Genomic DNA, 72,089 nt, shown 5'->3' on the forward strand with positions numbered 1-72,089 from the left:
TATTTTCCAAATATGTTCAGAAATAATGTAGACATAAAAATTTAACACCAATTTTAGTGTTATTTCATTATTTTTTACAATTTTATTATTTTTGTTAAATGCAAACACGAAAAATGGATCATTTTAATCTCTCACCAAAGCTATTATAAATTATTATTATAGTAAAAGAAAATTTGATAAAACATCAAAAAGTATTTTTTAACTTTTAAACAACCACAAAAAAAAGTTTAGATATTTAAACATATATAATAGGGATAAAAAATAGAAATAAATAAAAAACAAAAAAAATCAAAAACGTTTTTAAATTTACACTCTTGTGAAGCAAATACCTGAAAAATTCAAAACCAAATTTATACTAAATATTTCAGCAAATTTAATATTTTACTTAAAAACTATTTAAATATGCTAGTAATAAAAATATGCTAATACAATTTATATCTTACCATTGATGGAGTGATAAAAACTTTTCTTTGCAAATCCTTTTTTTAATAAAAAGACTATATTGTAAAGGTTATATAATAATTTTATCCAATTTTTATAATAATATTAAGTACAGTAAACTGCCGATAACTCAAACCTCCAAGGGACCAAGAAATTAGTTAGATTTAGCAAATGTTTGAGTTATCGGGACATTTTTTGAGCCAAACTTTTACCGATAAGTAAAGATAAATTGGATTATAAAAATAAAAATAAAAATTCGATCTGAAGAGTTGCTAAAATGTCTAATAAATTAAATTGTCCAAAGGTCATTTTGTCTTAGTTTTGAAGTAACGCTTTTTTCCATTGATGTTGGGAAAATTAATTAAATTTAATTAAATGAACGGAAATTAATCATTTTCATTAAGATTTTTTATTTATTTTTGCTCTAAAGTTTGAATTTTAAAGCAAAATTTCCAGCTATAGGGACATATATAATTAAACTTGGCAAATGTTTGATTTATTGGGGGTTCGAGTTATCAAGTGATTTTTCTAGAAATGTGTTAGTGAGAGTTAGTGTTACTAACAGGAATGTGATAATACTTCAAGCTACTAGAAGTTTGAGTTCAGATATCAGGAGTTTACAGTAATATCGAAAATTGTAATAAACCTGATAATTTTAAATATACAACTTATTATGTAAACCATTTAATTTAATGAAACGAACCTTTCCGTGTAAATATGCTTTACCATCATCAATTGTGAAAGGTTGCAAATACTTTTTTTTAAATAAAAACATTTAAGATTAATATATTTTACTGTTGTGACCAGAACCATTAAACTTATTTTATGCGGAAGTGAGGAAACTAATTGCGATTTTAATTCAAAACAAATAAAGTTATTCTATTAAAAAAAGTACTACAATTTTTTTTGTTTTTGTTCTTTTATTCATGGAATTTTTTTATTTTTTCAAATTAAATTTTTATATTTAGAAAACAATAAACATCTATTTAATATTTACAAACCCATTGTTTTAAATTTTTCAATGTTTATGTGGTAAACCTGGTAATTTTTAAAACTTTTAAGTCTTTTTTGTTATTTTTTTACCTTATGCCTAATGAAATTTGTTGAATATGTATTTGCAATATAAATACTAAATAAATTTAAATATAAAAAATAAATAATTTACACTTTTTCTCGAACATTGACTAAAACCATCTCCATAATTATAACGAAGCTCGGTATCTTTTGGGATATACTTTTTGGCAAATAACATGAGACTTTTTTTTTCATCTATGATGTATGTCCTTGGCAAGCAATTTGAAAATTTTTCAGGAGCATCATTAATGTAACGTCCCAAACATTGTATATATATATATATATATATATATATATATATATATATATATATATATATATATATATATATATATATATATATATATATATATATATATATATTTATATATATATGATTCTTTAACTTTTTAATAAAATTGAATAGTTTTTTAGTTTTTAAAGATTTTGTACCCACCTGATTCACACCATTCTATGATTTTTTATCACTATAAAGAATCGGTAAAGAATAATCAGAGAAAATAATTTGAGATTCAAAGTTGGAAAATAGGTTGTTTACTTTTTGGAATTGGATCATCTCAACATTTAATATATCAATTTATTCGCCTAACCTTATTATTATTTTTGTATTCAACTTCTTCTAAAAGATTATACCATAAAAAAAAGTTTTAGTTTTAAATTTAACTTGATGCGTCAAAACTACTTCAAAATGCTAACACCATTGTGTCCTGGTCAAAGTTGTTCTTGGTCTTGCTTAGGGTCAAAAATAAAGTCCTTGGCCTTGGCTTTGAAACTCTTGGTCCTGGCCTTGAAACTCTTGGCCTTGGCCTTGTTATAATTGGCCTTGTTAACAACTGTGGTCATTGCTATATTTTATGATTTTGAAATCAAAGTTGTTCCTAAATCCTAAATGTTTCAACATTTTTTAAAGTAGTGAATTTATTAATATTATTCATTCTTTTTTTTTTAAACAGTTAACAATTTCATATTACAAAAAAAAAATATTGAAACAAAATTTAAGTTATATATAATATCAATGAGTGTTAACCTTTTAACAGTTCCTTCCAAAATATTATGCATAGTGAAAGTGGTTTCCAAACTCCCTTTTTTAATGTTAGGCAGAAAAGACATTTAAATAAAATAATTAAAATTTTTTAAAAAGGATTCAGTCTTGCTAGTTTGAAAAAATTTGAAACCAGAGTTATTAGAGTTAGGATCTGAGTTGAATATTACACTCAATACAAATTGTAGCATCTGATTGTTAACAAAAGTTGTAATGTTTATTATAGATTACTTGACCAAGATAACAAACTATGCCCTTACAACAGGTGTTCTTATGAACTTTCATCTATGTTGTTTTTAACTGTATTATACATTAGAATACTACTAATCACATCCTTGATCCAAAATTAGGGTAAGCACCTTATAAAATAACTTCAAGGTTGTGACAAAGGATTTTAAGATTTACCTAAAATTCATAATAAATATACTTTATGATTGATTCCCACTCATTTTACATCATAGGTTATGCATAATAAAAAGGGTTAATTACCAGTGAGGATGTGTGGTTATTCAAATAAGCAATATATAAATTAGTTATATTTTGTTGTCAAGGTTTTTTTAGCTTGAAGGGTAATCTACAAAGACCTTATCACAAAGCGCTGCTGAAGTGCATTAAATCAGGAAGTTCATTTTTTCTAACCAGTGTTGCTTATGTATTAAAATTAAAACTTAGTAAAATTTAATCGTTACTTTGATATATTTATCACTTGATATTGTTTAATTTTCTTTTAACAAGTTCATTTATCTTTAGTTAGGATTGATACTACAGACTTACAATGTTTGGGACGTTACATTAATGATGCTCCTGAAAAATTTTCAAATTGCTTGCCAAGGACATACATCATAGATGAAAAAAAAAGTCTCATGTTATTTGCCAAAAAGTATATCCCAAAAGATACCGAGCTTCGTTATAATTATGGAGATGGTTTTAGTCAATGTTCGAGAAAAAGTGTAAATTATTTATTTTTTATATTTAAATTTATTTAGTATTTATATTGCAAATACATATTCAACAAATTTCATTAGGCATAAGGTAAAAAAATAACAAAAAACACTTAAAAGTTTTAAAAATTAAAATCTATATATATATATATATATATATATATATATATATATATATATATATATATATATATATATATATATACATATATATATATATATATATATATATATATATATATATATATATAAAATATATATATATATATATATATATACATATATATATATATATATATATATATATATATATATATATATATATATATATATATATATATATATATATATATATATATATATATATATATATACTGATAGGTTAGGGGTGGGGCACGAACTGTATTTGCTTTATTAACTTAACCTTTATAATCTAAATAAGTAACTTACCAATTATATTATCAATGAAAATCTTTTAAAAATCCTCCTTTTTATAACTAAAATCATAGACTTTTTCTTGAACTGATGGTGAACTTTTACGTCTTCTCTTAAATACAACAAATAGTTTTACCACAGTTAAACTTAAATACTTTACTATACTAATAACATGTTAATAACACATAAAATATTGGTTTGTGTATTTAAGAGATCTAGAATAAAAGTAATATATATGTATATATATATATTATATATATATTACTTTTACTCTAGATGATTGCGGTTTGCTGTGCTTAAAAAGAAGATTTTGTAATTAAAATTTGTGCCCATAAGAAATCGTCCTATTTTACAAGAAATTGTTCCTGTTTCTAGAAAATGGCTCCTGAAGAAATTGTTCCTGCGGCTTTTTTCCGAGAAATCGTACCGATTTTTAAAGTAGATAGTTGAGTGTAATAGGAACGATTTTATTTTGCTACCAATATATCTTTTGGTACCAAATATTGCCAAATAGCTAAGCCTACTTAGCTATTTGTTTACATTTTACGTAAATAAATAACAAGGCTGGGTAAAAGCTCAAAAATGTGATATTTGATTTTAAAACACTATTAGTGTAGTTTTAATGTACCATTTTAAATTGATTGTCTATTAATAATTTTGTTTTATGTTGATCGATGTTTATTTGAAATAGTTAAGTTTAATAAAATTAATGACTTATTCGAAGTGAAAATATGGGTTTATTTGATAGAGAATTTCCAACATGCAAAACTGTCAACAATTGTTGTTGATTCTTAAAAATAATATTGTTATGATCATAAAAGTTTCATATGCATCTAAATAAAAAACACTAATTAGCACATCAATAAAATAAAGAGGTAGACTGGAGCTTTGATGAGGGCAGGGAAAAATTCGAACAAGAATGGCATAAATCAGAAGAAAAGGTTCGTCGGAAGGGGCAATCGTTGTCAATTATTGTGCCGGACAGGGCAAGGGCCGGGAATTTCTTGTTTGTCTTGAGTGTCCAGCCCGCTTATGATATAATAAAAATTTTAGTTTTTTTTTATGATAAAATAAAATTTAAAAGAACATTTAGAAATTAAAATCCATAGCTTGATATCCTAAACTTGATATATTTGGAAAACATAAAAAAAAAAATGATGCGAATAGTTTTACTTTATAGTTAAACTCCTAATGTTGTTATGAGCTTATAAAAAATGATGTTATTAAAAGCAAATTAAATTTTTTTGAAGGAATCAATTCAAATAAAGGAAATATTGTTATCTGCATACTATTTTTGTTAATACAACTTTTTTAATAATATAATTTATAGTTTAATAATATTACTGACGTACAATAGATTGCATATGTTTATTCCTTATATTACCAATGTATTTTATGTACAATACAAGCATTATTTTTAGGTTAAGACAGTTACACTGTAAGCTAACGGATACAAAATCAAAGTTTTCTAAATGACATTTTGGTGTAGAAATAGAGTGGTTACAAAATAAAATGTTGGAGGATGGTTTTAGAAAAATTTAAAAACAGCGCATAACTACTACTTCAACTTTCAACTATAAACAAGTGTAGTTATTGTTACAACTTTAAACCAATGTCACCTCCATTAAGTAACAGTCAAGTAAATAATAAACTGCTAATATTTTCAACTATTTAGTTCATCAGTTACTCATCAGAACATAGGCGCCATATGATGTAACATGATAAGAATTCAGTAAGATAAAAATGGTTTTATTCAGTTTATGAAAGTCGATACCTTGAATAAAAAGATTTTAATCTAAAAGCACGCTGTGTATTGTCATTTCATTACTTTTACTTTGTAGTCTTTTTATGTCAAACAAAAAGGAGTTTTACTTTGCTATCTTTTGGCCCATATTTTTGCCAAACCGATCGTGTTTCGATTTCTACACCAACGAATAGTTAGTGTTTTAAGGATTATCTATAAAAAATCTAAACCCGATCAGCTCGGCGTCGTAGTTTTCTGGTATCTAATATATATATATATATATATATATATATATATATATATATATATATATATATATATTATATATATATATATATATATATATATATATATATATATATATATATATATATATATATATATATATATATTGAGTTTAAAATTATTTTTAACTTAAAGTGCAGTTTTATGTTGTTTTCTAAGACCCTTGAGAGTAAATATGTGTTAAAAAAAAATACTCCTTTACTTTTTGGGATTTGGGAAGGTTGACAATAAACAACTACGAATTTTTCAAATAACTTTTTACATTAAAAGATCGTTTGTTTATTGTCACCATTGGTTATGTTAAAACCTGTATGTTGTATACTTTTCATAATAAAGTATATAGAGAATAGAGTTTGATGACACGGTTTTTAAAGCATATTTCGCAGAATTAGTGACGATTTAAAAAAAATCTTCTTTATTGCTAACTGAATAATAATGCTCTGGAGAAAAATGTTAGGACACGAGCCTATTCAGTAACCTCCTTCAAAATTTTTAATATATTGTTATTATTCATACTAGAAACTTTTTTCCAAAAACTTTTCAAAAAGTTCTAATTGGTTTTTCGGATACTGAATTTTAAAGTTTAACTAAATATTTATAAATATTCATCAAATAGTGTCGAGTGCATTTTAAAATTTTAAAAAAAAAGTAAACACTATAAAATGAATATTTCACCTGATCATTGGCTAGTTCAGACGAAAAATAAAAAAGTTAGTAAATGAATTTTTTTTTTTTTGTTGTATAAACGCCATGCGTCAAAAAAGCGAAAAATGATTTTTATGTTTTTTTTTATCTACGTTTTCAATCAGTCATGATTATCAATTTATTTTTTTTTAGTTATAGATCTGTATTTAGTTAAGTACCTAAGAATGCAAATATATTCATAAGAAATTAAGTGGTAAATCCTTTTATTTTTCCATATTTCGCCGTAAGTTTATTATTTACAAGTTTTGTGAACCTAAGTATATAAGGCTTGTCTAAATAACATACCTCAAAAGTACTCAAAAACTGATTTTTTATTTCTTTTAATATTCATTTTCATCCAAAGACTTTGATTGTCTATAATTTTTTTTTTAATTATAAATCTTAATTTTGGTATAATATTTTAAAATATTAAATTAATTACATTAAATACGCAAAATCGTTACACCTCCCCCCTCACTTCTGCAGCGCAACCTTATTAATGAATAGCTGTTTCTTCTCTATGGGTATTTTATATTTTGAGGTAATTGAACTTTAAAATTGAAAAATAATAATTAAAAAAATAATTGTTATGGACTCCAAAGTCTTATCTTTTTTTTTTTTGATGAAAATAAATATTTCTACCATATATATTTTATCTTTTGTTTATATAAAATAATAAAAATAAATAACTATGCAAAAATGGCTCCGCTGTTCTAATTTCAGGTTTGAAAATGTGTCACTACTGGGCAATTATTCCTAAGTCACTATTTCAATCTTTGAAGTTCAATATTTAGAGAATGTATAAATATTTTTAATAGTTATTTGTGAATTGACTGAATAGTATAAATAGCAAAAGCATAATAAAAAAATAACAGTTTTGAAGAGTTACTATTGAGTTCTGGGTAATTCTTACAGAAGGCAGCTTTTTATAAAAATTAAAGTTATCTATGTTAAACATATCGCGACAAAAGAATTATCTTGTTCTACCTCCACTTTTTGAAAAAATTGAGTTATTGATGGCGTTGTGTACTTCAGAATAATGTTTTTCTACTATATTGAAACTTATGTTAAAAGTAAAAAAGTTGCGGAGAAAAGATAGTTTTAAAAAAAATTTTATATGCCATCTTCTAAAATCTTTCTTTTTTAAATCGCTTTATTTCAAAACTCAAAAATAAGAAGATAGAACGAGAAAATTCTAACGTAGTGATATGTTATTGTTTTATAATATTGAAACAATATAGATATTTTTTTAATATGGTAGATAAAAAGTCAATGCCGATTTTTGAAAATAAAATTTTACTGCAAACCCTGGGCTTAAGCCATATGTTTATGGGATTAAAAGTTAGTCATCAGCAAAAAAAGTTAAAACGTTTCATTTTCAAGAAATTTAAAAAAAGTAAAAATCTATCATATGGTCAAGCCTAAGGAAACCCCGAAAAATTATGGTGATATTGTTTTTCTGTTGCTTGATATTGAATGCACTGCTTTCTGCTTGATAAATTACATCCAAACTAAAGCAAGTTAATGTTTTTTACTATAAATAGAAGTTTTTTATCTTATTTAAATGTAAAAGTTTATGGTTTTAAAAGCCTTAAAAATCAATGAAAACTCCTAATATTAGGAGTTAATTACTATTATAAACTTATTTTCAACTATACTGTTTATGTTGTTCTTCATTATTTAAAAGTGTTATGCAGGCCACTTATGTTTAGATTCTCAGTATTGGAATGTTGGTTCTTACATTTTACATAGCATTCTTAAACAAACTATTTATTAACCACCTGACCAATTAGAAGATTTTACGGATAAAATACGTTTTAAAACCAGAAAAATGTCAGTTTCTTATATATTATAATTGTGGCCTTATACCCTCCACTCTAAAGATATATTTTTTTTTGACACTGTCATACAATAAAAGTAATTCTCGAGTTACGGATATGTAAAACGAAGATTTATATACTAAAAAGTGAATTAAACTAGGAAAGAATGTTTATATAAATCCTCAATATAGTGAATAAAGCATGATTAATTCTAAGTAACTTGAAATTTCCCCCTGAACCTCATTTTATTAAAAGAAGCAATGATTAGCTTTACTTCTAGCCTCGAAGGTAGCGATCTAACTATTGCACCACGGCTGCTTTTATAAGTGCAATGGAGGGGTTGAAAATGAGATGGTTTTTATCAAAAAAAAAACCTTTTTATTTTTCTAAGAGAAAATCCAATGGCGGAAAATGTGTGAGTTTTGACTGTTAAAATGTTATTTTTGAGACATAATATCTTAATAAAACAAAGCGAAAAAATGAAAATCTTTTTGCACATATGTGTATTAATGTATTATACTCTGGGTTTGACCGATAGGATTTGCATAAATCATTTAACTAAAATAAGATATTCAGTTTTTCCACTATCACTATTTTTTACAAAAAATTTTGATATAAATTTACACTTTAACTGGATTTCTGCAGATGTTTAGTACTTCATGTAAAATCTATCGGTCGTCTAGATTTTACATGAAGTACTAAACATCTGTTTAGTACTTCATGTAAAATCTAGACGTCTGTTTAATACTTCATGTATCTAAACATCTGTTTAGTACTTCATGTAAAATCTAGACGACCGATAGAAAAGAATCTATTTTTTTTACATTAAGCACCGGCGTTACCGCATTAGCAGTTAAAAGAAAAGCGACTTTTTTCGATTATGCGATATAAAATTGCACTCGACTTGTCTATAAAAGTTAACTCACAATAAACTTCCAAACAATTTGCTCCATAAAAATGACAACATTGCGATTACTTAACTAAGTATCGCAGTTGTAACTGAGCACCCCCGATTTCTTATCCAATTATCGCAAATTGCCGAAATTTACTGAATTGCGTTGACGCTTCTGCTTAAATTACGTCGATAAAAAGATTTTGTTGAACTTTTTAATAGAAAAAGATAACATTTTTTTAGGTGACTGTTTAATAAAGTCAGAGTAACCAGGCTCCTCCATGCCCACAATTGGAAAAGCACAGCAAAAAAAATGGCCCTTTGCCATAATTTAGTCGTAACTTTTCGAAATTTAAAATGTTTTTTAAAAAAATGCTCAATAACAAGTTTTTTTTTAATTTTAGGTTCTTAATGACAGATTTTGGGAATTTAAAAACGTATGTTTACAGAAAGTAAAATTTAGTTCGAAGTCACAAACTTAAAAGTGATGGTAGTGTAATAATTTTCAAGAGACTTGCCCCTCATTTTTAAACTGTTTGAGTCGTTCGTAAAATTAACGAGGAATTACATAACAGAGTAAGTCCGGTAAATTATTTTTACGAATTTTATATTATTATATAAATTATACATACGGATTAAATTATCTTAAGAAAGTATGCAGACCAGTTCGCTATAATATGAGAAAAAAAAGTTTTATTAGGCTTCTAACATTTTTTTTTTAGATTAAAAGGCTAATTTTTAAAAATATTTAAAAGTCAGGTTTATCTTTACATAAAAAAATTTTACTTGATAGAAATATTACCAGACTAAATTATAAATAATAAAATATTACGTGTTAATTAAGTTAATTCTTGGATTTGCAATTACTCGTTTGAAAACTAAGAAAGTTTGAAAATAAGGTAAAATAAAGAACAACAACTTGCTATTTTAAACGAAACTACTTAAGGATTAAAACTATCTGTTTCTTAAGTACCTTCAACCATAGAATGAAGATGACAAACTGATGCTGATTGCGACTGTCGAGGTGGTAGATGAACTGCAATAATTTGAATATCACATTATTCAATATATTTTGTAAGATTTCAATGTATTAGTTGAAATATCTAAAGACTTTAAATAACTGCTACATATCCTTTTTAATTGATGACTTAGACCAATAAGGACTTCGCAGCAGCAATTTGTACTTAGAAAACATTGCCACTAATATTACCTTATATGAGAAGTAACGAGTACGGTTTCAAGAAGGTTTCTGCCGCAATCAAAACTTTTTTCAAATTAACATTCGGTTAATTACTTAATAACAGTTATAAACGAGTCATGACATGAAATAACTTTAAAATCCATCGAATTGTTCTAAAGAAAAAAACGAACTAGCAAAAATAAATATAAGTTAGTTATGTAATACTGCATTTAAAACAGAAATTATTTTCTTTCAATAAAACACAAAAACAAAAAAGAAAGTTTTTTTAGTGTTTTTTTTTGGGCGCCCGTATCAGGCCAAGGGTACCAAAACAGGTTCATTAATATTTAAAAATATTTATTCTAGTTAATTATAATACAATCAAAACTATTAGTAATACAAATAAAGTTTTGTGTTGAAATAAGAGCACTATTAAAAACATCTTAAAATCCTTAGTAAACAGTCAAGAGACTCCAGTAATGAAATAAACTTATTTTTTGCACACAAATAAAAGTTTATTTCATTACAGTGAAAAAGTTTTGCAAGCCTGATGTGATTGCCAACCTTTAACCAAAAGTTGACAATTATATCATGCATGCAAAAACAATTAAAAAAATACGAAAATAGGGTCATCAACAACACAAAGAATCGCAGCAGTTGAATGAATACTTGGTTAAAATTGTAGCAAAAATTAACAAATTTTATAAAATGTGGAAAGAATCTGTGAATGCATAAGGCATGTTCTTGCATGGTGAGTCTAAGCGTAAGGCAAAACAAGATGTATACAAAGTTCACTCAAACAAGCAGAAGGTATGAGGTGAGATGCTAAATGGATAATATGAATGGAGAATCTAGATTTGTGAAGCAAATAATTACAAAAAGTATAGATTTTGTTAAAGGTTGTATTAAAGGGCTAATTAAAAAAATACTTACAAATGAAGTTTAAGTAAAAACAAGTTGGACGGCTAATTTTGAAAAATAGGATGGCTCATTTTGAAAATTTGCTAAATGAAGAGTTTGATAGGATCAAGAAAGGTAAATAAGGTTGATAAAAAGCAGAGCTGATAAAAACTAGTAAAGGGAAACAAACAAGGGAAAGGAAAGATATTCAAAAGGCTCAGTTAGGTAGGTCTGATAATCCTTTTAGTGTATTGAGGTAGTTTTTAAAAGCTTCAGGGATGTGGATGGTCATTAGGTGTTAGATCTTTGCACAAATTGCACAAATTGTACAAATATATAATCCCAAATGATTGTAAGCATAAAATCACGCCATGGCTCTTCTAATTATTATACTTTTTAGGTATGCTATCATATCATGCTTGCAAAACTTTTTACTGTTGTAAAGAACAACTGCAAAAAGGATGTTAAATGAAAAAAAAAATTGAACGGTAAAAATTTGTAAATGCAATATGACTCTCTAAAGGGTAGTTTATATTAAAGATTAAACCTGCTTGACTAAGTAATGAAAGTTTTAGAAAGAACTATTTCAAGAACATATCGCAACATAAGAAGCAGCGTACTTATCAGTAAAATAATGTTTGTTTTTAGGTAGTGGTGTAGTGGTGTAGTGGTAGAGCGCTAGTGCGGTAGTGGTGTAGTGGTAGAGCGCTCGCTTCATAAGCGAGAGGTTCCGAGTTTGATCCCCACCACGTCCCTGGTAGTACCGCGCTCAACTTGTTTCTCCGCACAGCGGTCTTATTCGTCAAGGTTCGTGATCATAGAGTTGAGAGAGGGTTATAACCACAATCAAGTAGCCTCCTCATCTGTAGTGGCCTTCTGGGCCTTGGGGAGGTGAAATAACAAAAAATGATATTGTTTATGATATTATAGCTATTTATAAAAATACGACAATATCAATCCAAACAAACTAATGAGAGCAAAATTTTTGGAATAAAGGTTGGTGTGCCTCAGGATTCAGGACTCAGTCCTTTTCTTTTTATCGTTAAGCTCTAAAGAGTTTAGAATAGGTTTACCATGAGACCTATTCTAGTTTATTTGTGCTTAATTGCAAAATCAGAAGAAAAACTTATACTAAGAGATCAGTGTTGGAAGGAAAAAGATGCCAAGTAAAGAATGAGCTAGGAAGAAAATACTAGGAAGCGGCCAAGTGGAGAGTGTAGAAAAGAGTTAGAGCTTAAGAGATGTAGTGTTTCAATGTTCTTATAAGATAGTTGGTTTTGAGTGTAGAAAAAAAGGCAAAAAAGATAGTAAAATAAATAATAGATAAAAAAAAGGTGTACTGATAAATTTTGTTATCTCAAAGATACAATTGGTACAGCTGCAGGAGCATAAAAAGCATCAAGGGCATGAGAAAGGTGTGTGTGGGTCATTTAAATGTGGCGGGTCTGACTTTAAAAAACAAAAAACAAGCAAGAATTTTTAGAGATTAGAAATAGGCAGTCTACCTAATACAGTGTATCAGGGAAGATTAAAGTGTTTAGAAATATAGAGCATAAAATGATTAGTTATCAGTAGGTAAAGAGTAGAAGAATAAAAACTTAAAAGGGGCATACCAGGTTGTACAATGCAACACTTAAAAAGTGACAGGTAAGGACAGAAGATGCTCAAGGTTATATAAATAGGAGGAACAGCATTATGAGAAACGTTCAATCTGTAGAAGAGACAAAACTAAGGCCCTGGAATAATGATGAGGATTATCATTTTAATTAATTTCTAAAAAACATATATAAATGCTAACTTTTTTCAAAAACTTTGTATATAATCTAATAAAAATATTTTGTATTAGTATTCCTAAGAATTCTAATACAATCTATGTGCTTGATCACCAATGCCAAAACTATGAAAAACACAGAAATTAATAACATAAAAAAATTAACAGTATATTTAGGTGGGTGATTTTTTTGAATCAAACACCCAGCATTTCTATTAAAAAGCTAAAAACGTGTAAATTCATTAAAAAAACTAAAATAAAGGAAAATCAAATTTTTTCCGAATCATTTTTATATGTTTTTATCTCCATTACTAGGAATTGCAACACCAGTTGGGGATCGTCAATAAATTACGCAACACAAACTTTTACAGTAAACAAAATAAAAAAGATTAAAGGTTTTTTCTCGCAGAGTCTTAATTTAAATAAAAAAGAAAGCTAGCCTATTAAGTTTAATGAAAATTGCAGCATAAAAAAGCTTAACATCTCCTACTTCTGTTTTTTAAAAATATTTTGCGTTGCGTAATTTATGGACAATCACTTAACTGGTTTACAGGTAAATCAAACTAAAAATGTATAACTTTATTATTGGTAATTTTATTGATGATTACCGGTAAATTTGGTTTAAAAAATTTTTATAAAAATCTGAGAAACTACATACATTTATTCAATAAAAAACTGCACTACTCATCTATTTAACACATAGAAAACTGGAGATATGTTTTTGTCCATTTTTATTTTTTAACATAGTTATTTTTGTCCTGTTCTAGTTTCTCGTATTTTGCTGATTTGATATTTACTGAATGTGCTCATAATTATTTTACTCATATCATAAACATAATCTTATCAAAAAAAGTCAAAGATATAATAAAGTAACAAATATTTTCAATTAATTGAAAACAAATTTGGGTTGTCGAAATTCAAAAATTCAATTACAATTATCATTGCATTTTACAGCAATTATCATTATTTAAACATTTCAATTGATTGAATACAAATTTGGGTTGTTGAAATTCAAAAATTTTAAAACTTGAACACACTTTAATGGTATCGAGCTAAGTACTTATGGTTAATCTGAAAAGAACTGTATGTAAATACTACTATAAATATTTATTCAGAAATACAACACTTACTGTTAAACATTTATTCAATAAGCAGTGTAAAATTTAGAGTCTAATCAACATTATATTTATTTTTCTAAAACAAAAAGCATATTAAAATAAAGTAAATATAAAAACTATTACACAACTAAAAATTTAGTTAACTAAAATAAAGATCAAATCAATGGAATCTATTATTGTTTAAAAATTTTTTAGCTGCTCTTCCGTCAAGTTTTGATTTCTCTCTTGATAATTCAACTTAAATTATTCAATTTTTTTAATCATAGTTATACCAGAACAATTAAAATATAGAAAATTGTTCAATATCGTAATAAAACATTCTATAACATAATAAAAACTGTTCTTTAACTTGTAGAACAGGTTTTGACAATAATAAAAAATCAAATCAAACCTTCTACCTTTTTAATCAACTATTTACTAATTCTTTTATCAGCAATTCAAAGTTTTAAATAATTGTGCGCTGCTTATTTTCAAATATTTTATAAAAATTCGTCAAATGTCTTTTAAAAGACAAATCAAACATTAAAACTTAGGTAATTACCTTTTAACTAATCTTATTTCCTAACTTACTTTTGTAACTTAATTACTTTTGTAACTTTGTCACTTGAATTTGAGGTAGATTTTTTCATAGTTAACAGAACTACGTTAAGGTGGTCCACCCCAATTCAAATGAATTTCTTTAATATTGACTATATATTTTTCAAATAAGTCTATTTATGTTGTTTTTTACTGAAAAAGAGTATTAAAAATCTTACAATTTGCCTCATTTATTCAACATTTGCCCTGTTTTGGTGTGTTTAAAAAAAAAGAGATTTCTCAGGAAGTAAATGACCCTTTTTAATGCCCTTTGGTATTTCAGCTGCTAACATGTTTACTCAGGTACCCTAACAGTTTAATCTATTTAACTGGAATAATTCATAAGTTATAATAAATATTCTGCTACCAGTCCTCTTCCAATATATTTTAAATAAACTGAGAAAATTTCAAAGAAAAAGAGTAAGCCTATCAGGAGATATCTTTTTTTAGTTTTATTTGATTCGCTAAAAAGCTAATGTGGAGAAAATCACAAAACAAAAATAAAATTTTGTTTAAAAAGCTCCAGTTTCATAAAATGGTACAGGTTCTTCTTCTGCTTCTTTATCTAAGAACCCTTTTTTAATTCCTTTTAATTTTTGTCTTCTAACTTTGAAAACCATCATTAAACAAAATTATAGCTGAATTTAAAGATAGTTCTAAAGACCTTTTACTAACATATATATCTTTTGGGCATCTTTTTCAAATAACACCATTCAAGCTTTCATTATTATTCTGTGTTTGACCAAGAAGACACTTTTTTAGTAAATCTTTATTAGATAGATCTTTAAATATAGGAATTAAAACTTTGTGAATAGCTAATGGAAAGCTCAATTTCTTTTGATATTTAAATAAGTTAGTTAGTTTATCAGACTGCTACAAGCACCAGCTTGTTTTTGTTCTTGGACAAAATTGATGGCGGATGTTTCCATCCTCAATGTCAGAGTTGTGAAAAAGCACAGCCTATATGGATTTCTGCATATTGTAGAGATTGTCAATATTTTGTCGTTTGCCCATGCCATAATAGTTTTGAAACAAATTTATTGCTTTGTCTGTGAGGTTACCTTTGCCACTTAGACTAATTTGACCAAGTTTAATACCAATAAGTTTTTGCCTTTTTGACTTTGGCGCAAGTTACATAGACAAGTTCCCATTCGTTTTTGAACGTGACCAACACATTCTTGTTTCTCAATATTTATATTGCCATAGGGTTTTGAGGAAATAACATCAGTAAATGAAGAGGTATCACCATCCCCAATATATGAAGTGTATCTTAAATTATTCTTCATCAACGATCGAGAAAATAATACCACCGCCCCACATGATTTTATTGCTCCATATGATTTTTCATGATTAGCATCACATACATGATTTAAACTCCAATGAAGATATCCAGGATAAAGGGTTTTCGTTTTCGAATACAAACAACCTCTGCATTTTTTTGAAAGAACAATGACATCTAAGCACTTTCCATTTATTTTGACATTATGGTTACAATGCCATTTAGCAATTGATGCCCACGCTTTTGCCAGGTACCATCAACAGATACCTGACAATTTATAGGTTTATTATGATCAACACAAAAATTCATTCTGGTCTGGAATGCAGCTTTAGTAGTACTTTTAATAACAGGTGTCTCATATGCTTTGTATAATTTGTTAGTCAAATAGTTAAAGTTTTTTGGCGCCATAGGAGGTGGCATATTCATGAATACTGCAAAACTACGCAAAGATTCATAACCTTTGTCAAGCTCTCTAAAAGCTACAATGGCATTAAATTTTACAGCTGCAAGCGGTTTTCCTAGAGAGATTAAGATTTGTTTATAACTTTGAAGAGATGTATTGCATTTTGAGATAAATTCACATGCATCACATGATAACTGTAACTCATATGAGAACCCATTTTTAATTTCTAAATTGTTTTTTAATAACAGCTTTCCATCATTTGAACAACACTCTTTACATATACAATTATTAAATATTGTTTTAAAACTTTAAAGTTTATTATAATATTGTAATTATCCTCATCAAGCTCATTTTCTACATTGTTAAAGCGAAAATTTTTTTGCAACTTTTTTTCACTTGCACTTCCTTTTTTGTTTTCAACACAGTTTTGGTTAAAACTATGTATGCTTTGATTCCTAACATGTTGGTTATCTTGAAATACTTTTTTTTTTAATATATTTAGTAGATCTTGGCATTTTTGTGAAGAACTTACAATTTTTACTTCTATTTAAAATATAACTTTAAATGTCTGTACTGCTGTTATCACTTTATATATCACTTTACAGTGAATGCACATCGCGATAGGCTTTTAAAATATATCCAAAGTTATCAAAAACCCATGTAAGACTACACAGTTTTATTTTTGTTATGTAATTATTAATTCTAGAGATGCTAATTTTAAGAAACTCTTTGAAAAACGGTTGCTATGGGCGTTGTTAGGTAAATAAAATATATCTATCCTATTAAAGAGATATATATTTATCCTATTAAAGAAATATATCTATCCTATTAAGATCAATTAGACCTACTAATATACTAATTAACTAAAAAAAGTGCTCTAATTATGTTCTACAATGACTGAAAATAAAAAAAATCACTTAAAAAAAAACTCAAAAAAATGTAAAAAGTACGTTTTGAATTGGGGTGGACCACGTTAATATTTCTCAGTGTTTTTACGTTGTCCGTTTGTTAGCTCAACGTTAGAATGTTATGTTATTATTTCTATGTTTTTTTAATGTTGTGTCAACGTTAGATCAACGAAAGAATATTACGTTAAAAAGATTACGTTAACCCAACGTTGGATAACAGTTAAGTAAAGTAAAACGCAATTTTAAAATAAATACAACGTTAGTACAACGTTGTATGCCTGCTGGGATGGCGTTCAAAGCAGCCTTGATTTTGATCCTAAATTGGTCTAAATTTGTTGATTGGCTTATGATTCTGTCAACCTACCTCCGCAAATTTTCTATAAGTTTTAGGTCTGGTGACTGTGCGGGTCACTCTAAAACATCAATCTTGTTAGCATTAAACCACATTTTAACACTCTTAGCGGTGTGCTTTGATTTACAAATCAAAGGAAAATTTTCCTTGGCTTAAGGCAACATTGCGTTTTCTAGTATATCCTTGTACATGTGTTGATCCATTGTCCCTTGAATTCTTTGTAACTGCCCGAAACAATCATCTTGCCACCACTATGTTTTACAGTCTTTAGAGTATACCGAGAGCTGACTTCTTGGTTTTGGGGACGACGAACATATTGTTTTCCATTCAATCCAAAGCAATTAAACCTAGACTCTTCAGTTTAAAGCACATTTTTCCCAAAAAGTAACTCCTTGTGTACATACTGTTTTGCAAACTTCAAACGACTGACAAGATTCTGAGTTTAGACTAACAGTTTTTATCGGGCAACTCTTCCATATAGCTTATTTTTGCGTAAGCGATTTTTGAAAGTGCTGACAGAAAAAGTGACTTGTAAATTTTAAGCAGTTCAATCTTCAATTTTCGGGGCGCCAGCAAAAAGGATTTAGCATAGCTATACAGACAATGGCAGCAACTTCTCTGGTGGTTATCTTTTGTTGCGTTTTTTGTTGATTAATGAACCAGTATTGTTTAATAAATTAATAGTCTTGATAATTTTTTCACAAGAACAACCCAATCTTTAAGCTATTTTAGAGTTGTTCGGTTCTTGATCTCGAAATGCTTGTCCTCGAAATCTGCTCCATGTTTACCTCGTCCCATACTTGAAAGGGTATGATTTTTGCAAAATGAATTACAAGTTGATCTTTAAGATACTGAGTATAATGATTTTCTTTTCATATAATACAAAAACTTTAGCTTTTATTCAGCAAAAGTAAATGTGTGATATTTAAAATGAACTCAAAAGTTTAAATGCTACTGCTAAAATGGTAAAAACAAGTAATTTTCAGAATTATAAATGTCAAATGAGTAGTTCCTTTCAAAAAATAATATATTGTTGCCGCCGTATAAATATATATATATATATATATATATATATATATATATATATATATATATATATATATATATATATATATATATATATATATATATATATATATATATATATACATTAGGGATATGACTTTTTAATTTTTTTTCAAATAAAATGTTTCCTGTATCATAAATCGATGAACTTTTACCTAAAATCATGAAAAAAGGCCCAAATAGCTTTCTGCAACAAAAAAAGGTCACCCCCAAAATAAAAATTTGATTTACCATTTTTATACATTCATTTTTGACCGATGTTTTAATCTTAAGCTTAATTCTCAGCTTAATTCTATTTATTTCATTATTTTGTTATGAATTTATAAATATAACGCCACACGTTACCATGGCAACGAAACGGCCGTGTGCCGGCAAATACTTGGAATTGTTATGTGATGACGTCATTGTGTTACCACGGTGATATAGACGACTGTAACAGACTGTAGAAGATTATAAAACTTAGTAGAACATTCTGGAAGCTCTAAATAATTATATAAGCGAGCTGCTGTCAGAGCTCAGTGTTGATAATGTGAATAGTTCTATGAAGTACTCTGCGTGTAACTGAGCTAATAAGGAACTACTGTAGCGAACTAAAGACGCTGTAAGTGTACGAAATATAAGTAGTTGTAGCATTATCGTTAGGATACGGACTGGATTATCGAACTGTTATCAACATTGACTGGATTATCGAACTATAATTGGATTACTATACAGTTAAAGTATTTTATTAATTAAACGACTTTATTAAACGGATATTTACGCTCAGCTATCCGTAAAGTCGTAACAATATTATATGATGTCTCACAAGAAAAGTCATACCACAGTAACAAAGAACAAGAAGACTTGGACTAAAAATTTGGTGAGATTTCAAGAGTCACACAGAAGAAGAGGAAGCGTGGCTGTAGAAGAACATTCACTCGATGAAAAATCCAGAATACCACTTCAATTGCAGATCGTAGGAAGATACCAGTTTCTCGGAGCATATGTTAAAGGAAGAAAAGAACGAATAGACCAAATTTCTAAGGAAATTACAAAATTGTGGGACAATAAACTGAATTTTCCACGTGTGTCTGATCAAGTGATAAGAGCAAAGCTTATGAAGGTGCTGAAGGTCTATGATGAATGTGTCAAGCGTGGAAAATATGATGTTCTCAATGCATTATTTGACATCACGAAAGTGAATGGCCAGTGGTTATCCTCGGAAGATAAACGTCTATACCACCTACAAAAAGAAAGTAAAGGACAGGTGGGGTACTCAACAGGACAAGTGGCAAGTAAAGAAACCATTCACCCTTCCAAGAGAAGGAAAGTCCAGTCTGGAACAGCAATACCTTCCACATCACAAGTCCTGTCTACCACAGACAGTGGTACTGAATCTGAAAACTGCAAAAGTAAGAGTGAAGATGATGAAGACGACGACGGTGATAAAGACGATGATGAGGACACTCAGAAAAAAACTAGAAAGCACTACAAAAGTAAATTTGCTGTAAGTATGGTTACATCAAGTGGAGTTTCCACAAAGAAAGCTGCTAAAATATGCAATGTATTATCACAACAAGGTATTGATATTCCAACTCCAAGTCAATCAGCAATTTACAAGTCCATATTCAAAGAGGCAGGTAAATTAAAAAAAGAAATGATACAACAACTTAAAATGGAACAGTGGTCCTTACACTTTGACGGCAAACGAATAGATGATAAGGAATATCAGGTAGTTGTACTTCAGAATGAAAGAACTGACGTGAAACTTGATGCACTGCGTTTAAAAGATGGCAAAGCTGAAACTGTTGCTGAAAAAATTGCCAAACTTATTGATGAATACAATTTGTGGAATTCAATTAAGATGATCATTACTGATACAACAAACGTCAATACTGGGAAGAGAAATGGAGTTGTTGTGAAGTTGCAACGTATGTTTAAATTAAAGGGTGTCACAATACCACAATTTATCGGTTGTCAGCATCACGTACTAGACAGGATTCTCCGTCTGGTGATGGACGAAGAACTTGGGGGTGATACCAAATCTCCAAACATTGAATACCCATTTGTGTCTGAACTGTTGAATAAGTATGATGAACTGAAAGATAAGTTTGTGAATGGAACTGTAGAAATTCTTGATAAATCAGGGTGGAGAGACGATATGAAGTTTTTGTACCATTTAACAAGAGTGTTTAGGTTCTATGAAGAACAAAGAAACTTCCCTCTGATTCACTTTCAGAACATTCCTAATATGAGCAATGCCAGATGGAACTCAAGAGCCATTCTCGCCATTCTGGCGTTCATTCTTATGCCTGAAGCGAGAAAGAATTTGGAGAAGGTTTGCAGGTTCATTTCATATGAGTGGGCAGAACATTGGTTTAGTAGTCAAAAGTACAATGACAATGACTTCAAGAATTTATCTGATGTATTGAAGCCTTACAAAAAGGCATTGCAGTCATTCAAAAATCACTGGAAGAAAGAGCCATCCGTCATCGACATACCACGAAGTAATCAGATAGCTGAACGTGCAATCAAGGTGATGCAAGACCTGTATGCTTCCTGCAGAAAGAAAGACAAACTGCAACTTCGATTCATTCTAAGTAATAAGCGCTAGACTCTTTATGAGACGTGAGCATCATGTGACCCATGTACTAAACACAGTAGGCCTATAGACACAGACAGTTATGTATATTGTTGTACTAGACGCTTTGATACTGTTAATTTTGTAATACTTGTATAATTATATATCACATAATGTTTTTTGTTATATCACAGTACATGTTGCATAAATAAATAAAATAACAACAGGAGTATGACTCTTACAACATCTTCAGCCTTTAATATTCATTTACTGTACAAAAGTGTACCTATTGAAAATTCGATTTTTTGGTTTTGGGGTGACCTTTTTTCAAAATATGTCAAAATGAAACATCTATTCGTTCTTTTTACATAAAAGTTCATTGAATTACGATACAGGCCTAGTAGGTTGCAAAAAAGTCATATCCCTAATATACATATAAGTTAGACGAATAAAATTTTATTGTGCATATCTTGTTAACTAGGTGGTTTTTTAAAACAAATTAAATATGCTGATTTCAAATATGCAAACCATTTTTCACCATCACGTCGAGTTGTAAAGATATTTGGGTTCAAATCTTTAGTATTTAAGGTAAAGTCCCTAATATTGTCTAAAAAAAATATATAAGCCGCCGTATAAATATATATATATATATATATATATATATATATATACAATATATATATATATATATATATATATATATATATATATATATATATATATTTATATATATATACATACATATATACATATACATATATATATATATATATATATATATATATATATGTATGTATATATATATATATATATATATATATATATATATATATATATATATATATATATATATATATATATATATATATATATTATATATATATATATATATATATACATAGAAGAACTTTAATTACACTGATAAACGAATAAAATTTTATTGTGCATATCTTGTTAACTAGGTGGTTTTTTAAAACAAATTAAATATGCTGATTTCAAATATGCAAACCATTTTTCACCATCACGTCGAGTTGTAAAGATATTTGGGTTCAAATCTTTAGTATTTAAGGTAAAGTCCCTAATATTGTCGAAAAAAAAGTTATAAGCCGCCGTATAAATATATATATATATATATATATATATATATATATATATATATATACATATATATATATATATATATATATATATATATATATATATATATATATATATTTATATATATATACATACATATATACATATATATATATATATATATATATATATATATATATATATATATATATATATATATATATATATATATATATATATATATATATATATATATATATGTATATATATATATGTATGTATATATATATATATATATATTTTTGCGCTCTAGCTTTTGCGGAAGAAAGACATATTATTTAATAGCGAAAAGTTTTTACATAAAAAAAAATGGATATTACAATGAAAAACATCGAAAAAATGATTTCTAGTAAGCTTGAAGAACATAAAAAAAGTATTCTCAAAGAAACGGAACGCTTATTAAAAGAACAGGAAAAATCATTTACCTCAATAATAAGTGCAAATCTCAAAATTATCACAGATAGATTAGACATGCTAGAGAATGACATTAATAACAACAAATGTAAAATATCAAATATAGAAAAAGACCTACGTGACATTAAAGACAGCCTAAATTTTCAAGAAAACAACATCTCGGAAAAAATATCACAAATAAAGAAATACTACGACAAAGAAATCAATTCATTATATAAAAAATCCATAGATCTAGAAAATCGATCGAGAAGAAACAACTTAAGAATAGATGGAATACAAGAAACACTAGGCGAAAGTTGGGAAGACTGCGAAAAAGCTGTTAAAGAAATTTTCAAAACAAAACTGAAAATACAAAGCGAAGTAGTGGTTGAACGAGCTCATCGTATTGGACAATTTAAAGACAACAAACCAAGAACATTAGTTATAAAACTTTTAAACTTCCAAGACAAAAACAAAATTCTCAATGCTGTAAAGTATCTTAAAGGAACTGGCCTATACATAAATGAAGACTTCGCTCAAGAAACAATATATCATCGAAGAAAGCTCTGGGAAGAAGTTAAAAAACTAAGAAGCGAAGGTAAATACGCCATTTTAAAATACGATAAAATATTTACACGAGATTTTAAAAAATAGCGCAACACACTTTTGTTTTACTGAGTAAACGCGTTCTAAATTTTACATTCTAAAATAATGGCAATAAAAAATAAAACAATAGATTTTGAAACGATGCGCTTTAATGTCTTTGAAACCGCGAATAATATTCTCAATGACGCTGATACGAAAATTTTTCAAACGTATAATTTTAACTCTCGATATTTTGAAACAGAAACTTTCAAAACTGAACTTGAAGCTTATAAAAATAATTTTACGATAATTCACATAAATATAAGAAGCATAAATAAAAATTTTGACAAACTTAAACATTTCCTAATTGATTGCAATTATTCATTCAGTATGATTTGCCTAACAGAAACTTGGTGTTCTGATGAATCAATCCAAAATAACTCTAACTTTCAAATTCCAAATTATAAATTATTATCTTCTGAAAGGAAAGCATACAAAATAGGAGGAGGGATTGCAACTTATGTTCGGAATGATCAAGTGATAAAAGTGAGAAAAGATCACTCCATTTCTAACCCCGATAGTGAGGTCTTTACAATAGAGATCATCAACTCCAAATTTAAAAATATTATAGTCTCTACCTGTTATAGGCCACCTGAAGGTAATATTAAAAAATGTTCTAATTATCTAGAAGAAATTTTTCTTAAAATCAATAAAGAGCAAAAAAAGTTGTTCTGTATCGGGGACTTAAACATAGATTGTTTAAAATACAAAGAGTGTCCGATCACTAAATTATTTTTTGATAACATGTTTCAACATTGTATTTTACCAATTATTAATAAACCCACACGGGTAACCTCGAATACTATTTCTGCTATAGATAACATACTAACAAACTCATTTCTAGATACCTCCTTAAAAGCAGGAATAATAAAAATTGATATAACAGATCATTTTCCTGTTTACTTTACAATAAAACATGATACAAAAATAAATAATAACTCGAAAAAAAAAATTTACAAAAGAAAAATAAATAAAAATTCTATTAAATGTTTTAAAGACGCACTATCGGCAGTAGATTGGGTTAAAGTGTATCAAGAATGTAACCTTGGGAACACAAACTCTGCATATAATACTTTCACAGATATTTTTCTAAAACACTATAATAATCATTTTCCAATCAAAGAAAAAGAAATAAAAGTAAAACATTTGAGCTGTCCATGGATCACCAGCGGAATCAAAAAATCTTCAAAAACTAAACAAAGACTATATGTTAAATATTTGAAAAACAGAAATGAAGAAAACCTATCTACTTATAAACAATATAAAAATCTTTTCGAAAAAATCAGAAAACATTCTAAAAAAGTTTATTATTCTAAATTACTTCAAAAAACTAATGGAGATACCAAAAAAACATGGAACATCATGAAAGAAATAATCGGAAAAAAGTATATAAAAACAAACAGCTTACCAGATAGAATTATTATAAATGAAATAGAACACAACGATCAGAACTCTATTGCCGAACAATTCAACAATTTCTTTGCAAATATTGGCCCTAACATGGCGTCTAAAATTCAAACCGCAAATAACTCCTTTGAAAATTATTTTACTGATCTAAATAGCGAACTAACTTTCAACGGATTAAGCTATGAAGAACTCGAAAATGCAAAAAACTCTTTAAAAATCAACAAAGCACCAGGAATTGATGAAATTTGTAGCAATATTGTAATGAGTATCTTTCCGATAATAAAGAAACCCCTCTTCGAAATATTTAAATCTTCAATTACAACAGGAACCGTTCCAGAGAAATTGAAAATTGCTAAAATTGTACCAATATATAAAACTGGAGAACCATACTTACTAAACAATTATAGACCAATCTCAATTCTTCCTGTATTCTCAAAACTCCTCGAACGAATAATTTATAATAAATTATACCAATATATAACAAACAACAATATCTTAAATACAAAACAATTCGGCTTTCAAAAGCAACATGCAACCGAACATGCAATCGTAGATCTTGTAAATAGCATCAACTACTCATTTGTTAATAAAGAATTTGTTTTAGGAATCTTTATAGATTTATCGAAAGCATTCGATACTGTTGATCATGCTATCCTGCTAAAAAAATTGGAAAAATATGGCGTAAAAAATGTTGCATTACTCTGGTTTAAAAATTTTTTGCTAAACAGACAGCAATGTGTTAATACTGATGAAAATATCTGTTCAAAATTGCTTAAGATTAAATGTGGCGTTCCCCAAGGTTCCATTCTAGCTCCCTTATTGTTCTTAATATACATTAACGATCTTCCAAAAGTCTTAAACAAACTTGACGTAATAATATTTGCAGATGATACTAATTTATTTTATTCATCTCAGTCTATTGAAGAACTCTTTGAAACAACGAATATCGAACTTGAAAAACTTAATATCTGGCTAAAATCTAATAAATTATCTTTAAACACAGAAAAAACCAATTACATTTTATTCCATCCCAACCAAAAAAGAAAAAAAATACCTAATATATTACCATTGCTAAAAATAGAAAACAAAAATATTGAAAGAACCTCAATAACAAAATTTCTAGGTTTACTAATTGACGAAAATATTTCATGGAAAGCACACATTGACTATTTAAATACAAAAATAACCAAAAACATTGGCGTGCTATACAAAGCTAGACCAATGTTATCCCAAGAAAATCTAAAACGTCTTTATTTCTCATTTATACAGACCTATTATACATATGGTAATATAGCATGGGCAAGTACCAATAAATCCAATTTGAAATCACTTTATCGACGTCAAAAACATGCCGTTAGAATTGTCTATAAAAAAGACAAATTCACTCATGCTGAACCTTTGTTAAAACTCCTTAATGCACTAAACGTCTATAGAATAAACATTTATCAAAACTTATTGTTTATGCTGAAATATAAACTCGGGCTTGTCCCATCACATTTCTCAAATGATTTCTTTAAAAGCAATAGAAATAGATATGACACTCGAGAAGTAGGAAACTTTAATATACCGTTTAGAAAAACAAAACTATCGCGTTTCACAATTTCATATCGCGGTCCCTATCTCTATAATAAACTGATATCCAGAAATGCCATAATTACAAAATTAGATAACCAAAATTGTTTGAAAATCTTACTAAAAAAATTCGTTTTAAATATAAACAATTATATGAACTTACACTAAACTAATACTGAAACTAGAGCCAAAATTAACGTTGAAGCGAAAATCCCAAAAAACTTCAATAACAAATATTAATATAAAAAATATATAAATCAAAAATAATTTTATTTATGGCTAATCATATATTTATGTGTGCAAAATCTAGCATTTATCAATTATTTTTTATCTTACATTTTATTATATGTGAATCCAATATAAAATGAACTACCATTATATTTTGTGAAACTAGAAACATGTAAAAACAAAAATACAAAAAATATTACTAGTACAAGCGGTTTCTTGATGACAAGACCATCTGGTCTTCTGCAAGTTTCCCGCGTTCTTTTAATAATAATGATACCCTGCAGTTATATTCTTTGTATTCTATAAAGTTGTGAGATTTTATTTTTTCTCCTACCATCATATATTTTATAAAAATTGTAAATTTGTATCAGTTATATAGATAGAATCACAATATTGTAAAGATAAAAGAACAAAAAAAAAAAAAAAAAAAAAAAAAAAAAAAATATATATATATATATATATATATATATATATATATATATATATACGTATATATATATATATATATATATATATATATATATATATATATATATATATATATATATATATATATATATATATTACATAGAAGAACTTTAATTACACTGATAAACGAATAAAATTTTATTGTGCATATCTTGTTAACTAGGTGGTTTTTTAAAACAAATTAAATATGCTGATTTCAAATATGCAAACCATTTTTCACCATCACGTCGAGTTGTAAAGATATTTGGGTTCAAATCTTTAGTATTTAAGGTAAAGTCCCTAATATTGTCGAAAAAAAAGTTATAAGCCGCCGTATAAATATATATATATATATATATATATATATATATATATATATATATATATATATATATACATGTATATATATATATATATATATATATATATATATATATATTTATATATATATACATACATATATACATATATATATATATATATATATATATATATATATATATATATATATATATATATATATATATATATATATATATATATATATATATATATATATATGTATATATATATATGTATGTATATATATATATATATATATATATATATATATATATATATATATACGTATATATATATATATATATATATATATATATATATATATATATATATATATATATATATATATATATATATATATATATATATATATATATATATATATATACATAGAAGAACTTTAATTACACTGATAAACGAATAAAATTTTATTGTGCATATCTTGTTAACTAGGTGGTTTTTTAAAACAAATTAAATATGCTGATTTCAAATATGCAAACCATTTTTCACCATCACGTCGAGTTGTAAAGATATTTGGGTTCAAATCTTTAGTATTTAAGGTAAAGTCCCTAATATTGTCGAAAAAAAAGTTATTCAAAAGTATGTCAACCTGGGTCTCAAAAGAAGCGTATTTTCATAAAGATTTTAGAAAAGATAAATAATTTTACTTAAAATTTATTGACAAAAAAAATTATGTGAAAAAATGCTAAAGACTTTTAAAAAAATTTCAACAAAATGTTTCTCAGCAATAATACAAAAAGTACTTATTTTTATTACAAACAAATACCATTTTTAATCTCTATGAAAATACGCTTCTTTTGAGACCCAGGTTGACATACTTTAGAATAACTTTTTTTTCGACAATATTAGGGACTTTACCTTAAATACTAAAGATTTGAACCCAAATATCTTTACAACTCGACGTGATGGTGAAAAATGGTTTGCATATTTGAAATCAGCATATTTAATTTGTTTTAAAAAACCACCTAGTTAACAAGATATGCACAATAAAATTTTATTCGTTTATCAGTGTAATTAAAGTTCTTCTATGTATATATATATATATATATATATATATATATATATATATATATATATATATATATATATATATATATATATATATATATATACGATATATATATATATATATATATATATATATATATATATATATATATATACATACATATATATATATACATATATATATATATATATATATATATATATATATATATATATATATATATATATATATATATATATATATGTATATATGTATGTATATATATATAAATATATATATATATATATATATATATATATATATATATATATATACATGTATATATATATATATATATATATATATATATATATATATATATATATATATATATTTATACGGCGGCTTATAACTTTTTTTTCGACAATATTAGGGACTTTACCTTAAATACTAAAGATTTGAACCCAAATATCTTTACAACTCGACGTGATGGTGAAAAATGGTTTGCATATTTGAAATCAGCATATTTAATTTGTTTTAAAAAACCACCTAGTTAACAAGATATGCACAATAAAATTTTATTCGTTTATCAGTGTAATTAAAGTTCTTCTATGTATATATATATATATATATATATATATATATATATATATATATATATATATATATATATATATATATATATATATACGTATATATATATATATATATATATATATATATATATATATATATATATATATATATATATATATATATATATATATATATATATATATATATGTATATATATATATGTATGTATATATATATATATATATATATATATATATATATATATATATATATATATATATATATATACGTATATATATATATATATATATATATATATATATATATATATATATATATATATATATATATATATATATATACATAGAAGAACTTTAATTACACTGATAAACGAATAAAATTTTATTGTGCATATCTTGTTAACTAGGTGGTTTTTTAAAACAAATTAAATATGCTGATTTCAAATATGCAAACCATTTTTCACCATCACGTCGAGTTGTAAAGATATTTGGGTTCAAATCTTTAGTATTTAAGGTAAAGTCCCTAATATTGTCGAAAAAAAAGTTATTCTAAAGTATGTCAACCTGGGTCTCAAAAGAAGCGTATTTTCATAGAGATTAAAAATGGTATTTGTTTGTAATAAAAATAAGTACTTTTTGTATTATTGCTGAGAAACATTTTGTTGAAATTTTTTTAAAAGTCTTTAGCATTTTTTCACATAATTTTTTTTGTCAATAAATTTTAAGTAAAATTATTTATCTTTTCTAAAATCTTTATGAAAATACGCTTCTTTTGAGACCCAGGTTGACATACTTTTGAATAACTTTTTTTTCGACAATATTAGGGACTTTACCTTAAATACTAAAGATTTGAACCTAAATATCTTTACAACTTGACGTGATGGTGAAAAATGGTTTGCATATTTGAAATCAGCATATTTAATTTGTTTTAAAAAACCACCTAGTTAACAAGATATGCACAATAAAATTTTATTTGTTTATCAGTGTATTTTTCTATCGACTAGCAAAATGTTTACTCAAGCACTTTTAGGTTACATTATCTTTTAATAAATAACATGGCCGTCCAGAAAAAATATGACTATTAAAAGAGACAGTAGAAAAAAAAATAATAAATTTTAGTGAAAACGATTTTATGAAATGATGCTAAGAAAAATATTCGCTAGCTTTTAAATAGAGTATATAAAATTGATTTATAACCCAGCTGTTTCCATAAAACAGCAGTAATCAATCATTAAAGCCGAAATACTTTTGTAGTACGTAACTTTTTGAAATGCCACCCCTTTCTACTTTTTAATAAAAGTTACAAACAAAAACATTGAAAAGCATGGCTTGGTAAAAATATTCCCTCGTTTAGCAAAACAATCAAATATAAACGCTTTAAACAACATTTTATGCAACTTTTATAAATATATTCAATTTTTGAATATATTCATAATAAAAATGTATGAATTCTTTTTAAAAATATTAGCTTGAGTAATAATAAAATAGGCCTATCACTAAATATATGAGCATAATTTAAAAAAAGTAACGTGATAAGTCTTGATCCTCGAAAGGAGATCTGCTTATACGACTCTCGAAAAGAATACCTTGAAACCTTTAAAGTGATGCTCGATAAAGGACTTTTTATGCGGGTTGAAAGTTTTGTAAAAAGGTCAATATGATATCAAAATATTGGTTTTGTAAACTATTTATATAAAAAATATTGCATTTGAAAGATTAAATACTAAATGGCAGATTGTAGTTTTCAGGAGAATTATATATGTTGGCAATCTTAAAGTTATTACAATGTTATTGCTTTGTGTGTGGAAATATAGGAAAATAGAAACTGTCTCTTAATATTACAGCGCTGGTCATCCATAGAATCAATTCAACTGTCTTGTAGTTAAAGATAGACCATGTTGAAGTTGTCAACTAATGTCACTTTTCAATAGAAAATTTCTTTATTGAAAATAGATGTCCCTATAGATAGAAATAGAATTTAATAAAGCTCTAAAAGCCTTAGGAAAAACAGATAATTCCGCTTAACTTTTTACTATCTTCATAAATAATTTACTAGAACAAATTAGTACCAAAAATATATGCAAATTATATGCAGATGACACAAAAATCCTTAGTGTGGTTAGCACTGAAGAACAAAAACTTTGCTTGCAAGCTGACATTGAAAACATTGTTAATTGGGTTCAAGAATGGCTTATGGAAATAAATATTAGGAAATGTAAAATAATGCCTTTCAACTAATCCAAATCCGTTCCTCACCAATACTTTCTTGATGACCGTGGCTCAAACAACAGTCTCAACAGAATTCAACTTAAATCAACCTCATCAGAAAGGGACGTTGGTGTTTTAATTTCCAATGATCTAAAGCAAATTTCCAAACATCTATTTCTGCAGCCAAGGCTAACAAACTGCTTGGTATCCTAAAATACAGCTTCATAAGTAGAGATGCATAACTCTTGATAAAACTAGATACAACTTGTAGAAATTTCCATTAGCACTTGGTTTCTTTATTTAGAAAAGAAAATTTCTGTAATTGAAAGCATGCAATTGCGTCTTACAAAAGTACCACAAGAAATGAAGCCTTTTGATTATAAATCAAGACGCATCAAACTTAGTCTCATTTTTCTATGCAAACAAAGAAAACAATTGGACCTTAATTAAAAATTCAAATTAGAGAATAAAAAGAGTTAGTTAACTGGTTTATTAATCCAATTAACATTCCCCCCAGCTACGATTGTTGCATCCAATTGTGAAATAACAAAAACTGTCGCGTCCTATATAACTTTTTTAACAACCGTGTAGCAAACGTATGGAACGCTTTGGATGAAAATGTAGTAATAGCTATCTCAGTAAAAAAGTTCATAACTAATTTAGACCGGCATCTAAACAATTACCATAGCACATCATTTTCCGTGGTTGCTTCAATGCTGCTATACTAACTAGCTTTGCTAGTTAATGAACTTACGGTTCATGTATTGTTCCGTGTAACTTATTAATAATTATTATAATAATAAATAAAGGCGCATCTGGTAAAAATGATGCTTGGTAAAAATTTCTTTGCACGGATGATTTTCTTTTGAAAACATTAGGTAATAGTCTTTTTCTCGATGTTAAAGGTTACATTATGTTTGACTAAATATATCGTTCACTGTGCATATAAATCTTTTTTATAGTTAGAACGCAACATGCGTCGTGAACAAGCTTTCTCTAATTAGTCAATTAGCTTAATGTTTTTAACCACTATAGAATTTCTTCAGCCTATAAAGTTTTCTGCTCCTCGTTTTTATTTTTTCCTTCATCATTCATAAGTTTTTTATATTGAATAAACAGCTCTGGATATCTTACGCTTTCGAAGACTTCATAACTCACCCCAACAGGGGTTAAAGGATTTCTTAACTTAACAAGCGCTTGAAACTGAGTATAAGGAAAATAATTTTCATGATTAAGCATCAGCAACACGCTTTGCCAACTCAACTGTCCATTTAAAATTTTGCATTATTTTATTGTCACGTAATTTAACATCTGTTAAACTAAGTATAAAAACAATGCTGGCTGATATGCACGTTTAAATAAAGCTGTTCAAACAAGAACTTTTGGACAGGCTTGATTTTGGTATTAAATTGTTAGCGATTGCTTCACTAAAATTTGTTTATATTTTACATTTAAGTAAACCCTTTTTTGATTTCTAAGAGTGTCAACATACTTATTGAATTCAATTCAATTAGCTTCGATGTGTTGTTTGAGGTTTTCATTTTTTTTACTTTTTTTTTATTTTCATTGTATATCTCTCAATTATACCGAGCATACGTATTTGTCTAATTGTAAGTTTATTATATTATGTATATGCAATAATGGATAGAATGCTTTAAACAATATATTGTAGTTCGCAAGGGTTTTGTTGGCTCGGAAATGCTATCAATAAATGAAAAAACTATCAATAAATGAAAAAACTAAACTCAATAGAGTCGACCACACAGGTTTACTTTATTTACTACACAATAAAATTGGTTCTCTCACCTGGTCAAACCTAATTTAATTTGATGCCGGAAGTGATTTTAAAGGAGCTACTACCAAACTTTTTTACAAAAATAATTTTAAAATACGTTAAGGCAAAACTCAAAATTATTGCGAACAATCGATTGTTCAGCATAACCACCGTACTTTCTCTGAAAAAATTTTAGTTGTAAATATACTTAAAAGCTGCTAATGTCATCTTTGAAAAAGTCTGTTGCATAAGTTAAAGTTTTGTCAGCCGTAGCTAATACTTTTTGAGACAGTATAACTATCTTGTTAGAAGAAAAGTTAGTTAATGCTATTAGATTGAAATAAAGTATTTTTAGCTCAATCAAAGCCCTCTGAAAGAGCTGTTGTCCAAGATTAGTCATTAATTTCTTCAAACGTTAAAGTTAGATATCTGTATGCTCCAGGCAAGCTGGAAGGTAGACAAAAAAGGGCTGCTGATCCAATTTGGTCATTGACCTTTCATTCCATTGATTCAACGGTGACACAAAAGGGCTATATTGCAATTTATTTTTTTGTGGGTGGTGCAAATAACACATTTGTTTGGAAAGAGCAGCAAATAATTTTGCCTGTATTACCACCACTGGGACAATCCACTTCTAAGTGTCAAGTAGAGACAAATTTGCTTTTACTTGTGCATAGAATCTGGTTTGGTGTACCTTGCAGTTAAACCTTACTTGTTTGAATTTTATCTTTTTTAGTCGTCGTGTTACTTCGTATTGTATGAGACTTGCTAAAGACCTTTTTTAACAACTGCTCCAATGACTTTTTTAGCGTTCTTTTTATTTTATTGTTTCTCAGCTAGGAAATAGTAAATCTTAGGTCGTAAGCCAGCAGGCCGAGGTCGTAAGCCGAATGCTGAAAGATTCATAAATGCAGCGTCCATTGAATTTATCCTTTTATCATCACTTTGCAATGACTTCGCAAATGGTGGAAGCGTTGATTTAACGGTGAAAAGGAGAAAAATAGAAAAGAAAAAACGGCAAGAAATTATTTTAAAAATTAAAAAAGATATGTTAAAAATAAGAATAATATTAAAAGGTACAAACGAACTATAAGATTGAAAAAAACATAAAACAAGAAAATGAATAAAAAAGTAAAAGGAACAAATAGATTTAATAAAACAAAACAAAAACAATCAATTAAAAGCGTAGTAACAACTTAAAAGAAAAGAAGTTCGAAAAATGTTCGAAAAAATATCAAAAAGAACTACTTAAAACAAAAAAAATTCACTACAAATTTTCTACGCTTTTCTGTATCCACCAATTGTAACAAATATAATTTATTTTATTTTGTAGAAGTTTTTGTATTTGCCTTTTCGTTACGTAATTTTTGTTTTCCTTTTGCAGTTTTTGTACTTGCCTTTTCTTTTGCGTAAAGTTTGTTATTATTTGTGCCGTTGTTGCTAATGATTTTTATTGTTGTTTTAATTGAGTGTTTTCATATTTTTTTGTCTTTTTATTTAATTTATTATAGCTTAGTCATTATTTTTTTATAATTAATTTAATTTACACTTGCTTTCACTTATTAATATTACTGTTGAATTTTTTTGTTTGTTTGTTTATTTTCCAAGGACTATGTTTAAACTATATGAGTGACACCTAACCTAATTTTGTAAAATTATAAAAATTCGTAATTTTCAATTTTTGGTTAATAAATATCCTGTATCTTTCCCACAATCTTTTCATTACCTTCATTAAAACGTGGGTGATCGTTTCGATATTCACTAAACTTTTCTGCTCAGAGATTTCTATCATGTTTTTGTAAATATCATTGGTCTCTACATTAAATAATAATAATTCAGTATAAAGTAAGTGGGCTTTTTGACCATATTTAGCTTTGATTTGTATCAGTAAAAAGGAGGTAGGTTTTTTGACCACTTTTTTTTTGATCTGGTTATACCACAAGTTATTCATAAGTTATTATACCTTGAAGAATCAAGGACAGCTTGTTAGATATAAATAGGCTGTTTCAACTTAAGCTTTATTAAATGCTTTTGATGGAGAAATTGTCTTTAATTAATATTTTATAACTTATATAGGAAGGGTTGGCAACCAGTTTTCTTAGTCTGTCATCTTCACTGGATTAATCTTTCAGCTTTACAAAATCAACGCATATAAGCTTCTCAAGGTTTTCAATAGTTTTACCAAACACGCTGTTGTTCACGAACTAAAAAATTCATTCTTAAACACTGATTTTGATTTGAATCACTGTTTTGCTGAATATATTGTGCCATCAATCGTTCTTGTCTAAATTTGATAGCTCCATGAATTTTAGCGACATTCATTCCAAGCAATAACGCGCAATTTACTTTTCTTTATATTTTAAATTTGGTACAAGTTTTTCACAGAAAAAAAGGCTTTAATTTTATATACATAATCACACAGGAAGCTATTGCGGTTGACCTCTTGCTTATTTAAGAGAGTCTAGAAAAGTCACACACACACACACACACACACACACACATAATAAATTAACGTTGAGCTTCTCAGATCACTTTTTTGTGATATTCACTGAGACATTCTTATGAAATTGCTATCCTATCAGGAGCTTAAGGGTAATCGTTGTAAATGTTATGCAAATTTTAAGAGTACTCATTGATAGCCTAGAGTAGAAAATCTTCTGGAGCATCGTGTTGCAAGAGTTTTCTCAAAAATTTTAAGCAAATTTTAGGTTACTTATTGATAGCCTCTACTATAAACTGTTCTGGAGCAGGTGTTGCAAGTGTGTTTTCTGATGTGAAACCATAAAGGAAGGACTCAAACAATTTATTGGCGTCGACTTTAAAATTCGATCCGTATTTTGAAAAATTTTATTTATGGGTAAAGAATCCTCCAACTGGTATTTGCTGCATCATGGATTAGCTTTAACGATTGTTTGTATTAATATAAAAAATATAGCTTTTAGTTTATGTAATATCATAGTAGGCACGCTTTGGGTTATTTGCCTTAGCAAAGCGTTTTCTTACAAATGAGATATCACCTCCTAACTCTTTTTAACAAAAAAGATGCGCGTCAATGTCAGCTAAAAGCTCGAGATTAACTTTTGTCTTTTTCAGTAGGGTGTCCTATGGCATTCCTGAAATGCTAAAGTAGCCGAGGCGAAGTAGTTAGAGCTCTGGCTGAGATCCAAAAGGTTCTTTTTTCGACGCCGGCTCTAACCCAATAAGCGATATTGGTTAGAAAGGAGGCTTGATTTTTCTGGTTAAATGCTTCTCCGCGATGCTCTGTAATAAAACCGATAGGTCTTCTTGAAGCATTTTAATATCTAAAATGAAAAAAAAAAAAATAGTTATGGGCTGTGTGTTATAGTATATCATTTATATGCTCATATATATTTCAATTACATTGGCTAACAGCTTCACATTAATCTGAAAATAAATTTTGAGATAACCAACGAAAGTCTTACAGCCAAAGGTCTTCCAAACTTTTTATGCATGTTAATAATTTTGAATTTTTATTATTCTTCAAGCCAGTTTTGAGTAGAAAACTTTTTTAGATAATAAATATGCTTTATTAAATCTGTCAAACTAATGACATAATTATTAAAATAATCACCTTTACGACGGAGTTGTGTTGCTATGTGTTAATCCATTTTTTGTTAATACCAAGTCATGATTTTTCAATAATTTATAAGGTAAGTAGTTCATAAAATGTAAGCTATTGGTGAAAGAAAGATGGCATACACTAATGGTCATATATATTTTTATTGTAATCCGGATGGCGTTTATTACTTCATCAGTTTTACTGAGAGCTTTAATGATAAGGTGGCTATCATGACCTGTTAGGTTGTGAAAGACTATCGGGGCCTCAGTTTTGTTTGGGTAGATGCGTTTTGTTGGTTGCATTCATTGTGAGCAGCACCTCGGTATTTTCCCCTTCCTATAGAAATAATCTCATACTTTGTCATTGCCAAGATGTTAATTACAAATGCAACAATCGACAGTTTCTGTTGTGAATAGGCTAATGTATATTTCATACCGTTGAAATGCGGTGGAAAACTTCCTGGAAAAGCTTCAAGTTGACCTGGAAGAATTAAGCGAGGTTTTTAAAAACCCTGAGACAATGGTTATGACTATTGGCAACGAAGAAGCCAATAGTCATAACCATTCTCTCAGGGTTTTTAAAAACCTTGCTTAATTCTTCCAGCTCAATTTGAAGGTTTTCCAGGAAGTTTTCCACCGCATTTCAACAGTGTTACATAACTATGTAATTAAACAAACAAATACGTGCAAAGAGAAGGGGGTGTTAAATACAGCAAATATGTACAAATACAAATACAGCAAAATAACTTTTACCTTTTATCTGACTATCTTTTATCTTTCCTTAAACTAGATTTCTTCTTTTTAATATAAGAATTTTTTGTTTAAAAAATTACCACCACGTTTTTCAATAAAATAATGTCAAGTTGACTAAAGGCGCTTTTGTTTTTAATGCTTTGAAAAAAATATGCGTTAATTAAAGAAGGTTAGTTTTGTAATAAATAATGTATCCGCACATAGTGGAGGGTTTTTGTTACAGTTGCGTACTAGAGAGGAGGGAGGGTCCTAAATCAGTATTTTTTCATTGCACGTACTTTATGGATGCCCTCTAACAAAATTTAGAAATATTTCACTACATTAAATAATTTATCTAAGATTTTTTGCTGCATCAACAAAGCATTGGGCTAGTCAAATAAAATAATTAAAAATTACCCTGGAGACGCCAATTAAAATTTTGTGTTAAAAGTGAAAAAGTCACAAAACACCAGATTAAAGAAACTACTCTAGCACTTAAAGAATTTAAAAATAACCACCGCGATTGTAAAACTCTTGCTGCATCTTTATTAAAACAAAAAAGTTCTTATGAACTTATTGTGTTGATAAAGGTTTGGTTTCACTTGTTACAATGCATCACATTTTTAGCCATTTGCTTCAGCAAAAAGATAGAGCAATAAATATTTCATTACAACATACAGGGCTATTTAATTATTGCTTGATGATTTTATAAATAACTTCGAATAAGTTGTGAAAGAAGCGCAAGAATTTTAACAATTTTAACCGCTGTATATATAAACTAACTAAAAACTAAAATTAAAGCGCCTTATAACTGGTAAATGAACTCTTTTTTATTATTTTTGAGAGTGTTGATGAGAAAGACACGCACGATAAAAGGTATGTGTGATAAAACACAATTTTTGAAAGCGCAATCTTAACCTTACAACAGAATATAATATAAAAAATGTTTCTTTTCTCAAACACTTTACTCCGATCACCTTTACACCGTATCAAACTAGATGGCTTTAATAAATGCAAGTATAAAAACAAAACTAAAATAAGTTTTAAAAAAATTTGAAAACTTACTTCTTCTATTTTTAAATATTATTCTAAGTCTAACTAAAATTATAATAAAGAAGCAGTTCTTGTTCTATTAAAGAGCAACTGACAAACATCTGACAATGTAGAACCCATGCATCGTCCTCGTGCACGCAAAATTTCTACCGCAAATTTCACAATGTTTTTTTTTAAACTACTTTTGGGAGTTTCTAATTTTCTTTTTTTGCATTGTGGATTGTAATTAGATTCATCAGTTTCTGAAACATCATTTTTATCAGAAGAATTTTGAAAAATTCCAAGAAAATTCGAGTACGCATCTTCTTCATCTTTAGTTGAGAAAAAAAGTCCACCAGCTAATACATTAAGTTGAGCAATAAAAGAATCATCTAACAATTTATTTTCTGAATGAGGAAGGGCAAGAGAATTTTGATTAATTAATATGTTTTGATCACGACGTAAACGAGGTGCAAACATATGTAATCTTATACCACAATTTTTGTTGATTAAACGAAACATTGGAATTAGCTCATTTGCCTCATAAGAACTAATCAAAATATAGGTATCATGGTCAGAATTATTCTTAGGAGAAACTACTATCACCCAAGAAATCTCAAAAAGAAATTCATCTCCTCTCTTAGTATCTTTAATAACCATAGTGAACTCCTTTGAAACCATAAAGGAAGGACTCAAACAATTTATTGGTGTCAACTTTAAAATTCGATCTGTATTTTGAAAAATTTTATTTATGGGTAAAATGTCAACAAGACCTTCATGATTTATATTACCAGTTTTGACAAGTTCTACAATTTCTTTTGACAAATTTGGTTTATGTGGATTTTGACGAATAGGACGATTGACCTGACGTTCTTCTTCCAGCTCAGCTTCAAGTTCTCTTTCTTGCTCTTCGTTAAGGATACTTGCAAAACGTTTGTATTCAGATACATATTGATTACAGCGAAAAACAATATTTTCTCCAATTGAGGTTATTGTTTCTACAAAGGTTTTGGTTGCTTCGTTGTTTTCCGTAAAAAAAATAACTCGTTTATTCAAACTATTTTGAACAATTTTAGGAACAGTTTCTAATGACCGAGTTCCTCCGTAAAAACTTTCCAGATTTATCACTTCATCTTCAGAACACCTATAACCAAGTTTTTGAAGACTATCTATATTTAAGCTTTTTTTACGCATTTTATTTTTAAATATAGAAAATTCAACAGCTTCTTTAGTAGCATATCGAAGTCCTTGCAAAGACCAGTGCAAAAAGCCGTCGCGAATAGCATTACAGCTGTTACTAATTGCCCATTTTAGGATATCAGGAGTTTCAGGAATTTTGTCACAAGTTATCATTTGATTTACAATAGATATGTGGACGTCCCTGGAGGCGTAGAAATAAACTCTGTGTCCATTTCCCAGCATTCGCATACGCATACATGCTTGAACAAGGCGGTCTTTTGTAAGTCCCTCACCCAAAGTTACACAAGCAGCTGCTGGAACAGGAAACTTTAAATCTGTTCCCCTAGTATGAATATCATCTAAATATACAACACACCTATTGAGTTTGTGAAAGTATGGAGAAACAGAAAGTAAAGAGGCACGACCTTTTCTATCATAAACCATTATTCTATCTTCCTTGTCAAAATATATTGCTGCAGACACATCAGATGCTAATGAAAGCTTGAGCCATTCCTGGGCAACTTTTTCATTATCCATCTTCAACATTAGCGCACCTACATCAATTAAAACACAAGCTTTTGTTTCAACTAGCTTTTTCAAAATACATTCTTCTATACTATCAACACACGAATTTTTGTGATAATAGGTTTTATTTTCTGGTTGAAGTAAAAAGCTTAAAACCATAGCATTTGTACCTAATATTTTCGGCAAATCTTTTTGTCTAATGTTTAATGGAAAAAGCAATTGTAATTCATTTGTGCCACTGAACCCGGTAGTGTAATTTTTATATTTCGACCCATGATATTTTTTCAAACATAAATCCCATGCCGATGTTGAAATCTTGTAGGGAAACTGTTTTGCTTCTCGTGGATAAACAACTTGATTCAACCAAAAGTTTATGACACTCATACTGTAACTTAATATAGAATATAGCTTTTCTTTTTGTTCAATACTGTCTAGATTAACGCCATTCAGTTCGCGCAAATCGTTTGGTACATTATCAATTCCAATAGATGTAATCCATTGTTCATATTGAACTTCTTTGTGTGTGCATTTTTCTAAATTTACAAATACCTCATCAAGCTGGTTTTTACTAAGGCCACTCATATAATAACTAATTTGTGTCAAAATAATAGCCATATCAGGATGACCAAACTCAGTTCTTTCGGAAGCAACATCTTTAGCGCGATATGGTACAGCCATTTTTGAAGATGTTTTTGAAAGACTAACGCCAAAGTTAACTCTCCAACGTTTTTGAAGTGCCATATGTAAAACTTCAAAGAGAAGAAGTCCACGTAAAACTAACAACTTTTCTTTTAAAAAAGTATTCTTTTTGAAAAGTTTTGATAAATATTTGTTGCTCTCAAGATCACTGATGTCATTAGAGGTAATAAATAATTTAGCAAGCTCTTTATCACGTTGTTTAATTTTTGTTGCTATTGAAACTTCTGGAACCTCATTATTAAGAATGGAGTCAACAATTAAACAACACAATTCTTCATACATATTTTTGTTGCTGCTAATAAAACGAATACGTGAAAATGAATCGTATCGAGTATTGTCTACATAAAATTCAATATAGTTTTCTCCGTATTTTTTGAACATGTTTTCAATAAATTTATTAACTAATTTTAAGACTGCTTGAGAAATTATCCATCTCAGTTCACCACCATCAACAAGTAGCTGTTTATCAATTGTATAAATAACCTGATATTTAACGTTTAATATCTCATCTGCTTCATCCAAGATGTCACGAACATGTTTCTGAATCCAGCACCGCAATCGATAAAGCTTTTTTGCATTTCGAGATTTTTTACGACAATGCTCAAATGTTTTTAAATTAAGGGATAAACGGTATTCAGGTGTTGTCAGCATTATTCCACGCCCAAAAAGACATTTTCGGTAAACTCTCAGTATCTTTGAAGGATTCATGTTCAAATCTCTGCTACATGGAAGTATATAAACTCTTTTGTTAAGAAGTCCACCAAGTTTATCTGAAAGTAATTCAAAGTTTGTGTTCAAAAGAGGACGTAATACATTTACTCTAACAACGTGCTTCGACGTTGCTAAAGAAATTGCAAGTAAAGGTACAATAACACTGGTTTTTCCTTCTCCCATGTTTAATTGTTGAACAAAGTTTTCATTTGCAGATATCATGCTCTGAGCAACATCAATCTGAATGGGACGAATTAGGAAATTTGCTTCAAGTTCAAAAACAAGCCACTCAGGATTTGAAGAAGGAATCCAATACTCATGACCTATGTTAATTATTTCTTGATAGAGTGCAGCATTTAAAGTATTATTTTGAATTAGCTTAAGGCATCGAATAGCTCTTTGTTCATTTGTCCAGGATACAATTAATGCACCAATGCGATTAATAACACTTTGCGGAACTTCATATTTATCATTAATTGAAAGTAATGTGTATGCTTGTGATTTTAATGGTAATATACATGGAATTATAGTAACTGGGGTAACTCTTCTCCATAATCCTCCATATAATAGAGCAAAATCAAAATAGTTATCATTTTGAGGCATAAAGGCATCTTCTACTTCTTCCCACAAACTCTTTGATTTACTGGTAAATAAACAACTTCGACATTCATAAATTATTTCATTATTTTCAAAGTCTTTTTCATTTAAATATGAAAGTTTATTTTCTTGAATATTTGTACAACTGTTTGTTAGATTAATTTTCATAAAGTTTGATATGTCATCATAGCAATTATGGTCATCCGTCAAATTTTGAAGAAGTGACAATAACTTTTCAGATTGATTTTTTCTATTTAAGGTATCACAATTGTTTTTAATATTGAACATTGGTGCAGAAGATTTATTTTGAAACAAACTTATAGCATCCGGGTTTTCTTTAAGATTTTTAATCGGAACTTTGATTTTGTACGCGCTTGAAGAAGATTGATAAGTACATTTTGAATCCGATAACGGAACATGAATTTGATTAAATAATTTTGCATTGCCACATTTAAAATGCAAGTTATTTAAACGGATTTTACATTCTACTTCACCTAAAAATGATTTCAGTTTATCATTGTTATTCCATCTCAAAAACAAGTTCTTGACTTTTTCTTCTATTTCATCAATATTAACGATATCTTTTAATGTAATCGTTAATTGTTTTCTAGCAAACATAGTTGTTTGATTATTATTGGTATTGGATATTATAGACTCACCAATTGAATGAAAATCTACAATTTTTGTTTCCCATTGTTTTTGAGCCATATCTCCTATTGTATCAATTGCATTTTGTTTAAAATTCTCAAAACTTTTTTCGTCCTCTGAACACTTTTCGTTAAGATTGATATCATTGAATTCTTCGTTAATTACTTTGTGAATTTCTTTTAAATTGAACTCGGTCTCGTTAAGGTGCTCATATTCTCTTACAGACGGAGGATTTACTTGAATTTTAAGTAAAACTACTGCTAAAAGACTAAACAACAAGTCTTTATTTTCGCCTTTAAAAGCTAATAAAGATAAGAAAAGACAAAAATCAAAAAAGTCTTCATGAACATTTTGAGCCAAACCATATAACTGTAAGTAATTGTCAAGCAGATCAAAATTTTCAAGTGTAAACACGGATGATAATGAAAATACTAGTGGACCTTTTATACTTTCTTTATCTTTGACAAGAGTCCATAAATTAGAAGGAAGAAAACTAACACCATTTCGTTTATAATAATCTTCCATAATTAACCGTGAAATATTACTCTCTTCACAACCATTAGTGTAAGACCACGCAATTTCTCTTTTCGGAACTCCGCCAATGAACTTCTCGTTTTCAGCGTCTAAATGAGCGCATGAGTTTAACTGTGTTTTATAACGCCAATATGCTCTTTTCGTAAAGATGTTTTCATGTTGCATGGTTTTTTGTTCAATTGTTGGAAACAGTTTTTTATACATATCAGCACGATAAAGCAAAATATTCGACGCTAAAGCCAAACTCTCGTAGCCATAAGTTGAGTAAAGTTTTGGAAACCATGCGACAGATTGCAATTGTTGCGAGTCCACGTAATTTTTTATGCGTTTTGGAGCAAGTTTTGAAATACTATTTAAGGTATGTATTGCATTTTGATCAAATGGTCTGCATGAAAAAGTACGTCCAATTTGCAATAAACGCATTGAAGATTCTGTTCCAGTTAACTTTGTAAATGGATCTGGAAGTGAACTAGAGGTCGCAGCATGAAGAAGTGAGAGATAAAGCCAAGCTTCATGATTTGCTGGGCCACGGAGTTCACATAGCCGGTCGTCAATGTTGTAAGAAAAATAAGGTGGAGAAAGTAATTTATATAGATTAATTCTTACCATTTGATGACTGGAAGACTCTATTAGCTCAATAGCTGCTGAATGCGGAATAACTAACACTTTATGTTGACCAAGATAATTGCTATCAACAATTGGTTTATCCTCATGCAACAAAAGACTATTTTTTAGTCCAATAAGTGTTCCAATATTACCTTGATCATTGGCTACAATTAAACCCACGTGTTCCTGAGAAAATAACTTTCCCGTTTTCACTTCAACTTTAAAACTTAGATCCATTCGAGGTAATTCTGCGTTAACTGCAAAGTTTTGCTTTTTTTTTGTTTGAATCTGTTCTTTTTCTACTTGCATGTTTTCCTGTTCTGTAAAAAATTGTTCTTGATCTGTTTGCATATTTTCTGTTTTTTCTTCTTTTGTTTCTAAATATTTTTTTTCTGTTTGATTCTGCTCTTTATATGTTTTTGGTTGTCCAAATTTATTTAGCTGTTGTTGACTTTTTTGAAACTTTTCTTGTATACTATTTTTATGATAACTTACCCATATATGTACATATTCTCTAAGTTCAAGGCGACTTAAACAGCTATAAACTTCCTTGAAAGTGTTGCTATTAATATCTACTAAGTATCGCTTCCTTTGTAAATCGTATAAAGTTTTATATTGTACATTAAATTGATATGGGAAGTGGTCTTCAGATTTAGCATTAAAAAAATTAGCGTCATCAAATCTAACGGGTCGAAAATAAATAATGTTAGTGTTTTTACACAACCAGTGACTGTAATTATCAATAAAAAGGTTTGGAAAAAGTCCGTTAAACACTTCAGAAGGAATCAGTTCGTACTCGTTACCTAGGCTGGACCGTTCCACAACAACTTGTCCGTGTGTTCGATTAGAAAACAAAAATCTCGAGCCTTGAAAATTGTGAATACTTACAAATGTAGAATGTTGTTCAGCAGATGGTTGCACATCAAAAACATGTTCACCAAAAGTTCTTTGGTAAACAGATGATTTTGTAATGATATCTGGAAGCCGTCCAACAGGATTTCCATTTACAAGAAACTTTCCACTCAAAACATTAACTTCTAATGTTACTGATAAATTATCGGAAACAAATGTGTTATAATACCATGTTTGAGATGGTGGTAAATATGGTACCCAAAGATTACTGCAACTACCTTTGCAAAAATCTGCCCAATGAATAGTAAGAAATTTACTAAATATATATGCTTTTTCTAAAGCAAACGTGTTCCTTGCAATATTTTCAAAACGCAATCCTATTTGTCTGACCCGTCGAAGCAAATTTTTTCTCTCTGTATCAAAACAATTATTACCTAAATAAATATTATCGTGAATTCGAGCTACTGAATGCAGCCAATCAACCAGCGATTCTTTATTAATTATATATTCATAGCATCTATCAACGTCAAAAGTAAGCGCTGTAAATGCAGCGACATCAATTAACTTTAAACGCATTTCTTGGATTTCACTTAAGTTTGCTGACGTCAATTTAGAAAGTAAATGTTCAATTTCAACAGCCCATATTTGAGCAATTGAACGGCATTGTAATAAAAGTTTAAAAGCTTCGAAACGAATTTCAGCACTTGACAAAGAAAATATTCTTAGAGTAATTATAATAACTATATGGAGTTGATTGTGTTTTTTCCAGTTTTTTTTAATACTTTCTAAAAAATTAGATAAAGATTCTATTAACACATGACAAAATCCATCATTTTGAAGATCAGAGTGACTTTCAAAATAAAAAACAGGATCATTAATATCATTCATTATTGTCATATTATCGTTTTTAAATGCAGGTCCTGCTTGCCATAGTGCTTGTGCAATCAAAGCAAACACAGTTGGATTTTCAAAACTTAATGAGCGCATTTCAATTGCCTTGAGCAATTTTCTAAGTTGTAAACAATGACCAGCACGTAATGAACCAAAAGCTTTATATTCATCGAGTTTAAGATTCAAAGGACAGTTTACTTGAGAAGCCAAAACTTCGTTTTCTGTATGAGTTGTTCCGGCAATCCATGTCTCATCAATTATATAAGATTTGTTCAAAGCTTTCATTGTGTAAAATTTTTTTTTTATTTGTTTATAATTAACAATATTACATTCAACGTCTTCATTTTTATACTTTATAAAAAGTTTAATAGTAAGTCCACATGGTACGAAAACATCTGAACAAGAATTTATTAGTCGGAGTCTAAAGCGGGATGACGATATCAATGCAGCATCACTTCCAATGGAAACTAAAGATTTTAAGCATTCTGAACTGACCCATGAACTCAACTGCGGATGTGACTTCCATTTCTGTTTAATACAAACCTTTTGAAATTGTTTTTCGTCTAATTTTTTATGAACCAAAAACAGAGCATCACGAAGACATCGTATACTGACTGGTATAGACAGTTCAAAGACAATAGCATTTTGTTCCCAGTCGCATTCAGGAATTGGATCTTCATATCTATCAATTGTCATAGAATAAGCTTCTTTATATGTTTCACATTCACAGCATCTTTCATATGCTTTACAAAATTGAAGGTGACTTCTTTTCGGATGCCTTGCTATCAAACTGTTGTAACGATCAAAACTTTGTTGAAACTCTCTTTTTTTTTTTTCACGTTGATTCTCAGCATACAAAAGAATATCTCTTCGTATTTGTTGCATTGCTTCATTTTCATTGGCTAGCCTTGGTCCAAATGAATTCTCATTTACTTTGTTTGTTATGATGCTTTGGTGAGTGGCAAGTTTATTTCTTTTCAAAAAATAGCCTTTAACAGAATGTAAATACCTCATATCTTCAAGTAATGGTGTTAGTAAGTTATCAAAGTACTTATCTTCAAAACTACTATGATATTTAGCCAGTAAAGGACATTTTTGTAAAGCAATTGAATCCAATGCGGCAGTTATTAGAAGTAGCGTTAAAACCATTTGGCTTAATCCAACTGGATCAGAAGCGTAGAAGGCTAAACTTATTTCAAGATATTTATAGAACAAATCAAACAACTGGGAACTGTTTTCAAGAAACTCTGTGATATTTAGCAAAAAATCTTTCCACAACACCGTTCTAACCCACACTTCAAAATCATAAAGTTTTATTTCTGTTTCTTTGTTTTGATTGGAGTTTTCAAGGAAGCTAATATCAAATAGAAAATTTACACTTCCAAAACAAGTATTGCGGCTCATACATTTTGGATTTTTTATATCCACTTTTAAGTTGCTTTCTTGTTTAAATGCTTGCTTTATCCGAGTAATTGTCGAATTATTCAAGTTATGAATTATATGTTCACATGGGCGAAGCTCTAATATATTAACAATTGCAAATTTGGAACAACTTCCTTTGTGGTTAATCCAGCGAATGTCTGCTTCTTGTCTCATTCTTTGCAAAATATCACATCCATTTTTAATTACAATATTTATCCATGTAATTGTTTGGTTAGATAATTCCACGTTTTGGTTGGAATTGTCAATATAATTTTTCAACTTTATCATTCTTCTACTTACCTTGCTTAGCATCTGCATAATGATATCATTATCATCAAAATTGCCAGGTATATCTTTAAGAAAACTAGTCATGATATGAATCATCAAAGATTTGTAAACAACTGTTCCTTCATTTTTTCCAAGCTCTGTCACAAGCATTATTTGAAGAACACATTTAATTGCAAACCACTCTCCAGAACGACGCCAAGGGTTTCCTATTCCTTTTTCATATAAAACTTCGTGTCGTATTACTTTATGAACACGATCAAAGTCTTTATCTTCTGGTATTGTTCCAGACATTGCTCCCAACAACCAAGAAATGACAAACACAGGTTCAGCAACATCAAAATAATCAGGATATTTAACACCAGCTTTTACAGCTGTTGTCAATGTACTTTCCGACACTTTGTTGCACAATATAGCAACTTGCCTAGAAAACGCATCAGATAACAACCGATCAAATGGAATTGAAACTGCTCGTTCTGGAAATGTCTGAAACAAATCTCCTTCAATCAAAACCTTTTCATTACTTGGTAAAGCTCTAAACACACTCATAAGAGCATTTTTATTGTCTTCAGATAGTCTAACAGTTATTACAGAATTATGAGCTCGAACATATATAGCAAATGTTTGACCGGGCTCCAAAGCAACAAGTGAGTCCTTAACTTTAACTTCATTAACTGAACTGCATTGTATACTTTTCCAAATTTCCATTGTCTTTCGAACGGAATTTAGACCCGATATAGGCGTGTTATCGTTAGGTAAATAACTATAGACAAGCTTCACTAACGTTCCAGAACAACTTTCCTCTTCTTCTCTGCGTGGCAGTTGTCGAATGAGAAATACATGATGAATGAACAATTCCATTTGGTCATTTTTTTCAATATGGAAATATTTTCTCTCCATTCACAAGATTTTCTAAAAACCAATTTTTATGTATACTAAAAAGTATTATCGCACTAACACGTCTAATTTTTTTAATCAATAAGAATTATTTTATTTAACAAAGTAAAATAGTATTTTAGTACGTTTAAAATAGTATTTTAGTAAGACTAATTCAAATCTTACTAAAATAAGTCAAATTCTCAGTTTAATCTCATCTATTTCTTTTTTAAAATACTCATTCAAAAGAGAATAAAAAAGATTAAAAACTTAGCAAAAGTTTTTATTTTTACAAATTATAAAAATGGAAAACTAATAACAATAGTAATAATAATAACAACAATAACAACAACTATAATAATAACAATAAAATTATAATAACAATAGTAATAATAATAACAACAATAACAACAACTATAATAATAACAATAAAATTATAATAACAATAATAATAATAATAACAACAATAACAACAACTATAATAATAACAATAAAATTATAATAACAATAATAATAATAATAACAACAATAACAACAACTATAATAATAACAATAAAATTATAATAACAATAATAATAATAATAACAACAATAACAACAACTATAATAATAACAATAAAATTATAATAACAATAATAATAATAATAACAATAATAACAATAATAGTAATAGCAACAACAACAACAACAACAGAAATAACAACAACAATAGTAATAATAATAATAAGAGTAATAATAATAATAATAATAATAATAATTATAATATTAATAATATATATATAATATTATAGTTAATATATACATATATATATGTATATATATATATATATATATATATATATATATATATATATATATATATATATATATATATATATGTATAAAATAAATTATTTCTGAAATTTATCTAAATCAAGAATTTTTTTTTTATTATAAATGAGGAATTCTTTTCCCGCTAATTTGAATGGTTTAGGTAGAATAGTTTGATAAATGATTCCAGAATTAAGTTAACTTTTAACCATACGCTTTCTTTTGAAAATTTATTTTTTGGAACCAAAACTAGATTCAAAGAATGTTAGGTTAGGAAGCATCTAAAATTATGTTGACAAGTATACATAAGTGGGTTATCCAAAAGTGTGCAAAGAAGGGGAGTGTTAGTTTCTAAAAAATAATACCTTTTTTTTTTGACTATTGACAAATACAAAGGCCAATAGATTCCCGTTATATTTACATCTAAATAGTTTTGGAAAAAAAGAAAAAGTCAGCAGTTTATAAATTTTGCAGTTATAAAAACAAATTTCTTTCTTTTGTTAATTTACTTATAAATTAATGTGGAAAGGTAGAGCTCAATGTTGGTATCTAATTAGAATTGATGGCTTATATTTTCTATTTTGATAATTATTTGTAGATGCCATTACATTAAAAATTATCAGTAATTGGATAAACTGAACACTGTGACTAGGTTGCTTTGATATTGTAGATAAAATCTCTGATAGAATACCTTTTCTGAAAATCTTTTAGGAATAAAAAATTGAACACCAAAGCAAACTAAAATTTTAACAACTACTTTCAATGAATTTGCAAATCTTTGTAAATTTGGAAAGAAATAAACATTGTATACTTCAACCTTTCATCAAAACTTCTTTCTTATTAATCTATAGATTTTTTCTACAATTTATTAAATTAGAGATTCAATCAACCAACAAAGTCTATTTTTACAACGTTAAAATATAAAAAAAAGGAAGCTATTTTTAAAATTTATGAATAAGTAGACAATATCAACCAATTCATAAAGTTTTAAAAATGGCTTCTTTTTTTTTATATTTTAAGGTTGTTTTTTAAATTTAAGCAATCAAAAACCATATCCTCCATAACAAAAATTTCTGTAGTTCAAGCTGCTTCTGGTGACAGTTAAATAAGATGATTCTGATGGCATACTAAACAAAGGTCTGTAGATCCAGCTGTTTCTGGTAAAAAAAAATACTGTGGAAAAAATATTTCTTCTTAAAGCTTAACAACCAAATACAACACAATTTTCACCATGTATATTAAGAAAAAACAATTTCAATGAAAATAAAAAAAGTTCAAAAACAATCTTTCTATGCAGGTTCAGAAGTCCGAAAACAACACCAAACAGTATGAAAAAGTTAAAATAATGCGCTTTGTTCGCTTTTAAACTATATTTTTCTTATAACAATAGTTTTGCTTAATTTATTTTATGATAATGTTTTATTGTTATTTTATTGTTGTTATAATTATACACTTATACTTGATTATTATTATTATGTATTGGAACCATTGAGTTTGCACTAATTTTTACAAACTATATGTCATCTTTTTTCAGATTTTTCACATTCTATTACCGTTTTATGCCAGGCTTTTCTGATTAGCATTTTTTAAATGCTCACATAAGACTATGCCATTTGAGTTGAAGCTAAACTAAAATCTATCAACTTAGAATATCAATTTACAATATCATCTAGATTATATAGTAATGTCAAGGTATCTTGAAACTAAATCTAATTTAAGAGATACTGTTACAGATCCTTATAATTTCGACGGTTCAACTAATTGTAAATACTATGAGACTATAAAAACCATTAAAAAACTAATCAAAATTCAGATTTTTATATTTATCTCAACATTGCTTCCTTACCATTTCACATTGGTATTTGCTGCAGTTTTTTTAGCACTCTTCATACATTACCGATGGCAATAAGTATTAATAAATCCAATTTATATGTAAACAATATAAACATAACATTCTCTTACAAAATTTTAGAATCAGTTTCGTATCTTTTTGTTATATCCATTATTCATTGAAAATGATATACTCAAATGACGTATACAAAGCTAAGATTTAGTTTATGTCATATACATCTGTATGTATATAACATGAATTTAATCTCACCTTTGCATATGTCATTTGTGTATGTCAATTTCAATAAATTATGAAATTACCTAAAAAATACTAAACTGATTTTCTGCTCTTTTGCAAGAGGCTGTTTATATATATATATATATATATATATATATATATATATATATATATATATATATATATATATATATATATATATATATATATATATATTTATATATGTATGTACATATATGTATATATGTGTATGTATATATATGTATATAAATATATCTATCTATATATATATATATAAATAATATGTATATATATATGTGTATATATAAATATATATATATATATATATATATATATATATATATATATATATATATATATATATATTATATATATATATATATATATATATATATATATATATATTGAACTATAGTAACCTTATGATTTATAAATTTTTTGTATAAACAATTTTTGCAACAATAACAAAAATAGCACACATTAAAGGACCTCTAACAGGTGATGCGGAAGTTATCGGACAAAATAAAAACGTCAATAACTTATTTATAAATAAAAACACAAACTTCTATTATATTTTTTTTAAACAAAGCATTTATCTTTTAATAAAAATATATTATTTTTTATATGAAAAAACACCACCATCTGCAATTGATCTCAATTTCGCTCTGACGCCTTTCATATGTGACTGTAAAAAGTTTAAATCAATTTCTTTTAGTTTTAGTTTAATGCGATCAATCAAAACTTGCTCTGTTGAAGTTTGCCAATCTCCCTAGTAAACCTTCTGTGCCAAATGTCCCCAAATATTTTCAATTGGGTGTGCTTGAGGCACATTTGAGGGATTGGATTCTTTATCAACGTAACAGACATTTTGATCCATCCAATTTAGAGAATCTTTACAATAATAAAAACTTGCTAAATCTGGCCAAAATAAATAGTTAAAGTCTCCATGATACTTGTGAATAAATGGAAGAAGTCGTTATTCTAAACATTCATTAATATTGATTGATGAATTGATTGCTACAACCTTGGAAGTGCGAAACAATGGCTCGGACATACCACGGTCAGATATGGCTATCCATATTAATAATATTTTTGAAAATTTCTCTTTTCCTATAAAACGAACACTTTCTGGGCATGTCTTTTTGTTGTTTGTGTAGTATCCAGAATTTCCAGGCATGCTCTCCCCTGCAAAACAAAAGTATTTTTTGTCATCGATGACTTGAAGCGATTTTGTGTTATAGAGTTGGTTTACTAGTTTCCTGCTTCTTTTCTTTGCCTTTATTTGTTGTTCTATAGTGTATTTTGGAGTCTTTTCACGTTTTCTATATTTAATATTCTTTTTTTTTTAATTGACGACCAATTGTTGATTGATTTACACCGAATTTAGTACCTATTTTTCTCTGACTGACCCCTTTTCGATTGTTGACAAGTCTCGTAAATTCGTTAATTTCTTTTCTCTAGTTCAGGATGTCGGACGACTAGGGTGCTTTCTATCAGAAAACGATTGAACAGTTTAAAGTCTTTTTAGGCTATCATATATTGTACCTCGAGCAAATCCTTCCTTTTCAAAATGATTTACGATTATTTTTTTTTATATTAGGTTTATTTACAAAAAAACATATTTAGTCGCTTTCGTAAAGATTCTCGTTCAGCTGCATCTAACCTCATTTTAAATAATTGTGTTTGAAATAATAAAGTTTATATTTTAAAGAACGTTTATGCCTACGCATAAAACCACAAAGACTAATTATTATGCTCAAATAATGAAATTAGGATTTGTCCGATAACTTCAGCATCACCCGTTAGTGCTAATAATTTAATAAGTTTAAAATTTAAATTTTTGAAATAATGTATTTTTGACATTGTATTTTAAATAAAACATTTTCAGACAATAAACTTAATATGAATTTCATTTTTATTTGTTTACTGGTTTGAAAAATTTATGTTAATACAAATTTTTAATAATATATATAATATATATATATATGTATATATATATATATATATATATATACATATATATATATATATATATATATATATATATATATATATATATAGATATATATATATATATATATTTTTTTTTTTTTTTTTTTTTTTTTTAATTCACCTTCCCAAAGCCGAGAAGGCCACTACAGATGAGGAGGCTACTTGTGGTTATCACCCTCTCTCAACTCTATAACTTCGAAACACGAACCTTGACGAACAAGGCCGCTGCGCGGAGAAACAAGTTGAGTGCGGTACTACCAGGGACGTGGTGGGTATATATATATATATATATATCATAAAAAAAGTACAATAATCGGCTGCAAATTTTTACATTTTTCTATGAATAATAACAATTTTTTTTGTGGTTATCAAGGTATTCCCAGAAAGCAATACGAACTTATTACAGCGCTTAGCAAAACAAGGTTTTAAATCTGAGCGTCAAAAGGTAAAGTGAACTTTTAAAAAGACATCACGAATTTGCTTTTTTGTTAAATCTTTAAAAAGATAAAGTGAATTTATTTTTAAAAGTTTATTTAAAAGTCTAATTTAAAAGTCTATTTAAAAGTCTATTTAAAAGTCAAACTGAAAGTAAACAAGACATAAACTGTAGAAAATACGGTGCAAGTTATGTTAAATTAATACAAGAATCAGCTTGGGCTTGGAAAGAGTTATGTTTTGGAAAGAGTTAAATTAAATTTACTTTTTTAAATTTATTCTTCCTTTGTATAAAATTCCAATACTTTTAGACACTTTAGTGCAAATGTAATTAATATGTTGTTTCCATCTGATGTTCATGTCAAAAAAAGCATCTAAATTTTAATACTTAATCTTTCCATAAATGATTTGTGTTCATTACTTAAAAATCCATGCGACGATATATATGCGGACAATAGCAAAGTTATTGCAAAATTAGATAAAAAATGTAATATTTCAGAGCTACAAAATGATGTTGACATTATACAAGAACGGTCTAAAATATGAATGATGAAATTAAATTTAGATAAATCCAAGGTTACGCACATTGGCAAGTTAAATCCAAAACATTGATATACTTTTGGACAAGCTGAATTTAAACAAGTTCTTAGCACTACTGAGTTGGAAAAAGATTTAGGAGTAACAATTTTGCCACATATAAAAGGTTGCAAAATTGTTACTCCTAAGTTTAAATTAAATAAGATGTAGCCAAAGCAAATCGTAGACTAGGTCTATTTTCAAAAATATATAAATACAAAACCAAATTATCTTTTTACAATTTTTTAAATGCTTTAAAAAAAATTGAATGACTGGCTCCTCCTAAAAAAAAATTACAAACTAGATATTTTAAGAAAAGCAGATCATTGCACGATTACCTATTTCAAAAATAATCTTCATAAAAATTTCTTCACAAATCGAGTTTTAAAATTATGGAACAAACTGCCTACTTCAGTTGTTGAATCCCATTTTGTTAATGAGTTTAAATTAAAAATAAACAAGCTATGTTTTGCAAGCTAATTGTTGGTTTTATTTAAGTTGTTTCGTAAAATTTTGTAAAACCTGTTATTTGAATCTGTCATTGGCTTGACTTGGCATTAACCTTTTGCAGAAAATATATTATTATTATTATTAAATCTCTTTTCATTTAAACTTGATCAATAAAAATTTGAGGCAAACTATTGGTCAAGGAACCTTTTTTGGAGAGTGGGAAAGAGATTTCGTTTCTCTATAATTATATTTAGAGTTACTTTGTTACATTTGATCCAATATGATACTTTTTGTAGCTCATCATTTATAGTCGGAGTTTAAAAATAACATTTTTAGAGAGGAACTAATTTGTATAATCTGCAAATATGATATTTAAAAGATTTTAGACTTTACAAAAGTCAATCAAGAATAAAAGTGGCTCCAGAATAAAACGTAGTGGATTATCACGCTATATTTCTAAAAAACGGTTTGATATATATATCATTGTAATAGACGAATTGATATATTGATATATATTATTATAATAGAAGAATTGTTTTCAATTTCTTAAATAGCTTCAATAATATTGCAAAACTCAACTATTTATCTCACAATGTTTAAGTTTACGGAGCAAAATATCGTGATCTATAGTTTGAAACGCTTTAGATAGATCAATAAAATTGACTAATGTAATTTGAGACCTTGCAAAAGAATTGTAAAGTTTGTCTACAAGCTGAATACTTGCATGTTCAGTTAAATTATTTTTTTTTTAAATTATCAACAATAATCTATTATACAAAAATCAAATTTTTAAAAATTGATTTGTGTGTAATAAACTACTGCTATTAAAATAATTGTATATTTCATTGTATGTAACTTTTTTTAAATGTTTTGGTAAGATAGAAAGAACAGAAGGGTGGTAATAACTAATATTAGTTTTGTCATATTTACAAATTGGAAAAAATTGGGCATTTTTAACTAACCAGGAAAAAATCTATGATCTATATTATGCTTTAAATGCTTAAAATAACTTTTATCTGCTCATAGCACTCTTTAGTTATGTGTCCATTAATTTCATCAGCTCCTACTGCTTCAACAAATTCATCTACTGCTATGCATTTTTTAAGAGATTTGTAGACTTTTTCAAAACTCTTCAAAGAATAAATCAAAAAATAACTCATTTTCACAACCTTAAAAACTATGTATGGTCGAACATTTTTAAATAAGTTTTTAAAGCAATTTTTTTTATTGCAGCCATTTTGCTATAATTTGTTAATAATTAATTTCTTTATCGATTATTTTTATATCATATTTTTACTAAAATAATTTCTATGCTGGTTTATCTTTCTTAGGTCTATCTTGTCTTTATATAGTTTTGTTTATTAAAACGATATCAATCTTTATTTCAAATGGTATTCACAAGAAAGATTAAAGGAATAAAATAAGGGAAGGTGTTGAATATATTCAAAGTACTGCCTGCTTTGTAAAAAGAAAAAAAAGAAAAAGACGGAAAAAAACACATACTAAAACTTTTTAGCCCCTGTGTTAATCCGATTGCTGTCATTAGGTTAACCTAATTTCAGCATGTTTTCCACCTATTGCATAATCTAACATCATGTGCAATCCTGTCCGCTTTCTCAATGCATTCTTTCTAACACGACTACTTCTATCTTTTACACAAAGATAACTTCGTTCTTCCAAAATTCACTTTACTCTTGGCTGTAAAGCGGTTATGACGCTCTATCTTGGGGGGCTGAACATGTCTTTGCGTGCCTTGGTATGGTGGTCTGTTAGCGTGCCTCTGTATGGCAATTAGCCGGAGGAGAATAAACCACAATACCAAAAAAAAAAAATGGTTTGATTTGAAAATCATTTTGGCCCAAAGTATTCAGCACAAAGATTCTACCCCTCCATAGAATTATCTCCAGATATCAATCTTGCTTTTAAATATTAAGTTATATTTAGATGAATTAATCAAAATCACAAAAAGTTGCTTTAATATTAATGTAAAATATTTTATTGAAATTTCCTTTTCGAAGTCTAAAAAACTTAATTTTAAAAGTAGAACCAACCATTGTTGCTATTATGAGCAAAAAAAAAATATATATATTTTTAAGGCAGATATGAGAGGATGCAAAATATTCTTCTCAGGTATTTTTGTCTATTTTTATAATCGATTAATTGTGTAATATTTATAATAATAATTTTTATATTTATTATTATAATACTATTTTGTGTTCATAAATACAATTTTTTTATAATTCGATTGATAATACAGCATTAACTTCCCAATATTCTAGTAGTTGTAAATGTAATGTTCACACTTAAAACTAAAAAGAAATCTCTCTATAAATGCTTTTTTTAAATCAAATAATATTTCACTTAGTCTAAAAAATGAATACTTTATTTCTGCTTTCAGTGTTTAGAAAGTGAAGGTATAGCTCCCGTTTTCTGAGTTATAACATGACGTACAATTAGTTTTACTGAGTTTCACATAATACATACACAACAAAAAAAAGGTGCAATTTTACCCACAAACCATTTAGGATCTATTAAGGGCTATAAAAAAATTAATACTAATAAATAAAAATAAGATTTTAACTGACTCAAAAACATTATCCGAAATGAAGGTTGGTTTTACAAATTTATAACAACATTAAAAATTTTATGTTAATTACCATTATTAATTTTAAATTAATGACTAGAGCATATATGTAAATGTATGAACTATTTTTGGAAAACTCGTGCCCACTGGGTACTTATATTCATACGAATAATATCAAATATATTTTACAAAACACAGTGCTCAATGTTCTTAAAAGAACAGAGCAATGAATTGTTAGAAGTTGTATAACTAAATGAATATACAAAAAATATTTATTTGTATAATATACCTAATTAGTTTTGTTGAATAATAGCGTACTCATTCACAAAATTCTTCAAACTTTCTAAGCTCTTGAAAATGAGTTAATTCTAGATTTTAACCATGTTTGAAAACCTTAACTAATTTATACGTAATGTCTGAATCTGTTTATGCGTTTTCAATGAATTTCCGAGAAATATTCAGTTCTATGAATAACTAATAACTGTATAGAAATAATAAAAAAAAATTATTTTTGTGAAGCAAAATTAAAATTTTATAAATTCAAATAAAAAATCTTAAAACTTTTGATAGCCAAACAATATTAAAGAATTTGGACTTTGAACACCGCAACAAGTAACTGTGACTCCATGGTCATAGTGTATAATTTAAGGGTGCATACTTATTAAACTTTTATAGATTTTGCATAGCTTAACTGAGATTACAGAAACTGTGCAAAATTTGTGCTAAACTTTAAAAAGATCTTAAGGGAAAAAAAAAGTTTATTTTTTGATAAAGTGAATTATTGTAATAAATAATTTTACTTGTAATTAAAATATTTAAAACGAGTTTTTTTTAAAGTGATAAATTAAAGTGATCTAATTTCTAATAAATTTAAATTAGCGACTATTACTGGAAACTTTAAACAGCTTTATTAAAAAACAGTAAAAACCATATAAAGTTCACTTATTAAAACTAAATAAATAATTTTCGACTACTCTTAAATTATTTAGTAACCTTATCATTCTGAAAGATCCTAGAAGTGCGGATTCAAATAAAAACCGTAATGTTTTTAGAATGCACGATTTTTAGTTACTGAAATTTTTGACATTAAAAAACGGATTTAAAAAGAAACTATGATTGTATTAGCCCTTTTGTTATCAGACCCGTAGTAATGGTTATGCGATAGGTGCGGTTGCACGAGCCAAAACTTAATTAGGGCTGAAAACAATAATTTGCAACCAAAGAGTATGTCTGTTGATGTTGCCTCAAAAAGATTAAATCTTTACATTTTTGAGGGCAATATTTTTTTTTTCTTCTATCATATGGATTGTTAAGCGCCAAACCAGCCTGTACAAAAAAGTTGAAAAAAATTAGTTTATATTAAAAAATGATTTATGTAGTGTTTCTTTGCAAACACCAAAATACTCTAATTAAAATTTTTAAGTGCACTGAACTGCAATTAATTTTAATTTTTTCGGTTTAGTGACTTTTGTTAAAGACTTTTAAACTTTGTGTCAAATTATCTCATTTTATTATATTCGTTGAATAGGCTGGTTTGGCGCTTACTCATCTATATATTACTAGATTTTTAGTGATAATTTTGAGTTGTGCGGGTTGCTCGTTTTCTTTCACTTTAGATTGGTTAACAAAATTCGAATAAAGTATCTAAGACAGCGTTAGAGTTTTTTGAAGACTCTATTGTGTTTGTTTAATTTTAAAAGGGTTTTTATTAGAGTATATTACCATTTGATTGTTTTTGGTTTATTTATGCTGGAAGTATCTATTAGGTTTAAATGGTCTTAGAGGGAAATTTATTAGTATTATCTGTTTGCATACTTTAGTTGCTTCAGTGTTGTTCTGGTGTTTTTATTAGAATTTTAATTTATTGTGCTTAGCGTTTTCTACCGGTGGTATGGTATGCGATTTATTTAGTTATTTTTATTTATATTGTACAGTAGATCTACACTTTTTATATTATATCATCAAAAAATATTAGTATTTTACAAACTTGTGTATGGTTGGGTTTTGGCTATTTGTAGTGAGCCCTTTTTTACTGCAGTGTGGATTAGGGGTAAGTTGCAGGCTAAAGTATAAGTAGCAATGACGTTTGCCTGATGAGATAAACTATTAGGTAACCAAAAAAGTTCGTGCGGTTTTTGGTAATTGAATTGTTTTTAGCATTTTTTACAACACCCACATCGCACAAGGCAAGTAGCTTTGTTGCGTAATAGAACGCGTGTGTCACGCGCAGTTGCTGCACATATAGTGTAGGCTTGTAACGAGCTTACAGGAAAGGTTTAGTGTAAAGAAAGGATGGCAACCCAACCAACGATTATTCGATCTTGCTTACTTTACGAGTTCAAACTTGGAAGGAATGCAACACAAGCGGCCAAAAACATCTGCACAGCATTTGGAGAAGGTACAGTAAGTGAACGCACAGCACAGAAGTGGTTTCAGCGATTCTCTTCGGGAGATGAGTCCATCGAAGACCTGCAGCGTTCTGGACGCCCATTGTTGGTTGATGAGGATGAACTGAAGGATGCTGTCGAGTCTGACTCCAGCCAAACTTGCCAAGAACTTGCAGTGAGGTTTGCTGTGAGTGTTGAAACCATCCGCCTGCATCTGCATGCGATTGGGAAAGCGTGGAAGCTAAGTCGGTGGGTTCCGCACAAATTGTCGATCGACAACAAGAAGCAACGGCTTACGATCTGCACATCACTTTTATCACGCCACAATGTTGAGCCTTTTCTTGATCGTTTATTGACATGCGACGAAAAATGGATTGTGTACAACAATACCAAGCGTTGCTACCATTGGTTGTCCCTCGATGACCCCATCCCAAAGACACACAAGCCCAATCTTCACGAGCGGAAGGTTTTGCTTTGCATTTGGTGGACTACAGCTGGTGTGGTTCATTACGAGCTGCTCCCAACAGGCCAAACCATTACTGGACTGGTCTACTCAGCACAGCTGCAACGAGTTCACGACCTGTTGCTTGTAAAGCAGCCTGCACTGGTGCACAGGAGAGGAGTTCTGCTTCTCCACGACAACGCGAGACCGCACACCACTCGCGTGACTCAGAACAAGCTCCAAAGCCTTGGTTGGGAGAGTTTGCCTCATCCACCATACTCGCCAGACCTCTCCCCTACTGATTTCCATTTTTTCCTTTCCCTGGGAAATCATTTAAAAGGACAGCAGTTCCGAGACCAGGACGCGGTTGAAATGGAGTTGAAAGCTTTTATAGACTCAAAGGACCGAGAATTTTTTAGAAGTGAAATAAATAAGCTTGTTTTACGTTGGGAAAAGGTTTTAGATGCTAATGGTGACTATTTTGATGAATAAATGTACTTACTTTTGTCGTTTTGTGTGTTTTTATTATATACGGAAAAACCGCACGAACTTTTTTGGTTACCTGATAGTTATAAGTGCTTATCCTCATCGAAACACCATTAATAATGGACTCGACTCTTAGAAGATGTTTATTACTTTATCACTACACAAATTATGCTTTACACATCAGCATTAATGTTTTTTTTCATTCTGAGGCCTTAGATTGTTGTATGCATTCTTTTTATTTTTGCAATTAATTTTTTATTTTATTAGTATTTGTTTGGTGATATATTTTCTGTATATCTTTGTTCAAGTTGGTATTTATATAACAATTTATTGTTTTTTATTATTGTTACTGCTGTTTAGGTGCATTTCCTGTCTATTTTATTTTTTAATATTTATCTATTAATCTTTATTTTTGTCTTGACAACTGTCAAAATATGCTTTTTTAAAAGATATTTCTTCTTTATTCTAATGTACTTCATTTCTTCCCTCAGGCGTTCACTGCTCCTGTGTGACCATTCAGCGAATTTATATGCAAAAGTTTTTAAATAATTTTGGGCCGAGCCATTAAGGGTTAGTATTACGTTCACCAAGCACTACAATTTCACAAATCATGATTACTGTCACCGCAAAAGAAGATGTTTGTCTCTGGAAGACGCCTGGGCTAGTTTTTTAGAATCAGAAGTCAGTAATAAATCCATACATTGGTGTTAAATCCATCACGGTTTTCAAGAGTATGACCTGGCTGGCTTGATGTAGTTCAGAGATAAATCTTTTACGCTGGTTAGTAACAATTAACAAAATGACTCAAAAAAATCATCCGAAATGAAGGTTGGTTTTACAAATTTATAACAACATTAAAAATTTTATGTTAATTACCATTATTAATTTTATATTAATGAGAAGAGCATATATGTATATGTATGGACTTTTTTCGGAAACCTTGTGCCTACTGGGTATTTATACAATAGCGTACTCATTCAAAAAGTTCTTCAAACTTACTAAGCTCTTAAAAATGAGTTGATTCTAGTTTTTAATCATATTCGAAAACTTAAACTAATTTATACGTAATGTCTGAATCTGTTTATGTGTTTTTCATGAATTTCTGAGAAATATGCAGTTCAATGAATAACTGTATAGAAATATAAAATAAATATATTTTTATGAAACAAAATTAAAATTTTATAAATTCAAATACAAAATCTTATAACTTTTAATAGCCATACAATGTTAAAGAATCTGAACTTTTGAGCGACGCAACAAGTAACTGTGGCTCCATGGTCATAGTGTATGCTTGAAGGGTGCATATTCATTAAACTTTTATAGATTTTGCAAAGCTAAACTGAGATTACAGAAACCGTGCGTTGATCGCTATTTTTTGAACTATTAAGTAATACCAATAATTAGAGGTATTTTCGTAAATATAGGGTTGAGCAAAAATTGCACTGAATTTTAAAAAGTTCTTAAGCAAAAAAAAAACAATTTGTTTTTTGATAAACTAAATTATTGTAATAAATAGTTTTACTTGTAATTAAAAAATTTAAAACGAGTTTTTGTTAAAGTGAATTTAGTTTCTAACAAATTTAAATTAGTGACTTTTACTTGAATTTTTTTAACAGCTTTATTAACAGCAAAAATTTCATAAAGTTCACTTGTTAAAACTAGATAAATAATTTTAAACAACCCTTAAATTATTTAGTAACCTTATCATTCTGGAAGATCCTAGAAGTGCAGGTTCAAATAAAACTGTAGTTTTTTTAGAACGTAGGGTTATTAGTTATTGAATTTTTTGGAAAAAAAAACATAGATTTAAAAGAAAACTATGGTTGATAAGCCCTTTATTATCAGAGCCGAAGCAATGGGTATGCGAGAGGTGTGGTTGCGCAAAGCCAAAATTTAATTAGAGCGGAAAACAACAATTTGCAATCAAAGAGTATGTCTGTTGATGTTGCCTCAAAAAGACTGAAAGGTTACGTCAATTCTATTCAAAATCATAGAGGAAAGGGAATCAGCTCAACATTTGCAACAGCGAGGATGTTGGCAACCAAAATTGGAATTAATCTACATTTTCCATTGAAGATGAGGCCATGGTATATAACAACCTATTATTTGATTTATTAAAAAATTTCGTAAAGAGGAGGCGAAGAGTAAAATGCATCAGTTTTACAAGTTAACAACAGAGTTACAAGATGACGGTTTCCTACTTCAACCTGAGAGTGAACTTGATCGACAATGTTTTTTAGTCTTTGATTGTATTATAACATAATTAAAATGCACTTTTAAAAATTATCTAAAAATCTATTTGACTTTGATTTTTTCAGGAGAGATTCTTTTTTATGTATTTTTGTTGATCAACTTAAAAAAAGTGCAATGAATTTAGCAAAAATATACCCATAGATGTGAATAAAATGAATTAATATCATAAGTGGAAAGTTTCAAATTTCAAGTAGAATCTTTAATGGATAATCTAAAACTTACCATTCCACTTAATCTTTTACAGCCTATTTAAAAATATTTTTTGAAAGCTGCTTATCTAAACATTAAAATCTGTTTGAGGATATTTTTGACAGTACCTGTTACAGTTGCATCTTGTGAAAAAAGTTTTAGTAAGTTGAATATAATAAAAAACTATTGAAGGTCTTCAATGGGCATTGACAGGTTAACAAACTTGTCTACCATCTCAACTGAATCAATACTGAAAAGCTCACTTAATTATGATGATATACATGGTTTTGCACTACATAAGGCCAGTAGAATAAACTTAAAATATCATTTGAAAAATATAGAAACATTGTTTCTATTTGGAGTGCTGCTGTATTGATTTAGGGTTTTGGGATAGGGCAGCGATCTTTTCTTTCATTATTCTTAGTAATTTTTTTCTTTTTCTGGAAATTCATATTATATATATATATATATATATATATATATATATATATATATATATATATATATATATATATATATATATATATATATACTTTTTATTTTCAAAAGATTGCTTATGATTGCCAAAACGTTTTTTCCATTCACCCTCTGTTATGGTTATATATTGTTTATCAGGTACATTTTTAGAGGAAACAACACATTTATATACCACATTTTTGGATAAACACTTTCCACTCATCGGACAGTTGTTTTTTTGTTTACAATTAAAATTTTCTGTAGTTTTTTCATTTAGGATTACTTTTTCGTTTAACAAAGTATTATTGTGATCTTTTATAAATCTTTCCATATTTTTTGTGCAACTGTAGCTAACTTCAATTGTATTTTTTGATAATTGTAATTTATCAGAGGATAGGTACAGCTGCACAAAAAATATGGAAAGAATTATAAAAGATCACAATAATGCTTTTTAAACAAAAAAGAAATCCTTAGTGAAAATACTACAGAAAAATGTAATTACCAACAAAAAAACAACTGTCCGATGAGTGGAAGTTGTTTATCAAAAAATTTGTTATATAAATATGTTGTTTCCTCTAAGAATGTACCTGATAAACAATATATTAGCATAACAGAGGGTGAATGGAAAAAACGTTTTGGCAATATTAAGTAATCTTTTGAGAGATATATATATATATATATATATAAACCTGGATGAGCCTAAAGTCGACCCTGCTATATTTAAATATTTTAGGTCGACAGAATAAAATTTCTTTTAAACTATCAATTCATATTATTTTTTCTGTTTACCATATTCTAAAGTTGATATATTTCACATTTGAAGAAGAATAGAGGGTTTTTTAAAAGAAAGAGTTTTTTTTTGTCGACAAAGTGTTATGCATTGCACAATGTGTTGACCTAACGTAAATGAAATATTGGATCAACCCTTAGTCGACATAATAAAGATTATCAAATTTTTTAAGCAAGTAAGTGCCGATGTCGCGCGACAAATGTTCCTAATAACATTTTTATCCCCTAGGAAAGTACGTTCTGAGACAAACTTTTCTCCCGGAAAGGATATTTTAGAATAAACATTCTGGCGAGATACATTGTTTCTTCCTCACCCGTAATAATTATTTCCTCGGTAATTCTTTTACTAAATTTTTTTTACTATAAAACAGTCGAAGACTACAGGGTAAAAAAGGCACATGTCACACATTTCCACTTTTGAGATAAATGAAATTTTGTCTTTGAAAGTGCTATGTTTTTCCCCTCTATGCTTTTTCTTTGGGTGTTTCTGTGGCATTACATAGGCCTTTTTTAGGTTAGATTTAACTATTTTGCTTACCTTCAGGCTTATATTTTATAGTAGGGGACATAACTCATATAATTGGAAAATGTGAAATGTGCCCTTTTTCCCCTGTTGTCTTCATATGTAAATATTGTTACGCTATTTTAAGTATTTAAATAAATTATGCTTAGAGTTTATATGCGTAAAATGAAGGAAAATTTTCACATGGCCCTTAGTATTTTGATTAAAAAGATAAAAAATAAATAAAAGCGCGATTCAGCAGTTAAAATACAACTAAAAAATGTTGATTAACTTGTATAAAATGTTGATAATTAGCATCTTCTTATTACGCCCATATTTACGTGAAAATTTACTTTATTTCATAAAATGAATCGCAATTTATTTATTTTACTAACCCTAACAAAAAACGCACACAGAGTTTGAATAACTAGCTAATTATTAGTCGGAAAAAAAACGTGTTTTAAATTATTTTAAAAACTAAAAAAAAAAACTTAAAAAAAATATGCTTTTGTTTTGTTTTGTGAAAAAAAAAAAAATTCAAACATGTTTTAAACTTGTTTGCAGTTATTTTGTTATTTATCAAAAAAAAAAAAAAAAAAATTTAGTAAATTGTTTTTCGGTTTGTAAAACAGGGTTTTAATTAATGTCTTTTTTTTTTTTTACGATTGATGCATTTGATTCAATTAAAACTTTTTTTTTTTTATGAAGGTTAATTTAGTTAAGGTAGCCGATCCCCGAAAATCAAAAAAATTTTGAAAATTTTTTTTAGTCAATTTTAATGAGGAATTTAACAGAGATTAGTTGTGTAAAAACGGTTTGTTATAAACTAATTTAGTTTTTTAAATAATCATAGTTTAGTGCACTATAGTTTTTCAAACTTCCCTAGCAACCACCATAGTAACGAATTTGTTTATTGATCTTTTAGCTTTATAGTCAAATTTTCAGAGAAAACTTAGCTCTAAAAATATCCTGTTAGCTTAATACTTTGCCAGTGCTCAAAAAGAAACCTGTTAGCTTAATAATTAATAACAACTGAATACTCAAAATTATCCTGTTTGATTAATTTTTTTTTTTTTGTTTATGTGTACAATGTTAGTCGTGTAACATAATTCATAAGCCGTAGTACATAAACATAAGTCGTAATACAATTACGCAAATTATACAATTCAGCGTACTAACAATATAAAGCTAGGTTTCCAAAAGAAGATCATAAGGATCTTATCATCGGAACCTTAAAAAGTAATATTTAAAACGTATATATATAGAATAAAAAAAAAAAAAATATATATATATATATATATATATATATATATATATATATATATATATATATATATATATATATATATATATATATAAGTATATATGTATAAAAAAGATTTAAAGTATTTACATTATGCAAAGATACAACACATTTTAATATATAATAAGCTGAAGATTTAACAAATACATTTTACATACATTTTTAGTAGAATTTTAGAATGTTGTCCATAGAGAGAATTAATTTTTTTAACTTAATTTTAAAACCAGTAAGAGTAATAGAAGGATCAAAGTTTGGTAATACTATTTTATTCCCAAGATTAATACTTTACCAGTGCTCAAAAAAAATTTAAGATAAGTTTCACAGCTTAAAGGTTACTAATAATATTTTTGGCTATATTTGCTTGGTTGCTTAAAAACTGTTTTTATTAAAAGTTTGTTTGTGTCTTTTAAATAAAAAATAACTTGTTGCACAATTAGAAAACGTAAATTTAAATTCAAAAATAATTATTACACATCAAAAAAAGAGAAAAAAAAACTACAGCCTCAATACCAATTGCAAGTTTTTCAAGTGTAGAAAAGGTTTTTTAATAATGAATATAAGACTAAAAAGATTATTTCTGTTGGTATAAGGTATTCAGCTGATACCTTATACCAACAGAAGTTAGTAAAAGTTATGAAAAAAAGGTTTGTTGGCAAAAAATATGAAGAAGAGGCATCATATTTTGCTGGTGACTTTTAGAATAATAACAATTTTAGACTTTTTTTTATTACGCAATCTTTATAAGCGTTTTTCCAGCGTTTTATTTTTTAAATACTTTGCAACAAATAAAACACATTTTCTCAACTTCTAATAAAAATTTTGATTTGAAATTTTCAGTCCTTAATTACTTTTTCTTTTTAAATTATTTTAAATAAAAAAAAGAAATATAATTAATTTAAAATAAAATCTAATTGCAATTAATGTTACATAACAAAAATTTAAGCAACTTTATTTTAAGGGGATCTGCTACCTTAATTTAGCATTTAAACAAATTGCTTATTTATACAGATTTATTATTTGTTTTTTCATTTATTTAAATGATCTATTTTATAATATTTAATTGCACAATAATGGTAATTTGTATAGATTAAAATATATACTACGTAAATAATTTAGGAAAAATAATGTCACGGAGGAGATTTCATTTTGCAGATAGGGAAAAAAGTTATACGAGGGGGAAATATCATTTTGAAATAAGTTTTTCCCCCAAAAAGGATACTTCTGCCTAGAGGAAACTTTATAATGTAAAAAGCAATAAAGGCTGTTTTCAACCAGACGAAAATATTCGCGCAAAGCGAATTTTTTGCAGATCACCTCTTCCCCTCCAAGCGTACGTACTTTATGGACGATCGCTTACCAAAGACTTTGCATAAAAATGAAATTTAAAAATTAAAAAAGAAAATAAAAAACTGAGCGTACTTTCGAAGCTTAAGATTTAAACAAGCCATTTGCTTTATTTGATTTTTTTGATTTGACCTTATTATTTTTTTATAAGATGTAAACAAGCCAAATGTACTTTATCCATTTAATGTCTTAACAAGCTAATATGTTGTAGGACAGGTCGATTTTTAACTTTTTTCGGAAAATGGACATTGGACTAGTTGAGATAAGTGCACTTTATAACCATTAAAAATGTTATAAAAATTTTAGCTTCTCATTTTGCAATAGTTTTTTGAGAAAACTGTAATATATGTGAAAAAAAAACTTATATTAACTTACTTAAGTTAGTTTATTTCGCCGTTAAAAATGTTTACAATGAACAACAATATAAAGAAGTGCAATTGGCTGGAACAAAAAGAAGACATAAATATAGCCTTATCACCGAGCCCCAATAGTAACGCTTATATAAATATCCTTAATACATAAGCAACACCATTTTAAAAAAGACAATTTTAATATTTTAAGTAACAAAAAAAGTAATAAAATATTTTTTTTAAAAAGAGATGATTAAAATAAAGTAATAAAATTATATTCGAAATATAGTCAACCTGGTCTTAAAATATAGGAAAAATAAAAAAAAAACCGCCAAAAAAAGATTTCATTTTCCATTTTTAGTGACAAACAATATTAAAAAGCCCAAATAGCTGGGTTTTTTGATATTGTTTTTTATTTAATAAAAACAACGAAATTGAATTCAGCATTTGATGGCAACTTTTTTAAAACCAGGCTGATTCGTTTAAGAGAAATAATTACTTTACAAATCAGAAGTTTTAGACTCAAAACACACATTGAAAAGTGAGTCACCGCTAACTGTTTTTTCCTATATGTTAGATTTTTGATTTAGCTAGAACTATTTACGCGCGCGTTTGTTTAAGTTTAAGTAACTGAGTTATGTAAGGAGAAAATAAAATAAAATCCTTACTCTATGTCATTTTAAATTAAAAAAACTTTTTTTTTTTTTTTTTTTTTTTTTTTAATTTTATTTTCGTCGTTTTACACATATTACAATGGTATCTATAAATTTAAACAAATATATATAATTACAAGCTGACTGGGGCAAGTAGAAGTCAAAATGACTTATCATCAAGCCCCTTTGTGAAATACAAAAAAATACAATTAAATTTTACATCTTCCAAAATTATATAAAAAGAGTGGAATTAATAAGTTTTAAAAAAAAAAAAAAATTTGTTAGAAATTTTAGAATGTTAAAAAAGAACTTAAAGTTAAAAAAAGAACTTAAAGTTAAAAAAAGAAGAAATTTAAGATAAAGTTAAAATATAAAATAACAAATAAAAAATTACAAATCTGTGCATATTCGTATACATATTAAAGACAATAAATAAAAATAAAAAATTTTAATTCGCTTCATATGCATATACATATTGAATACAATATTAAAATTAAATAAAGTACATAAAAAATTAAAAATGTAATGTTTAAATTTAGTAAGTGTTTTTTTATAGTTCTTTTAAATATAGCAATAGATTTTATTTTTTTCATATTTTCGTCAAGAACCGAATTCCACAAGCGTGGTCCCCGGCATATAGTCGAGAAGTCAGATTTTATGAGTGATGTTAGTGGGATGTAGTAATTACTCATTGAATGTCTTGTTTCATATTTATGATTAATTCGAGTGAAAATATTTTGGAATCATTTCATTTTGAAGTTTAAACATAAATAACAAGTTATGGTATATATTAAGTTTGTATACATTTAGAGCATTTATTTCCTTGAGTAACGGCTCGGCACTTTCGTAGCTACTTGCGCCCAAAACTAATCTACTTGCTTGCTTTTGTTTTGTATAAATAATTTTTAGGAAAGATAAATGATTGTTTGCCCAGGCAATATTACAATAGTTAATATGACTATGTATAAATGAAAAGTATAAATTTTTTAAACATAAATTATTTAAAAGATGTTTTGTCTTGTACATAATCCCCAGGGTCTTTGAAACTTTGTTCTCGACTAGCTTTATTTGGCTTTTCCAATTTACTCCGAACTCCGCAATTTATTGATTCAAATGGGGAACATGTTAAGTCATATGGTACTCCTTGTTTACGATTTTGTAAATAACATTGCAGCCACTTTAAATTGGAGTGAACTACTCCATAATTGTGTAGTTTATAAATTAGAATCTTGTGGTTGACAGTATCAAATGCTTTTGATAGATCTAGAAAAATTCCGAGTGTGTAACTGTCGCTATCAAAACCATTTAAAATTTGGTTGGCAAGATCAATTACTGCATTTCTGTGGAATGGTTGTTGCGAAATCCAAACTGTTAATGATAAAGAATGTTGTTTTTTTCAAGATAATTGTACAGTCTGTTGTGCATAATACGCTCTAGTATTTCGGAAAAACAAGAAAGTATGGAAATTGGTCTGTAATTAGATTTTATTGAGTTATCACCGCCTTTGTATATCGGAATTAATTTTGCTAATTTTAGTTGGTCAGGAAAAATGCCGTTTTTTAGGGAAAGATTAAAAATTTTAAAAAGAAGTTTCTCTATAATATCTGAGACCGCTTTTACAACATCAGGGTTAACTACATCCAGACCTTATACATATTATATTATATATTACAGACATATATACATATATATATATACATACATATATGCTAGGGTGGTTCTAAAAACAATTTTTTTGAAAAAAATCTGCTCCCACCCTTTAAATGTGTTCTATATAATACAAAAACACTAGGTTTAAAATTTTGTTGAATAAAAAATATTTTTAGAGATCCCCCAAAACCCTTTAATATTTAACGGGTCCCTAATATTTAAAAAAAAAAAGTTTCTCGAAAATAGGTCAACCTGGTAATCAAATGAAGCGAAATTATATAAAAATTTCAAAAATAACATTCATTTTGAAATAATATAGTTATTTTAGGTTTTACTACGTAAAAATCTTGTTTTTTAGCAAAAAATGAAATAAGTGAATTTTTCATGATAATTGTGATAAATAAGTTTAAATTTCAAATTTATTTTTCAAAATGAATATTATTTTTGAAATTTTTATATAATTGCGCTTCATTTGAGTACCAGGTTGACCTATTTTTGAGAAACTTTTTTTTTGAAAATATTAGGGACCCGTTAAATGTTAAAGGGTCTTGGGGGACCTCTATAAATATGTTTTTTTCAAAAAAAATTTAAACCTAGTGTTTTCGTATTATATAGAACACATTTAAGGGGTGGGAGCAGATTTTTTTCAAAAAAGTTGTTTTTAGGGACACCCTAATATATGCATATATATATGTACATATGTATATATTTATATATATATATATATATATATATATATATATATATATATATATATATATATATATATAAATATATATATTTATATATATATACATGTATATATATATATAAATATATATATTTGCATATATATATATAAATATATATGTTTATATATATATATATATTTATATATATATATATATATATATATATATATATATATATATATATATATATATATATATATATATATATATATATATATATATAAATTAATATAAATAAATATATAATTATATATATATAATAAATAATAAATATATATATAAATTAATATATATATATAAATAAATATAAATATATACATATGTGTATATATATTTTTATATGTGTATATATAGTTTTAATCATCATTATTATAAAAAATTATAAATTATTATTATTTAATTGGACATATATAAAAGTAAAATAAAAACTTTTTTCATATAAATAATATTTTAAACCTTATAAATTTTAAAAACTTTTCTTTCAAAACATTATTTTTAACGTGTTTTTATTTGAAGCTTTTTTACAAATTTTTTTTTATATAATAAAATGTATGAAAATTTAGCTTTCATTTAAAAACTAAGCAATTGTACAAAAATTCCTTCAGAGTGATATTTTAACTTGAAATAGTACACCTATTTTTTTTTTTTTTTTTTACAACGATCGTTATTATTTAATTGAAAAGGTTCGGTGTCCTTAAAGCGAAACTTTTAAGAGCGAAAATTTTAAAAGCGAAGGTCGGGAAAGCGAAAAAGTTAAAAGCAAATGGTATGGGTTAAGCGAGAAAAAAAATTTAATAACATTGTAACATTATTTTTATATAAATGAGTTAATATTTAAAAAGGAAAACGCAATTAAAATTAGAATATTATGGGATCAGAGGCGTACCCCTTAAATGGTTTATTTCGTACTTAAACAATAGAACACAATTTGTTTCGATTAATGACTCAAAGTCTACCCTTGTAAAATGTTCTAATGGTGTTCCACAGGGTTCAGTATTGGGACCACTGCTTTTCCTTCTTTATATTAATGATCTTCATACGTCCATTAAGTTTGCTACTGTTTACCACTTTGCTGATGACACTAACCTAATGCTAATTATTAAATCCTTAAAAAAAATTAACAAACACATTAACCATGATCTTGCCAATCTAGTTCAGTGGCTTCGCTCCAACAAACTTTTTCTAAACTCTAATAAAACTGAACTTATTATCTTTAAATCAAAT

At 27.5% G+C, this 72,089-nt stretch overlaps 2 protein-coding genes across 2 annotated transcripts; one reads left to right on the forward strand and one right to left on the reverse strand.

Annotated features, from left to right (window-relative positions):
- Window positions 1–38,512: 38,512 nt before the first annotated feature.
- LOC124819357 (uncharacterized) lies at window positions 38,513–57,717 on the reverse strand. The gene is made up of 2 exons (XM_065817044.1): window positions 57,620–57,717; window positions 38,513–48,432 (listed from the first exon to the last, which is right to left on the reverse strand). The coding sequence occupies exon 2, from the start codon at window positions 48,418–48,420 to the stop codon at window positions 38,644–38,646; it is 9,777 nt and encodes a 3,258-aa protein (XP_065673116.1). The 5' UTR covers window positions 48,421–48,432; window positions 57,620–57,717; the 3' UTR covers window positions 38,513–38,643.
- Window positions 57,718–59,622: 1,905 nt separating this feature from the next.
- LOC136091152 (histone-lysine N-methyltransferase SETMAR-like) lies at window positions 59,623–60,651 on the forward strand. Its single transcript, XM_065818135.1, has one exon. The coding sequence runs from the start codon at window positions 59,623–59,625 to the stop codon at window positions 60,649–60,651; it is 1,029 nt and encodes a 342-aa protein (XP_065674207.1).
- Window positions 60,652–72,089: the final 11,438 nt, after the last annotated feature.

The sequence above is a fragment of the Hydra vulgaris genome, chromosome 14 (assembly GCF_038396675.1).
Source record: "Hydra vulgaris chromosome 14, alternate assembly HydraT2T_AEP".
NCBI classification, from domain to species: Eukaryota; Metazoa; Cnidaria; class Hydrozoa; order Anthoathecata; family Hydridae; genus Hydra; species Hydra vulgaris.

Excerpts from the sequence above, each read along its gene's own strand:
- LOC124819357 (XM_065817044.1), bottom strand. The coding sequence starts at position 48,420 with ATGGAGAGAAAATATTTCCATATTGAAAAAAATGACCAAATGGAATTG.
- LOC136091152 (XM_065818135.1), top strand. The coding sequence starts at position 59,623 with ATGGCAACCCAACCAACGATTATTCGATCTTGCTTACTTTACGAGTTC.